At 42.2% G+C, this 71480-nt stretch overlaps 3 protein-coding genes across 12 annotated transcripts; 2 read left to right on the top strand and 1 right to left on the bottom strand.

The window, feature by feature from the left end:
- Positions 1–6996: 6996 nt before the first annotated feature.
- LAMTOR5 (late endosomal/lysosomal adaptor, MAPK and MTOR activator 5) lies at positions 6997–11324 on the top strand. The gene is made up of 4 exons (XM_036272879.1): positions 6997–7121; positions 7934–7995; positions 9997–10114; positions 11027–11324. Exons 1-4 carry the CDS (start codon positions 7087–7089, stop codon positions 11085–11087), a joined length of 276 nt encoding a protein of 91 aa, XP_036128772.1. The 5' UTR covers positions 6997–7086; the 3' UTR covers positions 11088–11324.
- Positions 11325–18346: 7022 nt separating this feature from the next.
- Positions 18347–41976, top strand: SLC16A4 (solute carrier family 16 member 4). Its single transcript, XM_036272090.1, is given in 14 exon segments — positions 18347–18395; positions 18398–18431; positions 24850–24983; positions 25723–25866; positions 26029–26190; positions 27631–27678; positions 27926–28052; positions 28054–28110; positions 28112–28341; positions 30288–30496; positions 31678–31737; positions 31739–31772; positions 41820–41924; positions 41927–41976. Coding segments are annotated over 14 exon segments (1443 nt in total).
- On the bottom strand, positions 24956–68198 carry RBM15 (RNA binding motif protein 15). Of its 10 annotated transcripts, XM_036272089.1 has the most exons (9): positions 64971–68198; positions 59484–60628; positions 51148–51305; positions 34314–34335; positions 34173–34213; positions 32072–32239; positions 30924–31099; positions 30003–30112; positions 24956–24977 (listed from the first exon to the last, which is right to left on the bottom strand). In XM_036272089.1, the coding sequence occupies exons 1-2, from the start codon at positions 67825–67827 to the stop codon at positions 60513–60515; spliced, it is 2973 nt and encodes a 990-aa protein (XP_036127982.1). In that variant the 5' UTR covers positions 67828–68198; the 3' UTR covers positions 24956–24977; positions 30003–30112; positions 30924–31099; positions 32072–32239; positions 34173–34213; positions 34314–34335; positions 51148–51305; positions 59484–60512. The 10 variants fall into 10 exon arrangements, 3 of the variants coding, with proteins under 3 accessions (XP_036127982.1, XP_036127981.1, XP_036127980.1); XR_004960866.1 differs by lacking the exons at positions 24956–24977; positions 64971–68198 and adding an exon at positions 28530–28549 and having other exon boundaries at positions 59484–62031; XR_004960869.1 differs by lacking the exons at positions 24956–24977; positions 51148–51305; positions 59484–60628; positions 64971–68198 and adding exons at positions 28530–28549; positions 32857–33137; positions 36183–36226.
- Positions 68199–71480: the final 3282 nt, after the last annotated feature.

Below are 71480 nucleotides of genomic sequence, written 5' to 3'. Positions count from 1 at the left end.
AGACCCCGGCGGGGACACAGGATTCCGGCAGGAAGGGAAAGGGATCGAATTACTTACGGTTGCAAGCCGTATCTGCAGGGAGCTCCAAATTCAAAGCGGTGGAGGGCGGCACGAGGCAGGGAGAGAGAGAGGGGGGACTCTCGCCTCAGCCTGCAGGGACTGAGGCGGGTCGCAAAACCCCTCTCCCGGGTTTCGGCACCAGATGTAAGGTAGCCAGGTGCCGCCGGTGGGAGGTGGGAAGAAACCAGAGAGCCAAACAGCCGAATAAGCAGAAATCAGGCTTTATTGGGTACACCCCGGGCGGGTTCACAGACTCGGGGGTCGAGTCCGAGAAGCCGCGCCCGATGCTGGGGTTTGTGATTTTTATATCTGCGCCTGTGGCAGAGGGAACTTGTTGTTAGGTTAGGTCCTGAGGGGCTACGCATGGGGGCCCCCTGGAATGTGAATCTATTGTCCCGGAGCGAACAGTTCCTGGACTAGGACAGGAGAATGGGACAGGAGTTGATCTATGAGTTTGGGGCAAACAGTTCCTGAAACAGGGAGGGAGTTTAGGTTGGGTAAGCGAGGTAACGCTGAGCAGTTTGCCTGGTGCCAGTTCCCAGGCTCTCGGACAACAGGGACAAGTCCTCCCGCTGCTGGGAGGAGAGGAGAAGGCACCATGGCCACCGGTGGGGCTGACTCACGGGCCTGTGCTGTCTAACCTGGGTGAGAAGCCAGTCGCAGCGGGGCTGACCCACCGGAGACCTGCGTCCTGGAGACTGGCTGGCCCTGGCCTTAAAGTCCTAAGGCCATGGACTCTTTCAAGTTCTATGACCTTGCTTGACATGGGGGCTTGGAGCTTTGTCATTGGTAGTGACTTCTCTAGACCTGTTTCTTCATCCACAAAATGGGACAGAGATTTCTCAAAGGATGACTGTGAGATTAAAATGAGATGATTTGTGTGAGTGGATGCGCTTGTTAAAAGGTCTGAGTCGGCGGGAGATCACATCCACCACGCAAGGCCAATGTAGAGCAAAATGGCTTTATTGCATAGGCCTGGGTGCAGGCGGGCTGAGCCGAGAAGGGGTCAGCCTCGAATTAGGGTTGGGATGCCAGTTACATACCCTACTTTTAGCTTCTGGCAGTTCCTGCTGACGTACTCTGCATGGCCCATTGTCCACTTTGCAGTTGGACTGGTCTGGTATCTCGTCCGGCATCTGCTGGGTTATCCATTGCCTTGCTGGGTTTATCCAGATAAACTTTATCCATATTCAACAGAAGGCTGAGCAAAGGTCATGCAAGCAACACAAATTCCACAGTCTCCGCCTTTTACAAATTTTTACCTTCACTCTTTAAAATATTACTAACCCTTTCACTTGGTAAAAGTTAATTTTTCATCTTCAAACACATGAGTAAGTGCAATGTTCTTGCGTGAGAAACTGGCCAAGTTTACAGATATTAAAACTAAGGCTTAGAGAGGTGAAAAGCAGAAGTAGGTCAGGAAGACTGCCCCCCGCCCTCACTGCTGTTGACACAAGTGACTGCCCCGCTTCTCCTGGTTCCTTAGGGGCTGGGATAATGTGCAGAGGACGGCTGGAGAGGGTCAGTGTCCCGAGATTCCCACGGGGGAGTTCTTCTCTTACAAAGCAGACACTGACTGGGCACCTTCTGTGTGCCAGAGGCACCTTGGGGGCAAAGACAGCACACCCAAATTCTGAAAAGGCCTTGACCCCGAGGGCTTGGTGTTTGTCTCTTCTCCCTTCCCTCCCTCTCTTTCCCAGAAGCAGCCCTTCCGAAAGGCGCGGCAGGGAGCCCGCCTGCCCACTCAGCCCTCTCCTTCAAATCTGGCGCCTGGAAGGCAGCGCCGGCCCCGGGCTCCGGGCAGGGCCCAACACACAGGCTGTTCCCAGTCAGACCTTTGGTCTGAAAAGTTTCTCTAATCCCAAAAAGACCTTGGGTTTTTCCATGATCTCTAGCTTATTTACCATATAAAACACAAGCTCCTTGATTGAGGAAGTTCCGCCCAGTTTACTATTTGCTCCCAGCACAGAATCTGACGAACTAGGAGTGGGAAACAGAGCGATGGACCTGCACACACAGTGAGCCACAGCTCGAAGCTGGCAGACAAGCCGACTCAGGTGGTTTACAGCCTTTGTCTGTGGAGCATAAAGCAAAAGACAGAAGCTCTGGAAGGCCGTATCTACCCTCGGGCAGAGGAGAGGGCGGGAATTACTCCCTCCCTTTGCCAGAGTGCACCGTGGTGCCCTGCGGCCCCTGAGCGGTGCCAGCGGTTAGCGGTGCCCAACCTAACAGTAGGTCCTTATGCAGAGCAAGAAGCCCTGTCTAGGAGACCTCTGAAATGCTCCCATGTGAAGGCCTTTGCCATATTCAGGGCACTTTCAAAACAAATAGAGAAAGCAGAACACTTCCTCTTCAGCCTCCTTTGCAACGAAAGCCTAGCACGTGACCCAGCCCACTGCTCACACCCCTGCACAAGACTGCCCTTCAGGGCCACCGGGAAATTCCACCTTGCTGGCAACGCAGCACTGAGCAGGGGCACAGGGCAGTAGGACTACCTCCTTCTGCAGGGGCGACATTGGCATAGCACACTGCTGTGGGTGTGGTCCAGCCAGTGGTGGTGGCGCCGGTGTTTTCCTCATGGGGGGCTTAAAGCTTTGTCACTGGAAGTTTAGACTGGTTCTCCAGATGCCCCCCACCAGTAATCTGGGTAACCACGAGCTCCCCAATGTCATTTTTAAAAACTTCCTTTCCTGCCCTGGCCAGTTTGGCTCAGCCGTTAGAGCGTCGGCCTGCAGTCCCGAGAGACCCAGGTTTGGTTCCCGCTAAGGGCACGTACCTCGGTTGCAGTTTGTCCTGGGCCCTGGTTGGTTGTGTGGGTGGCAACCACTCGATGTATCCCTTTCAGGTCGATGTTTCTCTCTCTCGCTCTATCCCTCCCACTCTATCTGAACAACAACAAAAAACTTCCTTTCCTACTCCAGAAGCCAGTCAGCTTCTGCTGCTGCCACTAGAACCCTCAGTGACAGGCTCATTCAGGTTTGCCTGGGCTGCCATTTCTTGAGGTCCTGGCAGCAGCAACAGCAGCTGCCATTTGTTCAGTGCCTGCACCGGTCCTAGGAACCGCGCCACGGGCTCTGCACATGCTGTCTCTGGAATTCTCACACCGCCATGAGGTAGGTGCTGTTTTTATCTCATTCATAGTGGGAGAAACAGAGCTATCACGGCATCAGAGGACTAGTGCAAAGTCTTACAACAGAGTCATGCAATGTCGTGAGAGCAGACAAGCTCTTGAAGCTAAATATGGATTCCAAGAGAGAGGGAAGCAGTCAACAGGAAAGCTCTCGCTCTGCTCTCCGCGGCGGGATGGGCAGAGCTGGGCGGCTCGTCTTGTCCTCACATCGTCTTCTGAAGAAAGGACCAGTAGCACCCTACTAAGCTCCCAGAGGGTGAAATAACTCAGAGATATCTCACTGTCCAAGGGTTTTCCCAGGACAGTGGTAGATGTTACTGGCAATGGAATGTCCTGCTACCCAAGTGTATTCTCTGAACCCACCAGGGCTGAGGGGACGGACAGTGGTGCATGGCAAACGGCGGCGCTGCAAGCCTGCATTCGGCGAGCACCGGTGCGCAGGTCTGCCTCTCCATCACGTGCTAACACAGGTAATTCTTCTCCATTCCCTTCCAGCACTTATTTGGTTTGCATAATTCCAAGGCCAATAAATCTTAGCATTAAGGCTGATGTGATGTGTGATGCAGACAGCCTAATTTAGTTGAGGTGTTTTATCAGCTCCTCTAAATTTTTTTTCTCTGGTCTACAATATTTTATACTGGGTTGATCTTTTTTTTATTCATAAGGGCTTCATTCCGACTTGTCATGGCTGAATTAACAGGGCAGTTAGTGATCACTTAGATGTGGAAGTCTACATCTCATTTATCCTCAATAGCAAAATTAATGAAGCAGCAGAAAAATAGCTTCCTGTGCTGGAACTTCTCTAGCCAACTGAGTCATCTCAAATATATTTCACTCGTGTCTTCCAGAATCGGGCTCAGCTGTAAATTCTAGGAGACAGTGTCCAACTACACCTGCCATTGACTGACAGCATAACTCACTGCTTAGAGGGGCTTGGATCAGGGTGGCCAGGGGTGTATTCTCCCACTCATTCCCACCACACACATTTAGTGAACACCTTCCACAGGCCAAACTCTGGGATATAAAACAGACTCAAGGTCATAGTCAAATGGATCATGCCACCATGTATGCCACCACTGTTGGCCAATGTAAGAAAAATATCTTAGTCAAGTATCAAGGTTGGGAGCAAGCTGGAAAGAGTATCTGCTCTATCCTTTTGCCTCTGGGAGGGTGACCCTCCCAACTAGTTTTTCTATTACATAAGGGCTCCCAAATGCTGGTGATATCACAGACAGTGACTTTGGTAGAATTTATTAATATATGTGTAGTAATACATTGGCTTCCCAGGGCTGTCATAACAACATACCATAAACAGTGGCTTGAACAACACAAATGTATTGTCTCACAGTTATCAGCACTCAAAACTGAGACTCAAGAATCATCAAGTAGCTTGGCCAGTGTGGCTCAGTGGTTAAGTGTTGATCCATGCACCAAGAGGTCGCCGGTTTGATTCCTGGTTGGGGCACATGCCCAGGTTGTGGGCCAGAACCCCAGTTGGGGGCATGTGGGAGGTGGCCAATCTCATCGATGTTTCTATCTCTCTCTCCCTCTCCCTTCCTCTCTCTCTAAAATCAATAAAGAAAAAAAATTTTTTTTAAAAAGAATCATCAAATACTCCACAAGCTGAAGAAAGTAGGTAACAATTAGGAGTTAGACATCTCCTCCAACCATCAGCCAGGCCCCAGCACTTCGCCCACTTAGGTAAGCTACCTGGTTCTGTCTACTTGCCCCGGGGAGAAACAGCAACTGGGCAGAGAAAGGGGATGGGATAGAGTACCTGCCCTCCCTCTCCAGTGTGGCAAAGATGCTTGTGGTCTTCCTCTTCCTATGATCATTTTCTGTTTCAGGGGCCTTCCTTACAGCTTAAAACATGACCACCAGTTTTTCTGAGAATCCTTTAATCACTGATCTGCCGTTGAGATTATCAGGGGTACCCTGGTGCAACCCTGGCCAACATGGTAGCCACTAGCCAAACGTGGCTATTGAGCACTTGAAATTTGGCAGCAACTCTGACTGAAAAGTGCTGTCAAGTAGAAAATATAAGTCTGGATGTTGAAGACTTAGCTGGGGGTGAGGGGGGGAATATACAATATTTCAGTAGCATTTTTAAAAATGATTACATGTTAACATGATATTTTGGACATATTATTTGGATAAACAAAATATATTAAAATTATTTTCACCTATTTTACTTAAAAATTTTTTCTTTATTGACATTAGAGAAAGAGAGGAAGGGAGAGAGAGATAGAAACATTCATGAGAGAGAACATCGATTGGTGCCTCCTACATGCCCCCCACTGGGGATTTGGCCCACAACCTGGGCATGTGCCCTGGCTGGGAATCGAACCCGCGGCCTCTTGGTGCGTGGGTCAGTGTCCAACCACTAAACCACAGGCCAGGTTCACCTATTTTACTTTTTATTGCTGTTACCGGACCACTGAAAATTATGGATATGGTTCACATTATATTTCTATTGGATGTCATTGCCCTGTAGGTTAAAAAACTAGAGGTTGGGAAGCGGGAGCCCAGCAAAACTTTACAACGCCGGGGACCACAAGGGGGCAGTACTGCAGCGCCGGCTGCCTCCGCAGGACTTCAGGGGGAAGCAGTCTGGCTCCCAACATTTTCAGTCTAAGGCTCTCCTAACTGAGCTACTTCGGCTCAGCCTTGGCTCCTAACATTTTCTAATGCTGTCTTTTAAGGGTAATTTTAAACTGCCTTTTCTAAAATTTAAATGGTCCATATTATGTTATCCCTAAGTTTAATAATAGTAATAATAATAAAATAGTAATTTCTCTAGAGCAGGAGTTCCAAACTCCTGAATTACAACACTGAAGACGGGAATGTTAAGGAAGCTGCAAGTTTCACTACCACAGCTAGGGAAGAACTAGAGGCAAAAACTATAAGCAACCCAACTGCACCATTAATAAGGGGCTGGTTGACTCAATTAAGGTACAGCTATAATGTGGAATATTTTGTATTACAATCGATGTAAATGAATACTTATCAACACGGAAAGACATTTATGCTAAACTCTATGAAAAAGGACAGCTACAGAACTGTATGCCCCATATGTATGTCAATTGTACTTAAAAATGAAAAACAAACAAACAAACATTAAAAGCATATATTTGCAAAGACGATGGGCCGAGAGGATCTTGTCCAAGAGATTAACAGTCATCCCAGGACAGATTGAGTGGCTTTCTTTATTTTTACACTGCTTTATAATTAACTTTTAAAGTTATTTTTAAGTTGTCCTACCCATTCTTCTTTTCAAATGCCACCTTCTTTCCCAAAGTGTCCTGAGCCCTGGCGACAGTGAGAACCAATGTCTTTGTTAAAATCCCGACACGTCCCCTGTACCTCGCTGGGGTTTTCACCCTGCTCCACCTCGTCCTCTAGCCCTGGGCACGTCGTCTCCCCGCCAGGCCTGCGGAGGCCTCCGCCGGGGTCCTGTGTCTATTCCGTCCCTGCGCCGCCCTGGGGCAGATCTTGCTTTACTGACCACCGCGTTACGGGAAAACTAATACAAGATCTGGCCGACGTCTCAGAGTCGGTTGGACCAAAATCCCAAGGTTACATCCCTGACACGAGTGAGCGATCAGGCACCGACGCTCTGGGGGCCGGCTGCAGACCTCGCCCCTGCGGAACAGCCGGCACGCCAGGCTCCGGAGCACCGGTCACCGCTCGGGAATCGGCCCCTCGGGCGCGCGGGGCAGGACCGATCGAGCGCTTCCGGTACACAACGCGGAGGCTGCGCGTGAAGTTTGTCCCTTCGGAGGTGCCGTCCGGGGGCGCGCCCCGCTTGTGTCACGAGAGCGAGGAGCGCTTGAGGCCAGTGCTGGAGCAGGAAGTGGTGCGCGGCGGGGTCCTGGTCGGGCTGGGCCGCTGGCAGGATGGAGGCGACTTTGGAGCAGCACTTGGAGGACACGTGAGTGGTGCGGCCTCTTCCGAGGTCGCGGCGCGGGCACTTGAGCGGGACAAAGGCGCGAACTGCGAGGCTCGGCCGGGCGGCTTGCAGACGCCGCGCGACCCCCAGGCGGCAGGTCAGGCGGCGAGCAGTTCCCGGGGCCCCAGGGACCGGTGACCCGGAATGAAAACTCCGCCGGGGCCCCGCACATTCCCTCCGCCGCGAGTCTCCGTGGCCCGAGCCCTGAGCCGCGCGTCCTGAACCCCTGGACTGGGGTGTTTCTGCGCAAGTCCAGGAAATGGGTTCACTTGGGGGAAGGATGCACCACTTGTGCAGACGAGCCCTGCCTGTAAACACACCCCCACACACACGCCCCTTCCGTGTGTAACCAGTGATTTGGTGCTTAAGAAAATGAGAGCCATCCCTTCGGTTTTTCAACGAGGAATATCCACGCAGAGTTCAGAATAAAGGCGGGCAGGGAAACACCTCCGTCCGCAGCCGCGTCCCCCAGGTTCCCCGCTCCTCCAGGAGGCAGCCGGGGCCTTGCGTGTCCGGCCGTTGTTTTGAGTTCGTGTGTTACAGCGTGCGTTTTTAACAAGGGCGACAGAATCCTAGCTGTGGCAATGTTTGTGGCCCTCCAGAGCTCCCTGACACAATCTTTCCTGTCACCAGAAAGAAACTGGCTCAACTAGTTAATTCTCTTCAGGGTGGGGTGGTGATAAGAAAGGTCCAGGAACGTTGATTTAAGCACTTACAACAAAGCCTGGTATCTAGAATGCCTGTGTGTTGTTGTAATTGTTTCATTTTCTCACATCATCTTTTCCTGGAAATAGAATGAAGAATCCATCCATTGTTGGAGTGCTGTGCACGGATTCGCAAGGACTTAACCTGGGCTGTAAGTGTCTCCCGTCTGCCCTTTGGTGGGTTGCACAGCATTTGAGGTTGACTGGGAGGCGGTGTGCTGTTATTCTGCCACGTTCTGGCTACTTTTGTGAGAATAGAGATTATCTACAAATAATGAGGTTAGAAAATTGAAACTTTTCACTTGGTACTTAGGAAGTTAGAAATGTTTCTTGCACTACACAGTTGTTTCTACTAATAGTGTTTGACTCATTTCAAAAAGTGGGTTGGGGAAGGACCTCAGAGGATGACAGCAGTTACAGTGATTGAATGTGTGCCGTCTGCTTGCACTGCCAGGTTTCATTCCCTGATCTCAGTTTTCACGTGAATCCTGCAAGATGCTATTTTTTAGTCTGAGTACACTTAATAAGTGAGTAAGCAGTAAAAATGGGGCTTCAGAGTTGGACACACCCAGGTTCAACCCCCTGCTCTTGTTTGCTGGGACCCAGAAGAACCTTTCTGAGCATCTTTTTTTTTTTTACTGGATTGTTGTTTAATAATGATAATAATTATTGAAGTGCATTTATTGAGCTTTTACTGTGTGCCAGCCAGCATTCTAAGTGCTTTACATATACTAAGTCATTTAACCCTCGTAACATGAGGTAGATAAAGAAATTAAGTGATTGCCTTGGCCGGAGTGGCTCAGTTGATTGGCGTGTTGTCAGGGCATATGCCTGGATTGCTGGTTTTATCCCCCGTTTGGGCGCTTACGCAGGCACCTGATCAATGTTTCTCACATCAGTGTTTCTCCCTTTCCCTTCTTTTCACTCTAAAACCAATAAAAACATATCCTCAGGTGAGGATTTTTGAAAAAGAGAAAGAAATTAAGTGGTTGAGCTGGGATTTGAATCTGGCTCCAAAGCCTCTTAATCACAATACTATAAGATTGTATAATATGTGTAAAACACAGCACACAACCCAGATGTAATGCTCAATAAATGGTAACAATTACAGATGAAATAAATCCAGAGAGATACATAACTAAAGCATTCAGCTGATTAATATCAGAACTAATAGCCCAGGACTCCTTACTCTTTACTGCAGGAGTGTTCAAGTTCTGAACTGTTGCTGGGAGGGTGACTGAAAGGTAATCTGTGTAACTAGGGTTTTACACACACAGTGAATTGAGAGAGAAAAGGCAAGGGGGGGGGGGCGGGGTACGCTTGCCAGGCTCACTAATGAAAATTCAAGGAAATATAAAACTAAATGAGTTCTTTTGAGAAATCTTCAAGGCCAGAAGGACTGCACTGTCTGTTCAGTTAATGTTCTATATACCAATAGTGAACCTGACAACTCTGCCATAGTAGCATGTTTGTTACCTGACAGTAGCTTACATTGCCCTTATATATGCAAATATATCATAAACTTAGTAATTACTTTTTGTACTTGCCAACCAAGATTTAGTTACTATCTACAGGCTGACGCAAACAATAAAAAGCCAATTCTGTTGCTATTGGAAAACAGCCAGCTTATTCTAGTGGGACTAATTGCTCACAGAATATCCACATATGCTGTCAAGGTGATCTTTACAGCTGAACTCCTGAGTAAAGACTTTCATATCCTTTGAGGTTGAGCTCAATAAAGGGAAATCCGATTTCCTATGAGGAATTAGTTTCAACGGGTCTCTTGCCCTTACTGCTTTTTGTCAATCTCACCTCCAAATTTCTTGTCGGTTTCAGCAAGGTTCCTATAAAATGAATTTATGACTTTCAGATAGACTTGAATTACAGCTTCCTTATATGCTTAAGAAGGTGTTTAGAGATGGTGATGGGAATGACTGAAAATTGAGTGTTATGGCTTCATTGATTTAGGAACTGATATCTGGCTTTCTTGCTGATGGAACCAGCTGAGTACAGCAGAACAAAACCATTTCATGTCAGTAAATAACCTAAGGGACCATGAACTGAACTCTCCGTGAATAATTCAATGAGAGGTACTGCTACAGCTCTGCACTGGTTTTTGGACAATCAGGCAACATGATATCTCTGTCTTCCAGGTCGTGGGACCCTGTCAGATGAGCATGCCGGGGTGATATCTGTTCTAGCCCAGCAAGCAGCTAAGCTAACCTCAGACCCCACTGATATTCCTGTGGTATGTCTAGAATCAGATAATGGGTGAGTAGAAGTCAGGAGGTCCCTTCCTTTCTTTTTTCTTCAGAAAAATCCCTGGGAAACTTGACTGGGACCTGCCCAGTGTTCCTCAGTGATTCTTCATTCAGAGGGCTTTAAGGACGTTCTTCAACCTTTGGTCACCCTTTGGACCGGAGGTGAAGATAGGTTGATCTCTGAAGCTAGAGGGCTTTTAGACCAGTGACATGTAAATGAAGAGGAAGAATTGTCATGAACTATCGGTCTATCAAGACAAAGAAAGTAGCCCTGGCCAGTTTGGCTCAGCGGTTAGAGCGTTGGCCTGCAGACCAGAGTGTCCCGGGTTCGGTTCCGTGCCTGGGTTGCAGTTTGTCTCCGGCCCCGGTTGGGGTTGTGTGGGTGGCAACCAGTTGATGCATCTCTCGTGTCGCTGTCTCTCTCTCTCTTCTTCTCTCTCCCCCTCCCACTCTGTCTGAAGATAAATGCAAAAATGTCCACAGGTAAGGATAAAAAATTTTTTAAAAAGTAAAATAGGGGAAGACCAATCAAAGAACAGTAAGTACTTCTGTAGTAATAGAAATACTAAAGATATTCCAAGTGAGTGTGCTCAGAATAACTGTGACACAAGCAGCATACAAACTATGTACAATATCATCACAGTTTTGTAAAAAGAGAAAAAATGTATACTAGTATACATACAGATAAAACCAGGAAAATATTAATAGTGGTTGTCTCTGAGTGGTAGGGTTGTAGGATTCATTTCATTTTTGTAGTTTATACTTTCTGTGCTTTCCAAATGTTTTGTTGTGTTCATGTATTGCCTTTATACACAGAAAAACAATAAATATATTTTTTGTTCCTAAACCAAACTGCATCATTAATCTCACACTGCCACCCGCCTGGACCATCTGACTGAAGATCTTCCGCTTTGCCTTTCAGGAACATTATGATCCAGAAACACGATGGCATCACAGTGGCAGTGCACAAAATGGCCTCCTGACATCTCGCAGCAGTTCCCCAGCAGCCGTCACAGGGGCTCAGCCTGTCTGTGTTAATTGTCTCACACACTGCTAACGTGTCGGTGGTTAGGCTATTCACCGTGCTTTGGGCACCTCTGATTTAATTTTAGGGTAAGTTGCTTTTGACATCAAAATGTTAGTAAGAAAGGATCTTGTTTTGCAGCAGCAGGTCCAGGTGACTTTGTACATAGAATTCTGTTATGTTCAATAAATCTGGTTGGAGGAAAGCTTGGATCTTTTCTGGATTCTTTAAACTCTTATCAAATGTTCATTTTTTCAATTATGAAATTGAAAATTATTTAAAAGGTGTCTGTGCCAAATTACTGTTTTCTTTCAGAAGTTTCCCGAAATACATATATTCTCAGAGAGGTGTCCATGGATATTTAAAACAAATTGAACAACCAGGCCATGAGAGAGAACATTGATTGGCCAACTCCTGCGCGCCCCACCTGGAGATTGGGCCCACAACCTGGGCATGTGCCCTCGCTGAGAATTGAACTGGCAGCCTCTTGGTGCATGGATCAAGGCTCAACCACTGAGCCATGCCAGCTGGGTAGAGCCAGTACTCTTAATATCCAGACCACTATGGAAGTTGGCTAGAAAACATTCAACCATTTGAAAGTATAGCCCTAGCCAGTTTGGCTCAGTGGTTGGAGCATCATCAGCCTGCAGACCAGAGAGACCTGGGTTTGGTTGCCACTGGGGGCACATACCTTGGTTGCAGTTTGTCCCTGGCCCTGGTTGGGTCGTGTGGGAGGCAGCCACTCAATGTGTCCCTTTCATGTCGATGTTTCTCTCTCTCTCTCTCTTCCTCTCTCTCCCTCCCACGCTATCTGAACAAAAAATGGAAAATGTCCTCAGGTGAGGATTAAAAAAAAGAAAGAAAGTACAGAACATTATCTTCTTTATAACCCTCATAATTCTCAACACAATGGTGCCCAAGCAGGCATGAAAGACCTCATTTTGTTGAATTTGCAACTTCTGTTGCTTTTTAGCAATTTAATATTTGACAGTATAAAAAATTTTCCTTGCCCAGCTGGTGTGGCTCAGTGGTTGAGCGTCGACCCATGCACCAAATGGTCACTGGTTCAATTCCTGGTCAGGACACATGCCTAGGTTGTGGGCCTAGTTCCCAGTGCGGGGCGTGCAGGAGGTGGCCAATTGATATTCTCTCATATCGATGTTTCTCTCTCCCTCTCCCTCTCTGAAATCAATAAAGAAATAAAAAGAAAGAAATACAAAGGGGTTTGTGGTATGAACTGGGCCTTTCCAGGTGGCGGAAGTGGCAATAACAAAGACAGGTGATAAACCAAAAGGAATATTTATGTAATACTAAGTGCTTTAGTTTGTGTGAGGTAGGAGGTGGAAAAGCAAAGATAGGGCAGCTACCTCAAAGAACTTGAATATTTGCTTTTTTTAAAAAAAGAATCCTAGGCCTTACCCTGTTAGAAGATGGGCTTGGAATAGGTGAAAGGCAAAGTTGAGCTTTAAGAGTAATCTGAGGTAGACTAAACTCATTTTTTCAAGGAGAAAAACTTCCTCTTGCTTATCTGTGTATCTCTAATTCCTAGGCCAAAGTAATGACAGCTGACCTTTAGTGAGTTTTTGCTACATGCTAGATACTGTAAAGCAATTTATAAGCCTTTAGCTCATTTAATCTTGAGAGGTATTCTCTCCATTTTAGAGAGCAAGAAATAAACTCCACAAGATAAAGTAATTAGCTCAGAATCAAAATACAGGAGACTAAAAACTAAACAAATTTGCAGAAAGGTAACAAAAGAGAATGATTAAAGGTAACTGAATCATCTAGTGTAGAAAAAAGAAAGAACTGAGTGCTTTGTAAGTCATCTTGGGAAGGGTTACAGAGAAAAGATGGCTGGGTTTCAGCTTGGATCTGTTGAAACTTCTGACAGGACATCCTTAATGCTCTTAACAACCACATTGGGCGCTCACTACCAGGCACAGTGCTAACCTCCCTTCAGAGACCTTCCATTGCATTTAGAACGAAATCCAAACTTCTTATCATGGTCTCCGAGGCCCTATATGATCCAGCCTCTGCCCACACCTTTTACCCCATCTCATGCCACCCTCTACCTACACATAACCCTCTGTCTAGACAATGGTTCTCAACCTTCCTAATGCCACGACCCTTTAATACAGTTCCTCATGTTGTGGTGACCCCAACCATAAAATTATTTTCATTGCTACTTCATAACTGTAATTTTGCTACTGTTATGAGTCACCATCAGAAATATGTGTTTTCTGACGGTATTAGGCGACTGCTGTGAAAGGGTCGTTCAACCCCCAAAGGGGTCGCGATCCATAGGTTGAGAACTGGCTAGCACATTGCCTGGCACATAGGAGGCAACTTTATTGCATGAAATGAATAAGTGAATGTACTTTCTTGTTTATTCTTCATATCTTTTGAGGTAAGGTGTAGTGCACTCAATTCTACCAATGAAACTATAAAACTTGTGCTGGAAAGATCTCAGGGCTGATTTTTAGTCTGTACAGAGCTGAAGCTCAAATAGGACTATATGGGGATTTCTGAAGACCACCCTGTAATGGTTAGTTTTATCTATCAACTGGACTGGGCCTCCGGGTATCCATATATTTGGTTCAACTATTATGGGTGTGTCTGTGCCCATGTTTCAGGATGAGATTAACATTTGAATCAGTAGCAAATTACCCAGTGTGGATGGGCCTCATCCAATCCCTTGAAGGCCATAATAGAACAAAAGGCTGAGTAAGAAAGAATTCTTTTTCTCTGCATGACCATCTTCAAGATAGGACCTGGATCCTCCAGGATCTTCTGCTTGGACTCAGACTGAGACTGAACTACACCGTCAGCTCTGACTGCAAACCTTGGACTTAGCCTCCATAATTACATGAGCCAGTTCCTTAGAGTAAATCATTCTCTCCCCGTCCACTCCACACACATAAATCTCCAAGGTTTTCTATTGGAGCCTGATCACATAGGCTCCCTCTCCCTGGAATTTGCTTAAAATTCTAGACTCCCAGAAGGAAAGGAAGTGTTTGGCATAAACCATATTTTTTGCACAAATAGTTTAGCACAGTGATCTACTCATAATTTAGGGAATGGTGGAAACCCTCAAAATCTAAATTCCCAGATGCCAGCCAAAGGGCAACCTTGTAAGCAAGCCTTTCGAAAAACAGGAGTCTCACCCTGGCCGGTTTGGCTCAGTGGTTGGAGCGTCGGCCTGCAGACCAGAGAGTCTCGGGTTTGGTTCCCTGGGACACGTACCAAAAAAAAAAAAAAGACAGGAGTCTCAGGACAGCTATGATACCTCTTTGTGCCAAGATGGAATGAGGACAGAGAAAGATTCAGCTAAAAATAAAATCTTTTAATTCTAGATGGTAGTGCTGTATTATACTCTTAAATCCCTCAATGCTAAAAATTATTCATGGGCTATATTTGATAGTGGAGTGAGGCTAATAGTGGCAATTTAGGAAACAAGCTGCAATTCTTGCTGAATAGCTTTTGCACCAAGAGGTAGAAGGTCAGAGTTAAGGGACTTATTTATGTTTACTTAAAGACCCTATAAGTTTTATTAAGTCGACTGGGTACAGATGCCAAAATGCTAATATCCCATTGGTGGCTCAAGGATTCTTTGCTTTTGATATTAGGCCCCACCTGATTAATAAGAACCATTTTTAGTGAACTAAGTACCAACAGTTGAGTCTAATAATGTGTAGTCATCCTATATATATATATATAGTCAGTCCTCACAACAAACTTGCAAAATAATAACCACATTTTACAGGTACGGAAACATACTCAGAGAGGGTAACTGGCTGAGTGTTTGCAGGCTTAAAATATGGCAAAGTTGAGATTCTAACCAAGTCTGCATTTCCCACTACACCCCACAGCTTCCTCTGTGAAAGCTGTTTCAAGGGGTTCATCTCTGAGGACGCTACCGCCCTCTAGCTTCTGACTTGTTCTGCCACGCTGCAAATCTGACCCAGCCCTCAGCATCCCATCGGAGCTCTCCATCATGTAAGGCCTAGCCTCATCTTATCCTGTGATCAGAATCAAATCCCTGCTTTAAAAATAAGTAGCACGCCCTGGCCTGTCTGGCTCAGCAGTTAGAGTGTCAGCCCTCAGACCAAAGAGCCTTGGGTTCGATTCTGGTCAAGGGCATGTACCTCAGTTGCGGTTCAGTTCCTGGCCCTGGTAGGGGTTGTGCAGGAGGCAACCAATCAATGTGTCTCTCTCACATTGATGGTTCTCTCTCTCCCTCCCTCCCACCCACTCTGTCTGAAAATAAAAGGAAAAATATCCTCAGGTGAGGATTTAAAAATAAACTAAAAATAAAATTTAAAAAAAGCAACAAGCTCCCCAAAATTAAACCAGTCCTACAAACGTTTACTAAAAAACTGGTTTCCAGCATATGTTCATAAAAACAAACAACACTCTGAAAAGTGTTCACCTTCTTTCATTGGGGGTTTTGCTTTCCACTGGGGAGGTTTATTTGGTCCTTACCACCAGCACACATAACTGTACCATCTTTCCTATCACTACACTTACAAGGTGTCTCCCAAACCACTAAGCTAGGGTTCTACTAGCACATTCATCAAAAAGTATTTAAATTTCATTTTAAGAGTCTGAGAAGCCTCTTACTTTTTAAAAAGGAGCATGCATAAATATGATCAGGTTTTCCAACTATAACAAGAAAAACACACTTTGGCCTAAAATATATTCATTTGGAACCAGGAATGTTGGTAAGGGGAGATGAAAGGCAATTGCCTGTTGACTTTTATTTTAGATTGAGGGTAGAACAGAGAGGGGAAATGGGATAAGAAGGCTGAATCATCTCAGTAATTTTCTAGGAGATTCAGCCTTAATTATTTCCAAAATGCAATAAGAAAAAAGTTTCATTGAAATTCAAGTATACACCTTCTCTGGAGGTGTTTGGTGGTAAGGTAATCAAGCACAAAAAGACAGCAATTAAAGTGGGGCCTGGTACCCAGCTGGGGTGGCTCAGTGGTTGAGCATCAATCCATGCACCAAGAGGTCGCTGGTTCGATTCCTGGACAGGGTACATGCCCAGGTTGTGGGCCTGATCCCTAGTGGGAGGCAACCAATCAGTGTTCTTTCTCATTGATATTTCTATCTCTCTCCTCCCTTCCTCTCTCTCTAAAATCAATAAAGAAAAAAAAGGGGGGCCTGGAACTCTACATTACTATCCAGATTCTTTAGTCAATACACCAACGTTCACACAAATGGCCTTAACTTCCTGAGGGTTGTCATTTATATCCCAGGAAATGGACTTCCCAACAGTGAAGAGGGGTATGTCTTCTGTAAAATAAGCATGTCCTGAGGAACAGCAGAGGCATGGCTATCAGAGTCCTGGGGCCTCATTCTTTGCCTTGAGCATAGTGTTAAAAGGTAAACTGAGGCATATTAAAAAGTTTAAGAATTTATTTGAGCAAAAATCTGTTTGAATCAGGCAGCACCAAACCCCAAGTAGTTAAGAGTGCTCCACCAATAGCAGCTTGGGGAGAGGCTTTTATAGAGAAAAGGCAGAAGCAAAGCAAGAAAAGGATCAGCTATCACTTAAGGCCTGGTTGGCTGTTTGTAATTGGTTGTCCTTGGGTTTCAATTTCTTCACCTTGAGGCATTTAAAGGCTTAGATTTGGGTTTGCTTACGTAGCCACCGCAGCGCCAGAGCCACCTCTGTGCTGACCTCCTTGTTTAATTAATTCAACAGTAGTTACCAAGAGGATTTTCTACTTGGTTTACTCTGATGCCTGCTTTCGAGCCTGTGGTGAAACACTCTACTTCCTCCATCAGGGTGGGTGGCGGGAGGACCCAGAATGATGTCAAATCCTCCTCTCCTCAGGAAGTAAAGTCCACTGGCAGGGGAGTCCACATCGGCCTTGGTGTCCTCGGCTCCCACAATGCTCACTTGTTCTCACGGTACAGCATTATAAACTACCTTGGGAAAAGAGTAATGTTAGGGAAAATTGCAGTTTATTTTTCTTCCCCGAGTGTCTCATCTGTAGAGGATTCCTTTGCTGAGCACCACGTCAGAGGTAAGATGAGAATAGAATTTGCATTGAGGTTGGTTTTCTATGTTTTGAAAGATCCGCTGGCTTCTCTCCCAGCCCAGCCACTCACCACTCAGCCATTCCATATACCCAGCCAGTGGATCCTCCTTCCAGTAAGAAACAGCCTGCTGCCGACCTGGCAGTGGGAAATAAAGGATGTTGGGCCCCTTCCTCAGGACACATACATTTCCTTTTTGCTATTGCTCTTTATACTATTTGTGAGGAGGTAGCCGATGTGACACTTGGCTCCCAAATCCTTTTGAGCACCTTCTCCTGCAGAACCACAAGACCACCCCACTCAAGAGATTTAACTTCATCTGCGACAAAGTCCACATCCAAACTTCTCCAGCTGACCTCCCAAAGTCCTTCACAACTTCTTTCTGGTCCAGGGTTCATTCAAGGAATAGTTATGAACAGTAATTGCATTTTGTGGTCATGTCTATTTAGGAACTTAATATATTTCCATTTTAGCAAGTGCTTTGTACATGAAATTCCTGAACCAGAGGCACCTGCCCTTTTTTATTTCTCTAACATCAAGAGCTCACCCAGAGGACCAGAGGAGGATGCATTTTCCCCTAGGATCTGGCTTGCAGACCTCAGGGGAGGACACCGAGGACAGTGCTATGAGCAGCCACCCCACAATCGGTGAGGTCAAGCTTTGCAGTTAACTCCTTTGAAATTCCTGCCTGCAATAAATTGAGTGGTCACGTTGCTGCCATTCAAACTGGTGGTAGAGATTTCTCTGCAGTGGCTTTGAAGTCTCTCAAATCACTGTCTATCATTAGCTTTTTTTCCCTTCTCCCATGATTCTGCCTGGATCGGGATTACAGAATAAGCAGGGGTAGGGGACATTATAGTCAGGCAGCCTGTACACGATTAGGACTTGCTTCAGGGGCACTGTCAAAGCCATGTGAGTTTGCAGTGGAAGCCAGGCAGCGGGTCTGCAGAAACGGTACAACCTGCTTGCATTTTTCAGGTTGAGACTAGAGTCTATAAACAACTTTAGAAACAGGAGGAAATCATCTATTTTTAAAGTGGTGAGCTAAAAAAAAAAAAAAAAAATTTACAGTACAAGTGGTTTTATACCACAGAGAAAAAATAAAAGTTTAGATCTGTTTCTTGCCAACCGAATCCACTACATCTTGGGTTCATCACAGGGACTTGTGTCATGCTGAGGAGGGCAAGGAAGACCCAACCTTACACCCAGGCCCCGGATGGAGGTGGGGATGGATGACTGTGCGTCACTTCCTACTGCCTGAAAGCTGGAGAACGAGATCACTTATGAAATCACTGGCATTTGAATGGAAAGGGGGCAGAGCAAGGCCAGACCCTGCCAGCAGCTGCTCAGGTCAGTGGCCCACAGTGAACCCAGAAGGTTGAAAGGCCCACCTTGAGCAGAAGCAGAAACACCGCCATCTGGTCTCCTCCTCCGCCTCCCTCCATTCCTACACCACAGAATGCTCCAGTCACCATCAACAGCTCTGCCCTGCCCACATGGCAATTAGATTTGGGGACAATCATACATTTAACCACCACTTGGAAGTGTTAAAAAGTGTTTTGGGGTGAGGTCCCCAGCTCAGCCCAGCAGACATAATTGATGGCCGCTATCTCCTTCACTCACAGGGGATGGGAATATTTCCTCCGTCCTACCTGCCATTCACTTCCCAACCCTTCCCCACCAACCACAAAGTTTGCTAGAATTGGGCTGCATGTGTACAGTCGTCTCTCGCCACTTCACGCTTCGACATTCGCGACTTCACTCTGTCGCAGTTTTTTCAAATACTATACTTGAAAAAGCCGCGACAGAGTGAGCCTTGAGGGTGGAAGCGCCAAGCGCCGGGTGGCTATGTATAAAGAAAGAATCCTGCTTCACGGAAATTCATTTATCGTGGGAGAGTCTGGAACTGATTAACTGTGATAAACAAGGGCCAACTGTATTTCTACATGTCTGGAGAGGGAGAGGATGTAGATTCTGAAACAGGAGCCTGGTTTTTCTTTCATTCATAAGCAACTGGACTAGGTACTCATTTCTTTTTTTTTTTTTATCCTCACCGGAGGACATTTTCCCATTTTTTTGTTCAGGTAGAAGAACAGAGAGAGAGAGAGAAACATCGATGCGAAAGGAACACATCGAGTGGCTGCCACCCGCACGACCGACCAGGGCCGGGGACAAACTGCAACCGAGGTACGCGCCCTTAGCAGACACCGAACCCGGGTCTCTCAGGACCGCAGGTCGACGCTCTAACCGCTGAGCCAAACTGGCCAGGGCGAGGTACTCATTTCTTAATGACCTTCTCTCTCCCTCATCCTCCGAAGCTCTTGGGGCTAAGTGACAAAGCAGTTGTCCAAATCATCAGCATGGTCATGGTAATTCTAGAATATTGGTGAATCCTATCATAGCTATGCCTCAAACAACCCTGCAGATAGGCACTAGCTCCACAGGTCCTTGTGTCCCCAAAATCACTGAACTTTGAGATGTGCTCATGCAGATACCCTTTCCCTCCTGATCCTCTCTGTCCCCCCAGCCCTACAGTAGTTCATGCCTCCTCAGCCAGGACTTGTGTAATACAACTCCCTAACCAGATGACTATTTGTGAAATGTTAGCATCATTGCCAAAGAATGTGGAATCTCAATGTTACTAGTAATCAAGCTAAGGACACCCTAAATCTGAGATCCCTTCCTGTGGCTGAGCTATCCCACTCTCCAATCACAAGCTTTGCAGGACTGGAATTGTTGAAGATCTCCATCTGGCTTTCCCATCTTTCTCCCTAATAACCACACTTATTTTACCTAGATTATCCTCTGACAATAGGAAGTTATTTATCCAATATAGTTGCTGATAAGAAAAATTGCCTCATAACCAGATTAATAAACAATGTCGCACTTTTGGGGGATTTGATGCTGCTTATAAAAGCATAAAAGATATATTAAGCCCTCAAAATGTTAACAATTAATTCCGGCTAACGGCCTGCAGTGGTGCCATGGACACTCAGATGACTGCTTCAGTGAGTGCATGTGTTACAAGTATTTTTCTACAACAGATGAGCTCCTGAAAAGGTGAGTGAAAAATCCAAGTACAAAATGTCCTCCAGGTGCTCCCTACATTTTAAAAAGGCCTCGTTCTAAGCCGACACTTTATATACTGGCAGGTCTGCTCTCAGTAGTGTCTCTCACTGCACTGGACCACGTGTTCGCTCACCACTGTATGCTCAGTACTGTAGTAAGCGCAGACCCTAGTTAATAGCCTGGAACATAGTAGGCACTTAATAAATACCTGTTGGTGGGTGGACGGACTAACTGATGAACAGACTTATGAATAAACAAGATAATACATGCTGACATTGGAGATGGGCTGGGGACTTGTATGGCATATTAAGAAACTTGGTTTTTATCTTGAGGTTCTGAGGAGCTAATAAAAAAAAAAAAAATGAAGCAGGAGAGTAATGGGATCAGATTTGCACTCCAGGAAAATAGCTCTGGCTGCAGGGTGGATAATGGATTGCTAGGGGATAGGCCTGGAAGCAGGGAGCTCCGTTGGAGCGATGTAATAATCTAGGTGGGAAACAGTCAAGTCCTAAGTTATGGAAGTACCAACAGGATGGAGAGAATACAGATCTGAGCGATATTGAGGAGGCAGACCTGTAAGACTTGGATAGTAACTGCAGTTCAGGGAAAGAGAGTCGAGAGTCCTGGGTTGTCGGCTAGGGAAACTTGGAGGATGATGTAGGCCATTCACTGAGCTGCGGGACATGGGAAGAAGCTGGGAAATCTGCGGATGGCTTGGATGATTTGATTTTTTTTTTTATCCTCACCTGAGGACATTCTTCCATTTTTTGTTCAGATAGAGCGGGAGAGGGAGAGAGAGAAACATGGATGCAAAAGGGACATTGGATGGTTTGATTTTTGAACACAGTCTGAGGGACATGTGGCATAACCAATGTGTTCAGCATAGTCTGTGCATCTGGAGCACAGGATCTACACCCTGAAATCAGAGTCATCAGTATCCACAGTAGTTTGAATGATGAAGCAGAGTAGGTCAAACCACCAGGGAGAGGGAGAAGAGCAACTAAGAGCAATTAACCCTGGGGAAGCAGATGTCTAGGGGACGGGTAGAGTTGCCCAGAGGAAACCAAGAAGCAGTCAGAAGTCAGCGTGGTCCAGAAATGCAGTGTCACCGAAGCAAAGGCAGAAATGTCTAGAAGTGATGAGCAGATGCTGCTGAGAAGTCAGGTACCACAGAAATGACAAGGGGCTCTTAGTGTAGCAACAGGGAAGTCTCTGATAACCTTGATAAGAGCCAGTAAAGTGGGGTGCTGGGATGAGTGGAAGTGGAGATAACCTAACAGACTATTTTTTTATTTTGTCTGTGAAGGTCAGGGATCTAAGGTAGAAGAAAATTTGCTATTAAACAATAACTTCTGACAAAGCCTAATACTCTATATTCAAAAGGGGCCCCTGTGGCAGACTCAGTCCCAAGACAGTATTTTAATTAAAATGATCTGGGTGAGGAAGCTCTCATGAGGCTGAGGTGTGCTCTTAACGATAAAAAGGAAATGACAGGGCTGAATCAGCCATAGGAAAATTTCTAGGGGCTTGTTTTGGGGGTGAGCCCATTGACACTGTCTGATGTGGACTCTGGGACAGGACTGTAACCCAGCCACCTTGGTCCAAAGCATGGGGTGAAATACAGATTTATCTAGTCTGCTTAACTAAGGGAAAATCCAGGCTTTTGGGAAAAGATTTTTAATATCTTTGAGTCAAAACAGAAACAAAGTTGGAAGGTTACAAGCTAAGGCAGGGAAGCAGGGTAGGTGCAAAGGCTGATCTCGGCTTTCTTGATTCCACAGTGAAAGACACAGACTCAGTTATTAGACAAGTCGTATCACTCATTGCTGTTTTGCCCAGACATCAAAGATGGACCAGAGAGGACAGGTCTGAACTGGGGGGACCAGTAGCTAGCCACATTCAGGATGCAAAGGTCAGCATCCTTTCGATGCCAGCACAGAATCCACATCCACAGAAAAAGAGGGTCTTTTCCGGAATGATGCCTCATTGTACGTTCCTTGCTTATGACAGGGCGCGATCACCAGGATGTGTATTTTGAACAGACAGAAACAAGTCTGGGTCGTTTGAGGTTCTTTCATGTTCTGCAGCCCCATTTTCCCCTATAGAAACACCTTTGGGAACATTTGGATGACAAACTGTCGGAATGAGGGCCTAATAAAATGTTTCACTTCTGAATACGTAGCCCTGGTGTCCACAGCATTGTTCACTCTAAACAATGACAAACTGGTAGCTTCCATCAAATCAAAATGAAAAAAATATATCAAGGGACCTCTTCTTCACCACCCATAACTTTTGCAACCTTGGAGCACCACCAGATTTAAATCCTTTATCCCAGACAGGAAATAATACTAGTCTAAAATACAAGTCCAGCTGGGGACGAAGGGGGAAGGTCTTATTTAGCAGGTAGGGGTTAAGGGAATGAGGTACCTAAGAGGAGGCAGGTTCTGACTCAACTGAGTGGGTAGATGGTACCAATCGAGAGAAATGAAAAGTGGGCGTGGAGTAAGAGAAAGCTTTTCATTTGGATGAGTTGACATGAGTTAGAGAGATATGGTAGGCAATTATACACTCAAGTTTGAGATTCTTAAGAAAGCAGAATGGTTACACAAGATAATAAAATCGTAGTTAATAGTTTTGAGTATTAAATGCTACTTCATGGTCCCTGAATTACGATGGCTTAACTTAATGATTTCCTGACTTTTCGATGGTGCAAAAGCAATAAAGACATGAGATATCCAATGCTTAATAAAGTAATGTTAGATGATTTTGCCCAACTGTAGGCTAATGTGTCCCGAGCACCTTTAAGGTAGGCTAAGCTATGATGTTCAGTAGGTTAGGTATATTAAATGCATTTTCAACTAAGGATATTTTCAACTTCTGATGGGTTTATTGGGTGGAACCCCAGCATAAGTTGAGGAACATGTATATTAAGTATTTTACCAGAACTTTCTCAATTCAGTCCTATGAGCTAGCTAATATTTACTTCATTTCCACTTTACAAAAGAGGAAGCTTAACTTCTGTGAAGTGGCTTGCCCAACACCACACCCCTAGTAGGAAGCAGAGCCAGGGTTCAGGCCGAGGAGGCTGACTGTGCAGAATGGTACTGTAACTACTGCACCTTGAGTATGTGGGTGGCAATGAAAACTGTAAGAGTGAGTCTGGCTGGTGTGGCTCAGTGGTTTGAGTGTTGACCCATGCACCAAGAGGTAGCCGGTTGGATTCCCAGTCAGGGCACACGCCCAGGTTGTGGGCCCAATCCCCAGTGGTGGCATGCAGGAGGCGGCCAATTGATGTTCTCTCTCATCGATGTTTCTGTCTCTCTCCCCCTCTCACTTCTCTCTCTCAAATCAATAAAGGAAAAAAAAAAAACTGTAAAAGTTAATCACTTTTTATGGGACTGATATAAAATAAGGTGAGATGACTACAAAAACACTGGAAACTTTTTATTAGATGGACAGAGAAATCAGGGAAAGGCAACTCTGGGTCTGTGATTCTGAACCAATGCATGGCCAGACTGAAAGCAGAGAAAGTGCCTTGGAAATCCAAGGCCACTGAAAAAAGGAAAGGGAAAGACAGGAAGCGCATGGAGACAGTGCGTGCAGAGTCTGACAAGTGGCTTCCCTTGGAGTTCTTCCCTCCTGACTCCTGCTCTTCACTGCCCTAGGCCAGTCAGAATTCCAGGAAACAAATGCTAGCACTCCACAGAAAGAACACCTGACCTCAGAGAAGCGTTCCTCCTAATGGATGGGAAGAAGTGATGCAAGTAAGGAAGGTTAGGTGGGACAAAAGGATGGGCACATGACCCAACCAGGTCACCAGGTGGACCCTTCTTGTTATGGCACAATATCGCTCCCTTTTGCTGTCAAAAGTTTCAATTTGGATAAATTACACTTTTTTTTATCCTCACCCGAGGACATTTTTGCATTTATCTTCAGATAGAACAAGAGGAAGAGAAACATATCAAGTGGTTGCCATCCACACAACCCCAACAAGGGCCAGGGACAAACTACAACTGAGATATGTGCCCTTAGCAGGAACCGAACCAGGGACTCTCCGGTCCGCCGGCCGACGCTCTAACCACTGAGAAAACCGGCTAGGGCCATGGTCACACTCTTTATATATCAAAGGAGGGAGTGTACTTAGCTCAAGAGCAGTTAAAGCAAAGCTAACCTAAGAACTGATAGAAACAATTCATCTTTTAGATCAGCACGCTTCTCTCACAAAGGTAACTAGACCTGACTATGTTTAAGATATGTTCTTGTAACGCAACAGTAGGGTAGTGGTTGGTCTGGATTTAGTCAATCTGGGTTCAAATCTCAGCTCCAGCATCCCCATCTTGAGCAATTTATAATCTAAACCTCAATTTCCTGATCTGTAACACAATAGTGATACACCTTGCGAATGATTCAATGAAACACTTACACGTAAAGTGCTTAGAGAAGCTCTCAGGAGATGACCACCCCCCAAAAACATAAAATGTATGAGGAATTGCCAGACAAACTGGTAAATGCTGGTGAGTAGAGGGAATCAGAACCTCAATCAGCTGTAAACTCTCTAATGATTCACTCTCCACCTGTCTTGGACTCTGGTCTGCTTTGATTTAGATCAACGTGTTTGTGTTGGGGATGATCAAGACATCTGCGATCTTCTTTGTGGTTTTTCAAGAAGAATTTGAAGGTACCTCAGAGCAAACTGGTTGGATTGGCTCTTTCATGTCATCACTCAGTTTTTCTGCAGGTATGAAGCCAGCAATAAGCTCACTGTTCAAGGAGGACCACAGAGGGTAATTCCAAGACTCATCTGTCAGTCATTCACAACAGAAGCATTGCTAAACTCAGGTTCATTATTATGTATAACTGAGAAAAGTAAAAACTCGCAGTGTTTAAGCCTCCATTTAACTTGGTAAAATGGGAAAAATTACAGAGTTCAAACAAAGAAAGTTGAAAACTCCAACTATTTAATTCCATGATTGAATTTTTCATGCCATGTTTCTTGCCAGTGCCTTAACCTAGGTTTAGTGAGCCAGCCTGCCAACTGGGAAGTCAGGCCATGGAGTTCTGATCTGATCATCTAAGCATACTCAAAACAAGTGGAGAACCAATTCCTTTTCCTTTAGTTCTATTTGGAGCTATCGTGTGCAGATTAACAAGCAAACCTTGTTCTAGGCATAGGCTACCTTATGGTTCTAGGCAAACCTTTTGTGGAGGTTTTACAATGTATTTTCAATAAGCTTCCCCTCCAAACTTGCTTATTTACAATCCTTTCCTTAAGAAACAAATGTATTCTTCTTCCAGAAAGCAAAATAGTGTGGGACTGGGAATGGTAAGAAACCCAATCCAGACATCTTTTTGAAGGACACACAATACTCCAAAATGGAGTTCCGTTTTCCTTTGGCTGCTCATTTCAACTGCATGTCAGGAGATTAAGGGATGCCAGAGCACACTCACTGTGTGCTGCTTTTCTCTCTTTTCCCAAGGTCCTCTGGTTGCTATTATCTGTGACATATATGGAGAGAAAAACACATCCATTCTTGGGGCTTTTCTTATTTCTGGTGGATATCTGATCAGCAGCTGGGCTACAAGCATTGCCTTTCTTTGTGTGACTATGGGATTTTTACTTGGTAAGTCCACTGTAAAAAAGCTATAGAAAGGGAACTAGGAACCTTCCCTTTTACTGTCCATGGGTCCAAAAGGCCTAGTTTCATGATCTGAAGTCTAGGAGAATATCTGGTCTGGTACCAAGCCACTTTATGTAAGTGATTCCAACCTATTACATTTTTTAGGTTTGGGTTCCGCTTTCTCATACCAAGCATCAATGGTGGTAATTAGCAAATACTTCAAAAAACGATTAGCACTTTCTACAGCTATTGGCCATTCAGGGATAGGACTGACATTTCTCTTTGCACCTTTTACAAAAGTCCAGGTAGATCTATATGCCTGGACAGGTGAGTCATTGTAAGTTTCTAACCTATCAACTGCAAGATTTCAAGTTGTTTTCTCCCTTTGGTGACTGGAAGTGAAGATGCTTGGGGTGAGAGTGGAAATTTCTCAAAAAAAAAAAAAAAACGCTCCTCCTCGTTGGAGAATACACAGTATAAGTAAGATAGCTTGAACTACTTGGCGCACGTATGTTGTGGGCTGTGAATCACCCTGCAGGGTCAGCGATACTCCTGGGGAGAAAAGGACACCCCTCTCCTCCCTTTCCACCACCAAAGCACTCTTTTCAAATTTTCCCTTTTAAGAAAAAAAATGCCTCCTCCATTAGACTCACTAAAACCAAAAAAAAAAAAAAAAAAAAAAAAGGAGGGAAAAAAAATGGTTAAAAAGATTATGTTCCTTTAATACTTAATCTTTTATATACTATCAGCTATAAATTTTCACAAATGAATGAAAATCATTTATTCTACAATCTTCTTTGTGCCTTAGATAAAATATCTGGATTGAATAATCTTACATTACTGGGAAAATAAGATATACACATATGTATTATGTCTATTTCCAGAGAAACAGACAGATTCACAGAGCAGTTTCCCAGCAGCCTCATGGTGAACAGGACCCGCTGAGTCCATCACAGGATGGCAGATCCCAGAAGCACCACACACATTATAGCTTTAGTCAGGCCATGCTGAAACCAAGAACTACTCAGCTTCAAAGGCAAAACTGACATCTCTCTTCTTTCAAGGAAATTAAAATGTCATGAGATCAAAGGCTGTCCCTTCTTCCAAGGCAGCTTCCAAATGATTCCCATCATCAAATTCTATATTTACTATACCTAAATTTATACCCATTACACAATGTAATTTTCTAACATTTGTAATACCTTCCCCTCCCTTATTTTTTCCTTTAGCACAAATACTACTCTGTCCTTCCACACCATCTATTTGGTGCAGCTTTCTGGTATTGTATTTAGAAAGGACACCATTTTCACAAGGATACAGCAGTATGTATGGCTAACAAGTCATCAGATTAAATACTTTTTTTTTTTTTATCCTCACCCGAGGTTATTTCTCCATTTTTTGTACAGATAGAGTGGGAGGGAGAGAGAGGAAGGGAGAGAGAGAGAGAAACATCGATGTGAAAGGGACACATCGAGTGGCTGCCACCCACACGACCAACCAGGGCGGGGGATAAACTGCAACCGAAGTACGTGCCCTTAGCGGAAACCGAACCCGGGTCTCTCCGGACCGCAGGCCGACGCTCTAACCGCTGAGCCAAACTGGCCAGGGCAGATTTAAATACTTTCAGTTAAAATCAGGAGACAAAGTAGTGTATCTCAAGGAATAATCATACTATGAGTATTTAATAGTGGGGCTCTTCTGAGCCTAAGAACACAGAGTATTGGTGAAATAGAGGTAATTTTTAACAACTTCTCAATTTCTATTTAGGTGCCCTTATGTTACTTGGCGCTATCACACTGAATTTGGTGCCTTCGAGTATGCTTTTTTTTTTTGTATCCTCACTCGAGGATATTTTTCCATTTTTTGTTCAGATAGAGCGGGAGGGAGAGAGAGGAAAAGAGAGAGAGAGAAATATCGACCTGAAGGAACACATCAAGTGGCTGCCACCCGCACGACCAACCAGGGCCGGGGACAAACTGCAACTGAGGTACATGCCCTTAGCGGAAACCGAACCCGGGTCTCTCTGTACCGCAGGCCGACGCCGCTGAGCCAAACCGGCCAGGGCCGAGTATGCTTTTGAGACCCATCCGCATCACAAACAAGAGCAATTCTGATAGGAAAGATAAAGGTAGCAGTCTGGTTGCAAGTGGTCCAGAGGCAGGGTGTGGGACAGACACACCACACTGCAATGAGTTTAATAGACTAGCAAAATCAAAATGAAGAGGTCAACAATAGGCCAAACAGGAACACTGTTCCTAATAACTAATGAAGCAAGTTCTGAGCAAAAGGTTATTTGGTGGAGCTGTAAACAAACCCTCTGTGGTATTTCTCTTTTAAAGAATCCTTTCTTCTGCATATTTACCTGGTCTCTTCTCTTCGGTCAGTGGGCATATTTTATCCCTACCTCCCACCTGGTAGCCAGAGCCAAAACACTGGGGATTGACATGATGGATGCCTCCTACCTCATTTCCTTAGCTGGTGAGAAAGCCTACTGCAGCCCTGACCGGTTTGGCTCAGCGGTTAGAGTGCCAGCCTGCAGTCCAGAGAGACTTGGGTTCAGCCCCTGCTAAGGGCATGTACCTCGGTTGCAGTTTGTCCCCGGCCCTGGTTGGGTTGTGCGGGTGGCAACCACTCAATGTGTCCTTTTCACGTCGATGTTTCTCTCTCTCTCTCCCTCCCACTCTATCTGAACAAAAAAAAAAAAAAGAAAAGGAAAAATGTTTTCGGGTGAGGATTAAAAAAAAAAAGAAAGCCTAATGCAACCTCATACTCAAACAAAGGTCTTGTTAGTTTTTCATAGATGTCTGTCTGACACAGTAGACTTTAAGTATTCATTGAAAGATTGTATTTTAAAAAGCTAGTGCTTAGTGCCAACTGCCACTCAAGAAGGCAAAATTCCCGGTAAACAGCATAGTGCAGTGGTTGAAAGGTTTGATTCTGGAGCTAGACTTTCCAGGTTCAAGTTTTTGCTCTGTATGACCTTGGGCAAGTTACATGCCTTCTCTGTGCCTTGATTTCCTCATCTGTAATATAGGGATAATAGTACCTACCCCAATAAGGTTATTAGGATTAAACAAGTAATGCATATGAGGTTTAGGATAGTGCCTGGCCCATTGTAAGTGTTCAGAAATGTTCTACTAATATTTGTAGCTAAGTATTCTTCCCCTTGAACTCATAGTAAGACATAAATATACCTGCTGAGGCTAGTCACTAATGGATTGGCTGATATTTAAAATAAATTAGAATGTAAGTTAGAATTTATTTGAGTGTAAAAATGTATGGAAATAGGATGCTTGATCAAGAACAAATATGTTTTCTCACCTGACAAAAGAAGTCTAAAAAAAATGAGAGGGGATAAAACAGAATCGGTTTGCTCTAATTATCTGGAAATTCTCAGTAGCTCAACACTGACTCTTCTCTTGTTAATTTCTTGCAAGACTATTTATCAAGCCCTTACAAAACTGAATGCACTCTGTGCCCAACTGCAAAGGTACTCTGCTTAAATCAAATAAAGCTTATGTATACACACAAAAAACATACATAGCTAAACTGCCTTTTTCACTCAAATGGCTGGTAGTATCAATTTATATCAGATTAGGGCTATACAATAGAACAAAAGAACATAACATAAAAACTCAATATGTGTCCTAGGAAACAACTGTAAAAATACAGAAATGGTAGTATTTTGTATTTTTATTTCCTTTTTGTGTGTGTATATGGTGCAATTTCTGTTTCAACCGTAGGAAGGATTTGAAGTATAAAATCACAGCTCACCTACTCTTGGTGAAAATCTCTTAGTATTTAAACATTACATTAGTTTATAACAGGATAAAGGATAAGAACGTTTTGGTATCATGAAATTAAACAAAAATGCGTTTCTTACATTTTATTCCAGTTACATCGTAGCTCAAATGTTCAAAATATGATTTCCTATTTCTAGACTTTCCACATACTTTCAAATTAAGCATAATAACCTTTGGAGGAGGAATTATCGAAAGCTCATATGCAATTATAAGAAAGAATCCCAACATCTTTTTTTTTTTCAAACATACTTTATTATGTTAAATGATTTCCCTATGACTTCCCTAGGGCAATGGCCTGAGGGCCTAATAGTTTTTAAAGAAATCACACTTTCTCACCTGCAAAACCTCTTTGAGGAAGGTTTCCTGAGCCTGAAGTCCTCTGTAAGCAGGGATTCCCAGCTTGGTGGTATAAACTTTCTGGTATGTCATTAGATGTGTCTGGAATACTTAAATAAATGATATATCTATTGGTAGACAAATGAAACCACCTTTTTCTCCAACGTTCCAGCCTCAGGATAAAGCCATATTACTTAGGAAAAGAAGCCTTAGGTATTTACATGTATTACAGGAGCTGAGAAAATGGAATTAGGATTTCATAAGACCTTTTCAAAATTGTTCCAGGCATCACTGAGGCTGTCAGCCTGATCCTCTCTGGATGGATTGCTGATCAAAACTGGACCAAAAAGTATCAGTACCTCAAGTCTTACCAGGTCCTCTGCGGCATCACCAATCTGCTCGCTCCTTTAGCCACATTCCCACTACTTCTGACCTACACTATCTTCTTTGCCATGTTCTCTGGTGGTTAACTGGCATTGGTACTTCCTGTACTGGTGAGTAGACACATTCATTAACATCGTTACACCATTTAGCAAAAGCAAGGATTAATAATAATCTTGCCCAAAGAGAATCCATAGCCCTGGCTGGTTTGGCTCAATGGTTAGAGCATCGGCCCGTGGACCAGAGTCCCGAGTTCAGTTCCCGCTAAGGGCACGTACCTTGGTTGCAGTTTGTCCCCGGTCCTGGTTGGGGTTGTGTGGGTGGCAACCAGTTGATGTGTCTCTCTCACATCGATGTTTCTCTCTCTCTTCCCCCCTCTCTCCCTCCCACTCTATCTGAAGATAAATGCAAAAAATGTCCTCAGGTGAGGATAAAAAAAAAGAGAGAATACATATTTTATATTAATTTTATAATTAAAAAAGATCACAGCCAAGGCCCAGAAACCCTGTAGCTATATCCTGGTCCAGTTATTCATCTTACCTTGGGGGTTGGAATGATGGGAGGACTGTCCACATGAACAGGCAAGAAATGAAAACTTATGGGACCGAAGGATTCCATTTTCCTTATCAGTTTCCCAGGTTAGGCTTCTGTTCACTTCTTCTGTTTAGTTCCAGAAACTTCCTTGGCTCCTTCTAAGACACAATATTGAAGAGTTCCTGAGAGAAAAAGGGCCTTGCTGACCAAGGCGGCTTGTCTCTTGAGAGTTCATTGTATTTCAATAGGGACATTTAAAAAAAAACTCTTCTCCATTTTACCCCCAACTGACTGGACCCAAATGGCACTGACATACCAATTTCTGGGTTCTTCTCAGCACTAGGTCCCCCGTGTGCTGGAACACAATCCCTGGGAAAATTCTGGCTTCACAGTGATACTAGTGTCAGTGCTGCAGGTCATATGAGGCTCAGGCAAAAGCCAACCTTTCTAAAGTTGAAATCAACTCCTCGTAATATCTGATTTCTTATAAACCAACGGTCAGTACTCAGCCTGAGGTGGATTCAAGAAAACCACTGTCAGCTAGATTGTAAATAATATTTTCTAACAGAGCTAAGAGCTGTGTGGTTCAGGGGAAAAAAGTAACCCCTGAACCACCAAAAAACTTAAGGCCACCCAAATCACCCAGAAGTCAATGGTTCACAGTTTGAGATGACATAAACAGTATTTGTCCCTTGGTAGGCATAGGTCTCCACAGAATTTCACCCTCAATCTGGCTAACACTGAATTCTAATCTCTACAGGTTGATCTATCTGGAAATTGTATAGTACACAGATTTATGAGACTTGCCAATTTCTTTGTTTGGGATAGCTGTCCTTTCTGGGCCACCTATAGCAAGTAACAGCTTAGCCATATTCTGAGCAAATGAAAGAAAATGATGAACCGAGAAATATGTAATGACAATATCTATCAAGTTAGAAGAAATGGGTATCTGTGCTGTCCCTGTACCGACCCTCACACTCCAACATCAGTCCAGGAGAATCTGAGGGTTAAGTCAACAGACATGCATTAAGTAGGTTCTTATCCTCGTGGGCATCTTAGAGCAGGGACTGTTTACTTGTCTGGGAAGACAATATAGTTTTATTGGCTTTTCAAAGATCTATGATGCTTAAAAGAGAAAGAACCACTATCCTTACCTAAGCAGGAGTCACTTTTATTTAGCTTGAAACTGCAAGCCTGACCTCCTCTGCTCTTAGCCGTGTCCAGGGCTTCTCAGCATCTCCGATTCTCAGAGAGGGACGGAGGCCCTTCACTTTCTATCTGTACCAAAGGTGGTAGGATGCTTGGCCTAAAGGCCAGAATCTCTGTGGAGAGGATATATGGTTATCTGGTGAAAGTTAAATAGAAGTAAAGTAAAAACTGGGAGAGTTCTGATCATGTAAGTTAGCTTTAAGACTGAAGTGTGTTGTTTTTCACTCACTTTTTACCTGACTGGACATTTAATCCAAGACTTAAAAGACTACTCACACAGAAACATTTTAGGGAATGACTTAAACTTTGGTATCTTCTATACTATAATTGTCAATATATTTGAATTACAAATTACTACAGCATTTCCAACCACCCACAAAAATTAGACCTAAAACTTACATTTGCCTCCTTTAGTCCTAAAGGGAGACAAAAAAAAGATCCAATCTTGCCCACTATTGTTTTTTAAAAACTAAGTTATATAGTATTAGGTTTGCACCTCTATAAACTTAAGACTTAGAAAAGGCAAATATCAAAAGAAAATGTTAAAAAAAAAAAAAAAGTCTAATAACAAAGACTATTACTGGAAGGGAAAAAATGCACCTTTCTCTGAGGATTAGCTTAGGTGTACCTATTCTAAAAGAAAATTTTATACAAATATATAACCAAATCCTTATTTGCACGAATGAACACACATCTTCCCATGTTGTCTAACTCAGTCTATACCTCATACCTGGCGAGCAGGCTAGAATTTAAGACTCAAGCCAGAATTGTTCTACAGGGACTTGTAAAAGGAGACCGAACACCAGAAATGCCTGGAGAACTACTTTATGGCCAGTGCCCAGGTCAGTGAGGCACAGAAAACAGTGTCCAAGTACAGTTTGCCGATACATTTCTTTCCATCTTGATCCTTGATCCTTCTTCATTGGCTGTCATCCAATGATGCCCTGGAACTTTGCAGCCTATTAGGCCAAAGGTATAGGGAGATAACACAACCAGTGCACAGAATATCTCCTTCAAATGAAAAAGGCAAGTAACAACCACATGTTTAGAGATTTTATGTTCTGGTTTTTGTATACATCTTAAAATAAAATATTCAAAGAGTTCAGTATATTAGAAGACACAGCAAGTTTTGTGAGGATCACTACCTGAAAAGGAAAAGTAGTAGATGTGTGGTGGGTCTTGAAATCAATTTGTTGGGTTGTGAGCTTTTTATTTATCTTTTAATGAAAAAGGCAGACTACAACAGAGCAGATTAGAAAACAGTGCATCACTTTATTGTGAAACTCTTATTTTACACACACACACACCTATGTATTTTAAGTCTACGTAAGGTACATTTCTTATTGTCAATGAGTCAAAAAAAAAAAAAAAATTTACGAGACTTTTGTTAACCAAAGCACAATACCCTGGGCTCTGTATGTGGAGGGAAAGGAAGCTCATGACAGAATTACCTGCCAATTCTGAGTATATTATTTAGGCAACTATAAATTTTATAAGTTCTAAAAAAAAGTCAAAGGATGTGTTAAGGCAGCTGCTGAAAGCTTATGTACAGAACTTTTTTCTTTTTTTTTTGGTACATGCCCTAGCGGAAACCGAACCCGGGACTCTCTGGTCTGCAGGCCGATGCTCCAACCACTGAGCCAAACCAGCCAGGGCTTATGTACAGAAGTTTTAGTATGAGAGTTGCTCAGAGTATCTTAAACAAGGTGATGATAATATCTCTATACCATGAGCTCTCACTGACTGCAGTGTTGTACTGCACACTTGGTGGAAGGGAGAAACTTCAGGAAAGTCTTTGCCTCTGTAAACTAATTTCTCTGTGAAATGACAGGACTTGACAAAGGCCATTAGAGTGTATTCCTAAATCTGACTCTAGCAGCAACTGCCAAAGAAATGTCAGAAATGCTGACGTACAGATTCACTCAGTTCTCAACAGTTCCATTACTGTCTTTAACTTTATATAAATCAACAGGTTTACTATTTGCAAAATATTAACTTCTCAACAAAAATCTAGATTGTATGAGATTCTCATGTTTTTAAACTTACCTGTTAGCTCTGTTATTACCAAATTGCAAAAGGTGTAATTCCTATGAAAGATTACAGGCATTTTAAATTAGGAGTCTAGCAAATAGTAAAACTTTCCACAGTAATCCTCAAACACTAGTTAATAATGGTAACATCGGTTACCTAAACAGTATTTTTCTCCTTCCTGTATGGAAACGAAAAAGAAAAATAAGTTAGTCCTATACAGCACATTTGAATAAAACAAACAAATGGGGGAAAGCATAAAAACCCAAAGGAATCATAACTTAGTTTCTTAAAAATATACTTTTTTTCTTTTAAAAAAATGTAAATACAGCATGTGGGCAAGAAAATTATTTATACACCTTTAAAAACCATGATTATGGTAATATAGTAGCAACAAAATTCTTTATCACACCTTTGCTGAAACTCTCTGACCAGGGAATGAAATGGAGAGAAGTTTAAAATTACTCCCCAACAACACACACCTTTCCCTCCACAAGCCACGGCTATGCCCACTACACCCCACGGCCCACCCCTCCAGTTCCTCTGCAACACTTAGTGACAAATTCATAGTTAATAATATGGCCTGCTTCAGACTAGGTCAGCTTGAGGGTTGTTCTGACCTAGGCTGATCAGTAGATTTAAGTGTAGGCCAAATGTCATCACTTATCCAAACCCAACAGCTGGTTTGTTTTGTTTTTGTTTTTGTTTTTTGGTGGTAGCTGACAACCAGATCTACCTGTTGGCATCAAGATGGAAGCCCTGGAAGGTTGTGGAAAAGAAAAATATTGCTATTTTAAAATATTATTGTATTTCTAGAAGACTCTGTTAACAACAGTGAACCTGCTAGAAATTAATATAAATACAAAAATAGTGCACTGGGCAAAAAAGCAACTATATAATGAATCATATTCTCCAACATACAAGTCAGATGTAAGCTACTTATGTGAAATTCCTAATCTTCTATCCAAAGACATTTGGCATGTGAGCTCAAAATACAAAAGGCTGCCCTGACTGGTTTGGCTCAGCAATTAGAGCATCGGCCCACGGACTGAAGAGTTGCGGGTTTGATTCCAGTCAAGGGCACTACCTCAATTGTGGTTCAGTCCCTGGCTCTGGTTGGGGTTGTTTGGGAGGCAGCAAATCAATGTGTATCTCTCACATCAATGTCAATGTGTGTCTCTCTCTCCCCCCCTCCCTCCCTCCCTCCCACTCTGTCTGAAAATAAATGGAAAAATATCCTTAGGCGAGAATTAAAAAGAAAAACAAACACAAAAGGCTCAGTTTCAGGTAAAAATAAAACCAAGGGTCTATATTAGCTGACTATAAAACTGAATGTAGTTCCCTTCTCCTCCACATAACCCCCATTCCCAACCGATGACTGTATATAATATGCTCATATATATTTAAATCAATCACACTTATCTTCTGAAAACTCCCTTAAAACACAATTATTTGATAACTCAGTATCCATTCACTAGTCACCAAGAACCTTATGAGCCCAGCTCTGTTAGCTGCTACGTGGGACACAGAGAAGACACGGTTGCTCTCTTACTGTTCCTCCATAGCTTACTGAGCACCAGCACAGCGCTCACTCAGCCACACACACTGACAGGACTTAATACTGAAAACAGCAGTCTGCAAGCTCTAAAACAGAATGAACAGAATGGGCATTCTTCTTCTTCCACTTCATTAATAGAAATTTTAGGTAAGCCATTGTAACCTACGTCTCCATTTTCTTACCTTAAATGAAGACATTCTAAGCTGTGGTATAGAAAGAATGACCTTAAGTTATACTAAAGCTGCACTCAACCCAGCAGGTACTTCACAAAAGTGATTTTTTTCCGACAACTCAAGGAAAGCCATTTCTAATACAAAATAATTATAAGTGGATTGTATGCTAGCACAAGTTCAAGTTAACCAGTTCCTAAAGGAGTACATCTCTCTCTTGTTATTATTTGCCAACCTCACACCTCATCAAAAATACCATGGATGCCCTGGCCAGTTTGGCTCAGCGGTTGGAGCACTGACCTGTGGTCCAGAGAGATCCGGGTTCGGTTCCTGCTAGGGGCATGTACCTCGGTTGCAGTTTGTCCCCGGCCCTGGTTGCGTTGTGCAGGTGGCAGCCACTCGATGTGTCCCTTTCACATCGATGTTTCTCCTTCTCTTCCTCTCTTTCCCTCCCACTCTATCTGAACAAAAAAATGGAAAAATGTCCTCAGGTGAGGATAAAGAAAGAAAAAAAAAACAAGGAGTGAGACTGGTAATTCTGCACTAACTCTTTATCTGTGTTTTATAAGAAAGGACACTGGCTAGATGGAAATTCATCCATCTAAATTTGCCTCTGTCCTACTAACATAGCTAAGTTCATCTCCTCATGAAATGATAGGTCATTTCCTACCTCTCTTCCACCCTCACTTTAGATACAATATTAAAACATTTTTTTTCTTTATTGATGTTAGAGAGGAAGGGAGAGGGAGAGAGAGAGAGAAACACCGATGACAAAGAACACTGACTGGCCACCTCCTGCCTGCCCCATACTGGGGATCAGGCCCACAACCTGGGCATGTGCCCTGACTGGGAATCGAACAGGAGACCTCTTGGTGCATGGGTCAACGCTCAACCACTGAGCCATACAAGCCAGGCTAGATACAATATTAAACAAATATTCCACCCAGTTCTCATTCCACCTGTTATCGACCACACCATCTACATTTATCAGTCATCTTGGCTTATCAGTTGGGAATTTCTCTATGGCCTTAAATTGTATTTGGAAAATAAACAAACAAAACAACTCAACCTTTTGGTCTGTTATAAATGCCTTTGGAGGGTGGGAGTATGTGGGGGACAAGTAAGAAAGCAAAATCCTGTCCTCTAAATCTCGAGGGATGTATTATACCCTGAAGAGGCAAAGGAATATGTACATCATTTCTTTATGCAGTGACTTCCCCCACAAACCACAATGCCACACAGAATTTTATTTTGATTCAGTATTTCTAGAACTGATGAATCCCTACAGAAATATCAAAAATAAGTTCCAAATACTAAAAGAATCCTACTTCGTGAAAATTCATTTATCACAGTCGAGCCTGGAATTGATTAACCGTGATAAATGAGGGCCGACTGTAGCTCTTTAGTATGTTTAGAAAGGGGGGGGGGGGGTGTTAATCCTTCCCTTGCAAATATATTCCTTTGCAAGGCCAAGGAATCAAGCTTCAAAATACTAACACAGACCACAATCCTTTTAGTAAAACCCACAGCACAGAGCCAAGTATGCCCAGTAAATCTTACTGCAAGTGTCTATCATGGGGCCTTTAGAGAGTTCCGCTCTTAAAAGGCACCGAGGTTGAAATTTGCTAAACCACATCTCCCAAGATTATCGAAAATATCTGTACATATTTTCCCATCATGGCACATACAGAAAATATTTGTATAGCACACCCAAAGTAAAACATGGCTGAGCGCTCTGGTGACCCCAGGGGGATGAGAGATCACTGTCTCTGTACACCTTGGAAGCTTGCGCCTGTACTGTAGCCCATCAGCTGCAAGTTCTGGCTCAACACCAGCTAGTTACTTACAGAATTCTCAACTACTGTCTTTAATTAGCGGCAAGGAATTTTGGAATTAAGGGCCTTTTGAGTGTTATTTCAAGTTTTCACAAGATGACCAATAATGCACTTAATAGTACTAATAAAAAGAATTCATAACTGAGCTCAATCAAGGTCTGAGATATTACAGGTATGAATACTTTTTATTATTTATTCATTCATTTGGTTAATCCTCACCTGAGGATGTTTTCTCATTGATTTTTAGAGTGGAAGGGGGGGGGGGGAGAGAGACAGAGAGAGAGAGAGAGAGACAGACAGAGAGAGAGAGAGAGAGAGGGAGGGAGGGAGGGAGAGGAGAAACATTGATGTGAGAGAGACACATCAACTGGGCCTGGGAATCAAACCTGCAACCCAGGCATGTGCCCTTGATTGGGAATTGAGCATGCAACCAAAGGCAGTCTGCAGGCTGACACTCTAATCACTGAGCCAAACCAGCCAGGGCAATATGAATACTTTTTAGACAGGATGTTAAACTCATCTTTAAACATGTATGGCTTAACCCACAAAATGATGCTGAATAGTTTTAAAATGTTGATATTTTATCAAGTGAATTTAGAATCCTAGATTACATATCAAATTTGACAGATTATTTTAATCCCTTGTGTGTTGACTGTAAGAAAACTGTTTTGCAATACTACTGAAAGAAGCTGAGCCCTATCTTATTAGTTGTTTTTAAATTATCACAGAAGCCCGGCTGGTGTGGCTCAGTGGTTGAGTGTCTACCCATGCACCAAGAAGTTGCCGGTTTGATTTCAGGTCGGGGAATATGCCTAGGTTGTGGGCCAGATCCCCCAGTGAGGGGCATGCAGGAGATGGCCAACCGATGTTCTCTCTTATCGATGTTTCTATCTCTCTCTCCCTCTCCCTTTCTCTCTCTTTAAAATCAACAAAGAAAAATAAATAAATAAATAAATAAATAAATAAATAAATAAATAATTAATTAATTAATTACAGGAAACATTATTAGACATTCTTGCCCAAATCATGGGTTATAGCTATAGATATAAGGAAGTAATCTGAAGAACAATTTTTTTGTGCCTAAGAATCAACTAGGTGCCATCCAGGGTGAAGTACACTTGAGGGGAACCAACAAATCTACACGATTAACATGCATCTCAGGTGTCCAATGCAGGCAGTCTGGACACACCAAGGAAATGCTCACAGGGCACTGCAGCTTAGGAAGGTGCAAGCGTACCTCCCAGTGTTGGCTACATACAAGAACACCAGCATGGAGTGATACTCAGATGTACACATACTTTCCTGAATTGTGGCTGATACCTAGTCATGACTTCCTGTGCCATTCACAGTGCTTTTACTATGACCACAAAGTAACCCAGTCTTTTGAATGTCAACTTATGCGTGTGTTTCCATTTAAAACAGTTAAAATACAGTGGCTTTTAAACTACCTATAATAATTTATTTAAAAAATATATACTCAAAAGCATTAAACTATTTAGGGTTAAAAGCATGCTATTATACAGCTTTTTCATACAGTTATCAAAAAAGCACAGAGATCTGATAAAATCAAACCAAATATACAAGGTTCTTTTAAATTTTCAGTGGTGAGGAAAGGCTAATTATTCCAACCAAATAGAGCAGATATTTCAAATATTAACAAAGTTCTGAATTTAACTTACCTAGAAGCCACTTAAAGCTAAGCCTGATTATGACAGCTAATATTTTCCGACCCCTTGGTGCATGGGTCGACGCTCAACCACTGAGTCACACTGGCCGGGCTTGTCATCAGACAATTGATCAACAACACAATATAGTCCTGCATCCTACGTTTCACCTCCTATTTGCTGTTACAAATGGACTCCTAAAACTAAATACTCAACTGTACATTATAATCCTATCAAATGGCAATGGGTCTTAAGAGGTAGGATAAAAATATATACTAATATCTCGATTATCAAGTATAAATAGGAGAAACAGATGTAAAACAAATTACTTCATTAAATTTTGCATGGAAATACATGGAAACAGTTCTAGAATATTCTAAGTGACACCCTACCCTGGTAAGAAAATATATTAAATATATTTTAATCTTTAATGTTTCTAAAGCAGCATTCGGACTTTAAATGTGTGCATGTGGGTGAAATGAAAGGCTTATAAGCAGTTTTCTCTTAAACTGTTTTAGGCCCTCTGGGATTTCTTAAAAACAACAACCCATCTTCATTATTTTTTAGCTGTGCTCTCTTGACCTTTTAGCACTATTTATCTCCACACCTAAGAATTTCTAGTCTTTTCCCATAGTATTATTTTTAATACTGCTGTCTCATAACTTATAGGTTATGTGTATACTAGTAAATTTGGTGTAGTGGTGGGACTAAGTAAGGCAAGAATGACAAGGGATAAAAGGGGGTGCTGCTGCTTACGACATTCCCTCCTTTCTAGAAATTTCTAGAGGAGTTTTGAGAGATTGGTAACCTATTTCTCAGGTATATAATGGTCAGTGACAATCAACATAATACAAGGACTTGTCCCAGTCAGTTTCACTCCACTCTTTCTTAACTCCAAGAAACATTTGAGGTCACTGATCAAACAAGGAGTCAATAAGTAAAAAGCAACTTCAAGTTAGCTGAATTTAAGAGGCTACAAAACATTCCATTCATTCAATAAAGAACAAGAAACATAAAGCTAATGAAACAACAAATAAAAAAAATTCAGTATCAGAGCCAAATAAGAGAACAAAGAGAACAGGAGATACTCTATACTTCCAGTGAGAAATCATGTTCCAAGATATAAACAAAAATCAAAAGACACAATGTAAGCTCCATAAGGTCAGACACATTCCCATCTATTTTGTTCATGGGTATACCCCAGTACCTGGAACTGTGCCAACATATAGCACCAAAATTTTTTGAATGAGTGATCAGAATAATAACTTTACCTTTCTAAGTTTTGGGGGGAGGGGGTTAAATATAAAAGTCATAATGTAAGCTTGCATCTACATATATAATATGCATATAATCTCTAAAAAAGGGGCTGTCAAGTGTGGTTAGTGGGCCCCTCAGAAGGTCTTGAGACCTTTTTTTTTTTTAAATGACTTTATTTGAACTAATACATTGCTAGCAGATTACATCATTTTTCAGAGTTAGAGTAACATTATGATCTTGAAAACTATAGCAAACAGCTCGACAGAGCAAGAGTACATATATTTTTATTTTTTAGTGAGTTGAGACCTTTTTAGGAAGTATGTGAGGTCAAAATTATTTTCATACCAATACAGAGATGTTATTTTAGCCTTTTTCACAGGGTTGACTTTTGCAACAGTGTTTAAATACTGGTACTTTGCAAATATTCTTTGCCACCACAGTTTTCTTAAAAAAGTGTTTCACTTTAAGTTCTAGTATGTGCCTTTAGCCAAATGATTTTGAGGACCCCTCCCCATTCTTGCTTTGAAAGAGTATTTCAGGAAGAAGTATAGTCATCATTTAACTCACTTGACCAAATAGTTCCTTTTCATATACTATCAGGGCATCCAAATCTTCCCTTCATAGCCTTTATTACTGTGTAATTTATGTGGTTAACACCTAACCTTCCACTACACTGTACAGTGTGTGAGGTCAGGGACCATGTCTGTTCTGGTTCATTAATGTATCCTCAACCCATAAGCACACTGCTGGGAACACAGTAAATACTCAAACATTTGTTCAGTGAAGGAAAAAAGAAAATCAGTTCTCTCATTTTCTTTCTTTGGAAAACATTAGAAATTCACAGTTATTTTCTTTGTAAGAATGGTGGCATTCCAATAAGATTCACCATAAAATGAAATGGCAGGCATCCCAAATTTTCTCCAGCTTCCATGCTAAGATCAGAGATGAGTTCTGGGTCCACAATGACTTTTTCTCCACGGGTCAAGTCCCTAACTCAGGTGGAACTGATAGAAGTAACTCCCATCAGTAGAAAATAAGACAAAGTAAGGAGCTGGACTAACTTTCTAATGGGTCACAATGCAGACTGGTAAGTACCTGAGGCCTCTTTCTTCGAGGACAGTTCATAGGTGAGGGTGACTAATGGGAAGGTTTGGCTAATGGAAACCTTTCCTTCCTTCCAGGCTGGTTATATGATTACACTCAGACCTACAATGGCTCCTTCTACTTCTCTGGCACATGCTATCTCCTCTCTTCAGTTTCCCTTTTCTTTGTACCACTGGCTGAGAGATGGAAAAGCAGAGTCGGACCAGAAGGAGAGAGGACTACAATCAAGTGTGAGCTTAACAAAAGAAAGACTAAACTACTAAATCACTGGAAACAAAAGAAAACCTATAGGAATGTCACCAGAAACAAAAGCTCAGAACAGTTTCCTCACTTGTAAAATAAGAAGGGAAACCAAATAGTTTTTAAGGTTCCCTTTTCTTTAGCATTCTGAAGAACGTCTAACTGGTGGTAAGAAAGGGGTATCAGCAATTGAAATCATGCCATTTGTTAGTACTTAATAGGTAACACTTTTAATCAGTTAAAACAGCTATCTTAGATATTAAATAAAAATCAGAATGTACTGTAGTAATAAATTAACCCAATTTTCTTGTGCCATGGTAATTCAAACAATAAGATATGTGAAGACAGAAAACTATTTTCCTTAATTTAAAAAAGTATTATATATATCCACTGACTGACTAGAACACTGCAATCTGAATGAATATTAAATATTATACACACTTCCCAAAAAGTTCATCTTTGCTTATTGAGAAGTATTCTTTATTTTCTATGCATTATTTTGTTTCTTAAATTTCCTATGTAATTAAAAAAATAAGAATTGCTCAGAAAATATCCTTTATTTCAAGATAATTTGAATAGTATTCCTGTCTACCCAAACAACACTACTTTTTCACTACATCTAATTATCTGAAATATTCTAGCTAAATATCTAGATATGTCTTTAGTACTATAAGTTTTATATGAAAGTTGAATAGGTGGCTTTTAATAGGAGCTATCCTTAAACTAAAGGATATTTTTTAAATATGAAATAGTTATATTATCTAATGTCACTTAGACTAAGAAATTACATGTCAATAGAAAGCCTTTCATTATTTGGTAATTTTAAGAAGGAAAAAACACCTCGAGTTTTCTGTTAAAATCAACCTCATTTAGCATCTCCTTTAGCTTGCTCCTTTAAACTACTATAGTTGTAATTGTTATTATTATTACATTCGTCCATTCTTTTATGTTTTAAAATAGCTATTGATTCCCTATAGAGAAAAATCCTAAACTGAAAGCCTGGTTTTAGCTCCAAAGTGCCATAGCTTCTCACTCCCTGTGGATGCCTTGGTTCCAGGTTTGCCACCAGCTACAACCCCAAAGACTGGTTTTCCCTCACCAGGCTCTCACCTGTTCTCTCCAACCTGATTCACTCAAAGGCCACCTCCTCTAGCATTAAGGCATTTTCTCATCTGGAACCCCATCTAACTTTTAACAGAGTATTATGTGAGCTTACATGTCAACCATCTCTATCAGTCTGCAAGATCAACAAGATGGGTGTTTTATTCATTTTTGCATTCCCCAAGGCCCAGTATAAACTTTGAATCAAATTAATCCAGGTTTGAAATCTCAGTTACCTTAAAAAAATAGTTGATCCTACTTAAAATCTAAAGGGTTGAAGACTTCCAGTCAAGATGGCAGCGAAGGTAAACGGTTATGGCCTCCTCCCACAACCACATCAAAATTACAATTAAACTACAGAACAACCAGCACTCAGAACTGCCTGAAATTCAGGTGAATGGAAGTCCTACAACTACGAAATTAAAGCCGTGCATCGAGACAGGTAGAAGGGGCGAAGGCGTGGACTGGCTGGTCCCACACCCAAGTACGTGTGGCAGATAAAAATCAGAAGGGAGCCCTGGTTGGTTTTGCTCAGTGGTTAAAGCGTTGGCCTGCAGACCAGAGAGTTCCGGGTTTGGTTCCCGCTAAGGGCACGTATCTCGGTTGCAGTTTGTCCCCGGCCCCGGCTGGGGTTGTGTGGGTGGGAACCAGTCGATGTGTCTCTCTCACATCAATGTTTCTCTCTCTCTCCCTACTGCTCTATCTGAAGATAAATGCAAAAATGTACTCAGGTGAGGATTAAAAAAAGAGAAAATCAGGAGGGATATCTCGGCTGTGAAGGTCCTCCCTGAGAAGTGAGAGGTCCGGGTCCCACACCAGGCCCCCAATTCGGGGTTCCAGTGCCAGAAAGAGAAGTCCCCATGACTTCTGGCTATAAAAACCAATGAGAACTGAGGCTGAGGGAGGCTGAGGCTGCTGAAGCTCCAGGCAGTTTCTCTTAAAGGGCCCATGCACAGACTTACTGGGATTTGTACCCTCTAGGCTCCAGCATGGGGGAGGCAGCTTGAAAGGCACCAGAGCCATACAGTGAAGAACTGAGTTGTCTGGCATCTGGGCGAGAGCTGGAGGGGCAGGTTTCTTCAGGACAGACGTGCTGGCAGAGGCTGTTAATCCTTTGGTGAGCCTTTCCCCAGAAAGAAAGATGGCCACCATAACTGGGATTCCAGCAACCTGGCTCACACAGGTTGCCCCACCCTGGGGGTTCCCTGAGGCCCTGCCCCACCCAACTTTCAGGCCCACCCACGCTGTTTCCAATGGCATTACCATAGGATTGGCCTGTCTTGGATGCTGCTTCAGAGTTTCCTAAAATCTCTCAAACAAGCAGCATCTGGTCTCAGAGAGCCCCATACCTCTCGGTAAGTGGCCCCAGGCCTGGCACTAGAAGCGGCCAGGCTTGGTCCACAAATTGGCTTTTACTGGGCACCTCCAAACCCAGCACAAGAAGCAGCCATCTGCAGATCACTTTCTGGCTTATGCCTGGTGGCCCCAGGTAGAACATAGGCAGGGGCTGACTTTGCCCCAGAACCAGCACACCCAGTGGACAGCTTCAAACCACGTTGAAGCACCACCATCTAACCACTTCCACAAGTGACACACTCAATGAGGGGGGACTCAGTGGGTACCAGAGTCCTGCTGAAGTAAGTCTTGCTCTGTGTGGTGGGCCCCTCCACAGCTGATCCTCCAAGGTAGAGGCCAGAGGTCAGTGGGCACAGGCAGTCCTTGCAGCTGATCAGCCCGAGTAAATCCCCCCCACATTGACGTGCCAACAGCAATCAAGACTCAATTACTACAAAAGGGTGTACAGTCCACACTAGGGGTGCACCTTGAGGGCGCAGCTAAGGTGATCAGGAAGGCCGTGCCACTGGATCCTACAGGACACTTACAACAATAGGCCACCCTATGAAGCCTAGAAGACATAAAACAACTCTACTTAATACATAGAAACAAACACAGGGAAGCAGCCAAAATGAGGTGACAAAGAAACCTGTCCCAAATGAAAGAAAAGAACAAAACTCCAGGAAAATAACTAAACAAAATGGAGATAAGCAATCAAGCAGATGCAGAGTTCAAAACACTGGCTATAGATATGCTCTAGGAACTTAGTGAGAACTTCCTTAAAGGGAACTCCAAGGAACTTAGTTCTGAGAACATCAACAACATAAAAAAGGACCAGTCAGAAGTTAAGGATGCACTAACTGAAATAAAGAATAATTTCTAGGGAATCAATAGTAGAGTAGGTAAAGCCAAGAAGCAAACCATTGATTTGGAATATAAGGAAGTAAAAAACACGCAATCAGAACAGCAAACAGAAAAAAGAATCCAAAAATATGAGGAGAGTGTAAGGTGCCTCAGGGACAACTTCCAGTGTGCCAACATTCGCATCATGGGAGTGCCAGACGGAGAAGAGAGAAAGCAAGAGATTGAAAACCTATTTGAAAAAATGACAGAAAACTTCCCTAACTTGGTGAAGGAAACAGACATACAAGTCCAGGAAGCACACAACAAGATGAACCCAAAGAGGTCCACACCAAGACACATCTTCATCAAAATGCAAAAGATTAAAGACAAAGAGAATCCTAAAAGCAGCAAGAGAAAAGCAGTTAGTTACCTACAAAGGAGCTCCCATAAGACTGTCAGCTGATTTCTCAAAAGAAACTTTGCAGGCCAGAAAGGAGTGGCAAGAGATATTCAAGATGATGAAAAGCAACAACCTACAACCAAGATTATTCTATCCTGCAAAGCTATCATTTAGAATCAGCGGCCATATAAAGAGTTTCCCAGACAAGAAAAAACTAAAGGAGTTCATCACCACCAAACCAATATTATATGAAATGTTGAAGTGTCTTCTTTTTTTTAAAAAAAATTTATCCTTTATTGATTTTAGAGAGAGAAGAAAGGAGATGGAGAGAGAGATAGAAACATCAACGAAAGAGAACATCAACTGGCCGCCTCCTGCATGTCCCCACTGGGGATTGGGCCCACATACTGGGCATGTGTCCTGACTGGGAATCGAACCAGCAACCTCTTGGTGCATGGGTTGACGCTCAACCACTGAGCCACACCGGCTGGACTGTCTTCTCGAAGGAGAAGAACAAAAATATAAACAATAAAACGGCAATTAATACATATCTATCAACAATAGAATCTACAAACAAAATGAGCAAACAGAACAGAAACAGACTCACAGATACAGAGAATTTTTTGTTGCTTGCCAGATGGGAGGGGGTTGGGGGATGGGTGAAAAAGATGAAAGGATTAAGAAGTACAAATTGGTTGTTAGACTGATGAACCTCAAAGGGAAGGGGGGAGGGAGGGGAGGATAAGATAAACCAAAGAACTTCTATGCATATATGCATAACCAGTGGACACAGACAATAGTGTGGGAAAGGCAGGAGGGGGGCAGGATTGGGGAGGAGGGGGGTCAATGGGGGAAAAAAGAGGGGACATCTGTAATACATTCAACAATAAAGATAAGTTAAATAAAATAAAATCTATAGGGTTTAAATTTAAATGCAAATATCTAACATTCTTTTTATATTTTGGATGTAAGATAATAAAACAAACAAACAGAAATACCACTCCTCTCACACACATACAGAACAGCAAATATAGTTAATACTAAATTCCAGCTCTGTCCCTTGTTACCATGTGACTCCACCTAAGTCCCAATTTCCTCCTCTGTAACCTCAGGATAATGTCACCAACCTACCTCACAGATATACTGTACAGATGAAATGAAAATATACTTGTACCAAGCAAAACATCCCTCATACACAGTAGCTTCTAATTTCCTTTCTTCTGCTTTGTATGTCAAAAAAGCAGATAAAATAAATCAATAAATTACTAGGAACCACTCTCTTCCATTCCACTTTCCCTTTTGAGCAATAATTGTTTTCAAATGAGTCTTTAACTACCCAGGGCAACTCTGCTTTCCTCCTATTAAAGCAAATTGTACATTTTAAGCAGGACCAACTAGAGACCTCCAAGTTGAATTCTGATTTATGAATCTTATGCAACAGAGCTATTCTTCATCCTACTCAATGGGAATAGTCCTCCTAAAGCTGGGTGGCATGGACTAAGAAAAAGTCTGAATAATTTGTAGACTATAGGAAGCTGAAGACTTCTATAGCTAATGTATTCACTGTAATTAACTCATGATGTTACTGTTCACTTACTACTTTTCTTGGACAATATTATAAGATGTCAACACATTTCCCAGCTCTATATAGGGTTTCAAGAAAAGCAAAATAGTACACTTATTTCCGTTCCCATTTTCCCTCAAGTGGACAAAGAGAAAAACAAGTATTAGACTTTGGTGATACCAGTATGTGTGTTTGGAGTGGCAGGACAGTGAATAACTATTTCAACATCTAATACATAGTAGTTGCTGAAATAGGCACATTATATATATATATATCATATTTAATCTTCAGCAGATACTATGATGCCCATTTTACAAATGAGTTAATGGTCCAAGAAATAAAACACCCTGTAAGTGGTGGAGTCACAATTCAAACACACTGACACAAAACCCTATGCTTTCTTTCCTCTCTAGATCACTCTAGTTCTTGGCAGTACCAGAAGTTTATGAAGCTAATTTAATTGAAAGCAGTTATCTTATAATAAATTTGTTCTAACTCAAATTGGCATAAAGTTTTAATATCTAGATTGAAATGAAAATGGAAAGTACCCAACAACCAAAACAAACACATCTGCTATAATGCAGTAACAATGCAGTTGCTAAGTTTTTTAGGTCTCCCAATATTCACCAAACCTGACCAAAGAAGGCAATGCCTAAGCATAAGCCATTATAACTCCTTAATATGAAATTAGCTTTAATAAATAAATAAATTTATTTATTATAAACTTACAATAAACTGTAAGCCTTGAAGTATATATAAGTATATATTTTATTACAACTATGATAATTTGAACATAAAAGTTCAGTACATTTTCTTCTCAGCCAGTGACTGAGTTATATTTAAAACTGTTGAGATACCATTTCTTGCTGCTTACTTTTTTTTAATTAAAAAAAATTTTTTTTTCTTCATTGATTTTAGAGAGAGAGGAAGGAAGAAGGAGAGATAGATAGAAACATCGATGAGAGAGAACATCATTTGGTCGCTTCCTGCATGCTCCCTACTGGGGATCGGGCCCATATCCTGGACATGTACCCTGACCAGGAATTGAACTGGCAACCTCTTGGTGCATGGGTATACGCTCAACCACTGAGCCACACTGGCCGGGCTCTTGCTGCCTACTCTTAAGAAAATGCCATGCCATCACTGTTAAAGACAGAATTTTCTATATAAGTCATTATATACTATTTCTGACACTAAAACTACTTTTAACTAAGTTCTTTCCTACCTATGACCTCATTATCATCATGTTAATCCTGTGAGGAAGCTAAAAATCTATTATTTCTATTTTATAAATAAGGAACAAAAGCAAATTAAGACCAAGTTATTTGCCTCAAGTCATGAAGCTTATCCTTGACAGAGCCACTTCTGAAACCTGATTACCAGTGTTCCTTAGATCATGGCCCTTGGCTTCTCTTCTTTAATGATTCTCTAGTTTAACATTTAATAAAAGCAACAATTATATTTAAATGGACTGAAGTGATAATTTTGTAATCTTTTCAAATAATCTAAGCATATTAATATATATGATGCTATGTTTGCAAAATATTAGCTCCTTAGTGAATAAACATGCCTAACGGTAAAATAAGCTCTTTCCATAAGAGAAAAAAACAATCTATTAATATTTTATTTTAACTGTTTTTAAAAGAGACACAATACAAAACATGGACAGTGGTTTCTCTAAGATCGCAATATAAAACCAAAGCTCAATATTTTTTAAAAACCCTGAGTGGTTTCTTTTAAGCCAGAACCAACTTATATGAGGTTTACTGTCTACATATTTGCCTCATTTGGCTATTCATTTGCCACAAATATCTACCCAATTGTCTCACATTTATCACCTCTGGTCTTAACATATAGAAACAAATAAAAAAATAATGAAGGTCCTTGGAATCAACTTTTAAATAAATCACTTTAAAATTCATGTCTTAGCCCTGGCCAGTTTGGCTCAGCGGTTAGAGCGTCGGCCTGTGGTCCGGAGAGACCCGGGTTCGGTTCCCGCTAAGGGCACGTACTTTGGTTGCAGTTTGTCCCCGGCCCTGTTTGGTCGTGCGGGTGGCAGCCACTCGATGTGTCCCTTCGCGTCGATGTTTCTCACTCTCTCTCTCCCTTCCTCTCTCTCCCTCCCACTCTATCTGTACAGAAAATGGAAAAATATCCTCGGGTGAGGATAAAAAATAAAATAAAATAAAAAATTCATGTCTTATTTCTGAGAAAGGTAAGGGGCCATTACCTAGGATCACTGAAACACATCTAACAAGCATTTCTTAAAAAAAAAACAAAAACAGCCCTGGCCGGTTTGGCTCAGCAGTTAGAGCGTCGGCCTGCGGTCCTGAGAGACCCGGGTTCGGTTCCCGCGAGGGGCGTGTACCTCGGTTGCAGTTTGTCCCCGGCCCTGGTCGGTTGTGCGGGTGGCAGCCACTCGATGTGTCCCTTTCACGTCGATGTTTCTCTCTCTCTCTCTCTCCCACTCTACCTGAACACAAAAAATGGAAAAATGTCCTCGAATGAGGATAAAAACAAAACAAAACAAAACAAAAACAAAAAACTTAACCCCTGGTATGTTCTGACAGAAGCTAGAATATTGTGAAATGTCCAAAATAATCAATAACAACCTTGTGAGGTCTTTTCAGGGATGCAGAGAATAAACTAAGAAAGGGTGACCAACCATCTGGGTTTGGCTGATGAGGGAGCTCCTAGGACTCGGACTTTCAGTTTTAAAACCAGGATGAGTTGGCCAACCTTACACTGAGGACCACCAGAGAACCCATATGGATACTTGATATCATGCAGACAAAAACTAAAATTTTTTCTAATCACCTTCTCCCTCAAAAATCACAAATTCAATTATATTTTGCCTTTTAAGCCACAGTGAGCAAAGAGAAATGAACAGGATACACGGTAGTTAAGGAAGGGAGGCATACATTTTTTAATGAGAATTTACTTTTAGGCATTAACTTGTGAAGTGAAATTTTAAAAAGTGAATTCACTTTCCCTATTGAAAAACTTCCTTTCATTTCTTATGCTATTTTTACAAATGCGACAATTTGAGTTGAAATAAAGCCAAAATGTCCTATTCTGTGGTTTGTGTCAACCAACATTAATGTTCATTTAGCAGGGAAAAAAGAAGTCTACAAAAACATTTTTATGAGTAGCAAGCCAGGACCAAGGAAATGAGACAGATATGTTTTAAAGGACAAGAGCTAATTCTACCTTCCTTCCAATACTTCAAAACTAGTCAGTTTAGCAGGTATCGTTTATATACACCAACCCGTGGATCATAGCTTCTTACTCTTGGTTAAACAGTTTCAAGCCTAAATGCCCCGGCTATGCAGCATAGCCCTCTGAAGCCATAGCAATAATTTGACTCACCAACTGGTAGGTGTCTTAGGTTCTACGAATAATGGGTGTCTGCCTGGATGAGAAGAAATGTTTGTGCCCAGCAGATGACCCCATCCTGCTTAGCTAAGAGAGGAGAGAGACTAAAAACTGGTCAGTAGTATAGTACTTGTTTTATAATGTAAAGAATCGGACTTTGCTCCAAACAAGAGACTTATAAATCATGTGGACTTTTAAAATGTCCTCTGTACTTAGTTTATATTCTAATGTCCACTTAACTGAAGAGTACAACAGAGTAAGATCTGAAAGGATAAAAATCAATTTTATGACCCCTAAATTAGAAATAACTGAAAGCAAGAATTATACAAGTTGTTTCAAGAAATTTGAAGTCAGAGTCAGGAGAAAAATATATCCATATTTAAACCCTCCTATGATATTTAATGACTTGATGTCAGTTTCCACTCAAGTGAAAATTAGTTCATATTTAAGTTCAAGTTCCCTGATGGATATCCTTATGTGAAAACTGACACCATGTCACAGTTAATAAGATATGGGTTTATAAATATGGAGTTTAAAAGAAACTTACCCTTTCCCTCTGTGCAGCTCTGACTTCCAACCGTTTCTATAGAAACAGGAGGACAAGTGCCAGTGCCAGAATTCTGCCCATTGGAACTCATCTTTTAGTTGCTGAATAATAAGGCCATATCCCAAAGTTGGCTATAGGTTTTTGATTGTCAGTAGTTCCTAAAAAGAAACCCAGGAGGAAAAAAGACATTTAACCAATTACTGTACTTAGAAATGCTCTCTCCTTTAAACATGGCTATTAAAGTAGAGGAGGTAGATCCAAAAATATGTATTTTTTAAAAAATTGTATTAGGGATTCAGACATCTATAAACATAGGGAGCAGCAAACAGAAGCAAGTGTCTTTGAAGGTTCAAAATACCTTTAAATCAATATATTAAAGCAAAAAAAAAAAACACTCTTGTATCACAGAAATAAAGTCTTTTCAACCACCAACTTTGAAGTTCAGATGAATTCATTCCTTTTGTAGAATGAATTTTCAGTAAGATTATAACACTGCAGAGGGTAAACTTCACAAATGAAATTTCTCAGGAGAAATAAATAGGTAAGTCTCCACTAAAAATAAACCTCTCAGGTATCAAGAGAAATCTATAATTCACAAATAAACCCTAGAAATGTTTTCTAGAGATGCTGACTTGATGAAATCCCTCCAAAACACATACACCAACTGAAAAACTGTGGATGTAAGAAGAGTCTGGCTGCAGTTTTTCATTTGATATCAACATGGTTGTTTGGCAAATGTATTTCAGAATCTTTGATCATAAAAATGAACATACTAAAAATATCATTCCTGTATCAAACTGATACATTACAGGTTAGAGTATTCTCTGAACTGTCATACTGGACCACTCCCATTAATATATATAAATCCTAACATTTATTATGTTATTTGTCACTGTGAACTTTAAGATGAATTAAATATAAATTAGATTTCTGTTTCTTATTGCTATGTGAGGAAAATCAGTTTATTTATGAAATTACTATAATATTAAAATTTAAAAACAAAGGCCAATAAGAACCACTCCTCAGCCCTGGCCGGTTTGGCTCAGCGGTTTTCTAGAGATGCTCACACTGCTGTGCTTGATGAAAAATCCCTCCAAAACACATGCGCCAACTGAAAAACTGTGGGATGTAAGAAGAGTCTGGCTCAAGAGTCCCGGATTCGATTCCAGCCAAGGGCACGTACCTTGGTTGCGGTTTGTCCTGGCCCTGGTTGGGGTCATGCAGGTGGCAACCAGTCAATGCGTCTCTCTCACATTGACATGTTTCTCCCCCCCAACTCCGTCTGAAAATAAATGTTAAAAAAAAAAAAAAACCACTCCTCAATCCTCCCATTGAAAGCTCTAAACCTACCTCTACCAAATTTACTAAATTAGGGGACATCTATCATCAAACTGCATCTCCGATATCCTCAACTGTACCTATAAAAAGTAACATATTCTCTCTCACAATGAAAAGAGTGGACTAGAAAACAATAGGAAGGACAGAAAAAAAACATAAGCACAACAAAATAATCAAGAACCAACCAAGTAGGACAAACAATTGTAACCCCTCCCTTGTCTTGGTGCCAGAGACCTTTATCTCTGGCCACCAGAAGTTCACTACCAAAGAACTCTTTTGTTCCTACTTTTCTTGTTGAAAAAATATATATATATTTTTTTATCCTCACCCGAGGATATTTTTCCATTTTTTGTACAGATAGAGTGGGAGGGAGAGAGAGGAAGGGAAAGAGAGAGAGAAACATCGATGTGAAGGGACACATCGAGTGGCTGCCACCCGCACGACCAACCAGGGCCGGGGACAAACTGCAACCGAAGTACGTGCCCTTAGTGGGAACTGAACCCGGGTCTCTCCGGACCGCTGGTCGACGCTCTAACCGCTGAGCCAAACTGGCCAGGGCAAAAATATTTTTTAAATGCTTTAAAGTAAATGTCATTGACTAATGCACAAATCTGAGCATCTTACTCATAAAGGATAAAAGTCTAATCCATTTTTATTACACAGAATATTTATGTATCTACATCTTAAGCAGTGCTTCTCAATCTTTAAAGTGCATACAAATCACCTGGGGAATCTCAATCCATTCAATAGGTCTGGGGTGAGACCCTGCCAATTGTGTTTCTAACAAAATTTCAAGTGATGCTAATGCTACTGGTCTGAGGACCGTTGCCTCTGGCATGATCCTGACCAGAGCCAGGGATTAAATCTACAACCCAGGTACTGCCCTTGACCAAGAATTAAACCCGAGACCCTTCAGTCTGCAGGTTGATGCTCTAACCAATGAACTAAACTGGCCAGGGCAAAGACCACACACTTTAAATAACAAATATTCTAGAAGACTAAACAATATACCTGGCTGTACTGAACCCAAATGATACTCTGAAAATTTTGGGTTTTCATTTTCAAACAGTCCTTAGAGGGTGATGGTGTGTGTGTTTGTATGTTTAAGATTTGTCTCTGGAGCAATGGTTTTCAACCCTGGCTACATAGTAGAGTCACCTAGGCCATTGAAAACGAAACAAAAACAATACTGGGAACTTGGCAGAGTTGCACTTGACCTAAATTGCTAAACAAAGCTCTGAGCAAGTGTCCCAGCTATTGATATTAAAAAGCTCCTTAGATCACCCTGGCTAGTTTTGCTCAGTGGTTAGAGCACTGGCCTGTGGACCAATGAGTTGCGGTTCAATTCCAGTCAAGGGCATGTACCTCGGTTGTGGTTCATCCCTGGCCCTGGTCGGGGTCATGCGGGAGGCAACCAGTCGATGTGTTCCTCTCACCTCGGTGTTTCTCTCTCTCTCTTTCTCTCTCTTTCTCTCTCTCTCTCTCTCTCTCTCTCTCTCTCTCTCTCCCTCCCTCCCTCCCTCCCTCCCTCCCTCCCTTCCTCCCTCCCTTCCTCCCTCCCACTTTATCTGATGATAAATAGAAAAAATATCCTCGGGCGAGGATAAAAAAAAAAAAAAAGTTCCTTAGGTGATTCTAACGTGGAGTCAGGTTTAAGACTTCTGCTAAAGAATGCAGAAAAATTTGAATTAAGGTGTATAGATTACTGAAGTGTTTCTATATATAAAGAATATACACACACTAGGTTCTTATCTTGGGAGCAAGGTAAACCTACTGTCAATTTCTGTATGCTGAAATACAAATTTTATGGAAGACCAATTTTCCCAAGATGCCTTAAAAAAATAAAACTATATATCTATGTAGCACCTCCAAGTGTTAATTTTGCCTGTGATGACAGTTCTACTCCGGACATAGATGTATTAATATGCTTATGCATAAAATTTTTTCATTAAGTTCTTTTCCTGGGTAAAATAAAGTCTGTTGGTCACCTGGAAAAGGTCAGATACCAGTTTAGCACTTAAAAATTGTATAAACACATGTATCTGGTTTGCACAGGATGACAGCCATTCTATAGAAAGACCCTCTTAAAAAGACTTTCAATAAGGAAATCTGGTTTGATACCATTAGAGAAATTTCAAGTTATGAAATATAGAAAGCATGGTCAGTATGTTATAGCATAAACTATATGATGACTACGTATGACTATGGCGGAAACTCTCATGACAGTCTGATGAAAGCAGAGAGAATAAGAAATAACATAAGAGAAAATGAGGTACTAGGAGCAAGATGGCTTTGAAACCTCAATGTGGCCAACAATTATGAGCCCGAAGAAGAAATAAAATGTCTATTATGGCCCTGGCCGGTTTGGCTCAGCGGTTAGAGCGTAGGCCTGCGGTCCTGAGAGACCCGGGTTCGGTTCCCGCTAAGGGCGCATACCTCGGTTGCAGTTTGTCCCTGGCCCTGGTAGGTTGTGCGGGTGGCAGCCACTCGATGTGTTCCTTTCACATCGATGTTTCTCTCTCTCTCTCTGTTCCTCTCTCTCCCTCCCACTCTATCTGAACAAAAAATGGAAAAATGTCCTCGGGTGAGGATAAAAAAAAAAAAAATGTCTATTATGGTATCTAAAAGTGGAACACTGCTGATCTCTGAAGAACACAGGAACACAGTCTTACAAAGAATCTGAAATGATAATTCCTTTGAAGGAATTATCTTTGACTTGTAAATGGTAGAAAGAGTGAATTATCTATACTGGTTTACTATCTTCAATTAGTGTAGCTAGTTAATTAATTCTTCAAATATCTGGGTACCTACCGTATACCAGGCATTATTCTAGATCTTGGGAATAATTGAAGGAAATTTGTGTTACTTTCCTGAGACAGGCAATTACATCATTCCTCTGCTTAAAACCTTCAATGGCTTTCCATTGCATTCAGCAGTTAGAATGCAATCCAACCCTTTATTCCTTGGCAACAAGGCCTAACTTATAGTTTACTATCTCCCTTCTTCCATCAGAATGTAAGCTCCATAAGAAAAGAGAACTTGTCTGTTTTCTTCACCAATATACTCCCTCAAGATCTAGAATGCCTGCTATATAATAAGTACTTAAATATCTGAAGAATTAGCTACATTTATCGAAGAGACACAGTATAGATAATTCAAAATAGAAAATCTTTCAACCATTTACATGTCAAAGATACACTCAACTTTATTTATAATTCCATTGTCTCCATCCTATTGGTAACCTAGTTCAAAGGTAGTAGATAGGTGAATGTTCATTCATGAAAAACAACTTGTATGTTTACATACACATGCAATCTTAGAATCACCTCCAATTTTAATTTAAGTTATACTATAGTCACATTATTTTTAAATTAACATCTGAAAAGTCAAGGATATCTCAGTCAGTTCCTGGCTGTGTATCTCTTAGTCAAGTCACAAAACTTCTGCTATCCCTTTAGCAGTCCATAAACTAAACAGTGGCCCTTATTCACTAACTGTTATAAGGCAAAATTAAATACTAAGCAAGGTTGAATTCCCTGGAGAAATAATTACATGACTATAAAACTGTTATTTAAGTGACACTTTAACTGATAAATTCCATAGCATTTAGTTTCATTCTGCTTGTCTCTGCAACAGCTTTGAATTCATCTTCTGGAAGTGCCCCCTTCTCAGCTTCAGAGACAGAACACTATTCTGGCTCTTCTACTGGGGACTTTTTCCCAGCATCATCTTCCCTTCCCATGTCTTAAATGTGACACTACCCCAGCTATATACTTTAGCACTCTATTCACTGGGCCAGTGTTGCTCAACATGTGGCTACCGACCATAAACTATATCAGAATTTACCTGGGGGCTTGTAAAAGAACAGATTCCTGGGCCATGCTGGCCCTAACAAATCCCAGAATGCCTGGGGTTAAAGCCAAGGGCCTGTATGTTTCCCAAGAACTATGAATGTCGATATACTCTAGAGTCTGAAATCCACTGTCCGTATTCTCAAATTTGCAGCTTTAATCCCATCCCTGCTCCAAGAAAGAGCAGTGAAGTGTGACAGTACAGTAACAACAAAGGCCTGGTTAGAACTCTGGCTCTGTCACTTATTAGCTATCAGATTATGGTCTGTGGTGAGACATGAGATAATGTGTATAGAACTCAGCAGAATGTTGGCCTGAAGGGGGTATTTCACAAATGATTGTTATTATTAGTACTGTTGCTTTTTATCAACATGTCTCAATTGATTATGCATTTTCACTCCCTGCCCTCCTCAAACTGGCTTGTCCTCAGGATTCCGTTTTTTGTTGACCCATTTCCAAGCTTCAGCCTGCATCTTTTCCATCAATCAACAGGCTGCTAGATTGTTATTCATGCTTGTCAGCCTGACATCTTTTTTTTTTTTTTTTATCCTCACCCGAGGATATTTTTCCATTCCTTGCTCAGATAGAGTGGGAGGGAGAGAGAGAGAGAAACATCGATGTGAAAGGAACACATCGAGTGGCTGCCACCCGCACGACTGACCAGGGCCGGGGACAAACTGCAGCCAAGGTACATGCCCTTAGCGGGAACCGAACCCAGGTCTCTCAGGACCGCAGGCCGACGCTCTAACCGCTGAGCCAAACCGGCCAGGGCCAGCCTGACATCTTAATCCTAATCCAACTAATAAATTCTTTTGTAAAACCTTTCTTTTTTTTTTTTATCCTCACCAGAGGACATTTTTCCTTTTTTTTTTTTTTTTTTTGTTCAGATAGAGTGGGAAAGAGAGAGAGAGAAAAACGTCAACGTGAAAGGGACACATCGAGCGGCTGCCACCCGCATAACACAACCAGGGCCGGGGACAAACTGCAACCGAGGTACATGCCCTTAGCAGGAACTGAACCCGGGTCTCTCTGGACCACAGGCCGATGCTCTAACCGCTGAGCCAAACTAACCAGGGCTGTAAAGCCTTTCTTGACCATACTAAATTAATCTGTTTATATATTCATTCATATACTCATGTCATCTGTAAAAATTAATTAGCAAATCAACTCAAATACTGTGACATCCCTCTTATAGTTGGTCTTAAACTATGAACTTTTCCCCTGATATTTAACTATTTACCTGTTTGTATCTACTTTCCCCAATTAGAGGGTAACTTGCTAACTGAGGTACAGACTACCTGATACTTTCTTCTATATGCTCAGCACCTTAGTTCTTAATATACGACCAACATTCAAATGATTACACAGAAACCCTACCTGAAAGCTTAATATGATAGCATTCTGGTAGAAGCATGTTAAGTCACTTTACTTCAAGGCCAAAATATCTTCTTGGTTGCTAAGAACAATCTTGCCTGAGGTTTGAAGGAATTTTGTTAATTGAGTAAATTCCTCTGCTAACAATTTAAAACTAGGTTATAATTCAAGTTATTAAGTAAAAGGGTCTTTTCATCAGGGAAGCTTCAAGAGAGTAAACTGGGAGATAAAGGTGGTGGTCAGACAAGGCATAATCAGATAATCCTGTTGCAAAAAGAAAAATAGATGCTATACAAGGCATAAGCACTAAATTTACTGAGTCGGATAAACAACTTGGAAAAAATGTGACTTAATTATAAAATCAAGGTTTACCAAAGTTAGGGTAATCCCTATTTTCAATTTTAATACTCACAGGCAGGCTTTCCAAAATGAGCACAAGTCAATTCAGAGGTATTCACGGAACTATTTCCTTTAGAGTAGAACCCTAAATTCAGATCATAATAAAGACACTAGGAAACCACACAAATATTTCAAAATGTCAGTTTCCAATTTATAAAACTAGAACTGTAGATCTAACAGTCAACGCAATTAGTCTTTTCTTCCCAGTGTAGCTGGAAATGAAATTTCTTGAGTACTTTCAAAATTGTCATGCTGTGTACCTTTCCATTTTCCATTCAGTTTCATATACAACTAAACAAATACCCTGATACATTTCTTCTTGCTTCTGAGAGGAAGCTTGAGATCTTAGAAAGATATCAAACATGTAGAAATATGTAAAGTGTAACAATCTTCCCCAAATTGCTACAGAGATATAAAATCCTTGTTCAATAACTGGAAAAATTACTTAATGGGCTCTCAGTGTGAACCAGCCAAAGAAAATATACTGGAAACTGACATTCCCAACAGGAATAAAACCTTCAGACATGTAGATAAGCGATAATTTAGCAAAGCTTTAGATGGCAGCCAACTCATAAGCAGATGTTTTAAAATTCTTGTGAAAGACACACTGAGAACCTTTAGAAAAACTGTACACTTCACTTTTCCCCTTTGGAAAGAGATAAACAAAAATTTCATAAAAAAGAAAAATTCTACTCAAAAATTTCAATCCCATTTAAAATAAAGAAAACCTAAATTGCATTATATACATTAAAAAATTGTGCTTGTGTTAAGTTGCCCAAACCTCACACTTAATTAATGTTGGGGGGAGGAGCTGGAAGGGCTCAGAAGGCTGGCAGGACTAAATGGACCATGAAAATGATGGTAATAGCATTTTCAACATTGTCTATTTACTCCCCTAGAGTTGTAGTAGCCTAATTTTATAATTAAATTAATCTTTGTGGAACAACAAAAAAAAACCTAACCATTTTGGCTAAATTATCACATTTTTCTTTTTTTCTATATACTATAATTTTGTTAACTTGGAAATTTATAGCAGGAAATTCTTCCAGCACCAGTAAATCACCACTAAGGGTGAAGGTCAAGGCTAATAGAAAATGTTAAAATTTTAAAGGACATCAAGGCTGTAGGTCCCAAATCCATAGCCAAGATTTCAATGCTTTGGCTCCCACATTAAAAGAATGTTTCCAAAAAAATAAAAATATCATTAGAACAAGCTCTGACCTTGAATTTTACAAATACAACACTTTGGTGAAGGGGAGGTAGCTAGTAGTATCAGCAGCAGAGTGCCTGATTTCCAGAGAAACATACCCCCAACATTAAAATCCCTCACCCTACTAATTATAATGCATTTTTGACCTCTAAAAACCGTCTTACCTGTTTACAAGAGTTTATACAGCTGTTTGCCACTGGAACACCACCTTGCAGAGTATAAGCGTGGCATCCTTTGTTGGTAATCACCTGTTGCCTAAGTAATCATCATCCCGCATGGAGACAGACAGCACTAGGGCTCTTCCATCCGAAGTTAAAATTCAAAACAAGCCCAACAAGCCTGCATTTCAAGGTGGTCTTCGTCTGCAACTAGTTAAGTTTACAACTGGCAAACAACAATGGTGTCTGAAGCCAATGGTGCAGCATGGCTGGCTTCCTCTTGAACTCCAGCGTTGTCACTGTGCACCGAAGTCTCCTGCTGCAAACAGGGGAGTTGTTCTCCTGTACTGGGAACAGCTTCCAAAGCTCAGGAACCCCTGTGCAGGATAATGCAGGAACTAAAGGCAAACACTTTTTTTCCTCCTTAAGGATGCCTCCATTTTTTTCCTCACAATCTGTACTACCAACCGAGGTGACTGGGCCTGAGTGTGCGTTCGTACCTACGAAACCGTCACGATGCATGCACATCCAAGGCATGTGGAACCACAGGTCAAATAAGGCACAGATACCAAGTAACGGTTCTAATTACAAACGCTAGCTCTCAGGAACTCTTCATCCATTCAGAACTAAACCCATCACTGCATACCTCTGGTGAGAAGCCCCTGGAGATGGAGGAGCTCCTCAAATGTGTCAGGAAAGGCTTTATTAACATCATCATTAACATTTAAAAAGCAAACGGAGCATTCTCCTTCTTTTGGCAATTTGGTGCAAATGTTAAGTGCAAGATAAAGCAATTGCAAACTTTTCTTCAAATTAAAAATGAAACTAAGGCCAAACGTGATGGGTGAACAAAATAAATCAAAACTTAAATTTCAGCAACTCCGGCTCTTCAAACCAGCAAAGCCCCCGACTCGTGCACTGTGGTGAGGCTTACGGTGCTTGCCCCGGCTTCTTGCGTGCCAGCCAACAGCACCATTTCCTCATCAAGTTGAGGACCGAGAAGCAAATGATCCCCTTCACTGCAAACAAAGGGGGTCACAGTAACACTAGTGATCCTTCAGAATTGACACACCGCGACAAGTCAAAATGATGGTCTCCCTGCTTCTTGCTCAAGACATACAAGATCTGAGCAGCAGCAAGTAACGCCTCAGCTGCAAACAAAGGGGTCAAAGGTTTGCCGTCAATTCACTTCCAGGCAGAAAAACATTTTCCTCAAAAGAAACAATTTATTTAGAATAAAACAAAAGCAGCTCAACTGTGAGCGCATGTTTGAGTGACAGCTACTTTTAAGCTGTGTGAGCCATAAAAAGGGTTTTTCTTTACTTTTCCAGAAATCTTGTGTACACAGCACAAAGCAAGAGGTCATTTTTCCACTTAAAACACCGGCATTGGCATCACAATAGCAGATACACAACTTTAAGCTGCCATTTTAGTAAAATGCACAAATACTAAACAGATTAGCTTTCTTCCATCAAGAGGCCCATGTAAACTCCACATAAGCCACAACTTCTCTTCGAAAAGTTCCATTAGAGCTTTGATTTCCGAATCTTCATCCACTGTTCACCAGCTTTGCTTGCAGGAGGGAAAAAAAGGTTATTCAGTAAAAATTTTTACAATATTAAAAATATATATATTTCCCCTATGCCATCATAGATGAACATAATGTTAACAAGACCTTCCTGGATAGTCCACCTTGACCTCAAAAAGCACCAATAATACCCATTGGCACAAACCTTGAAATGAATTTACTGTATGAACAGACAAATAACAAGTAGAATAGGGTGGATTTTTTAAAAAGAAGGCAATTAAGTGAGGATTATAGGACTGAAAATATCCTTTACACTCATAACTGAGTAAAACATATTGGAAAAAAATTCAGAAGACAGCAAGTTTATAATCAACTTGTGATCAATATATTCGACATATAACTTAAAAAAAATGAAACCGTAAAAAGGTGAAGTTTAGTCAAACTTTTACCCCCTCTATTTTCATTCTGTAATTTATATGGAGCAATACAGAACTGCTCCATTATTACAGAGAGGGGGCAAGATACAAAGCCATTTAAAAATCCACCTTCATCTGTGTTACCAAAGACAGCAACTATTATTTCAAGAAAACACTCATACAAACCATTGCTAAACAGCCAAAGAACACTTTAGGACTTTTACTTATTCAGTGCTGTTTAAAATCACACCATATAAAACTTTTCATTAAGCCGGACAGTCCACTATGATCACCTGAAATTGTCTTCTCCCCTTAGGGACATCACTATAACCAGAATGTTAACAGGGTCACATCCATTTTTCCTCTACTTGTTCAAATACCTAACTCCCATCTATCTCAAAACCATGCACTGTGGCAGAGACAGAAAAAAAAAATGTGCAGAAATTCTCTCCAAAAATTTTTTTCACATGAAAAGTCATAAAGGCCCTCTTCTCAAGAGGATTTCCTAATTCTGTTACCACAGAGTTTTTGGTGAATGGTTCCTATATGAACCCAAACTGCAATTCAAGCTACACCTACATAATGAGCAATTTCACTGTCTAAAAAAAATGGATTAAAAAAAAAAAAAAAAAAAGGCTGTCAGTGAAAACCTGCCCATAAAAGTTTTAAAGTAAACCTAAACAGTGTTTGACTCTGAAAGCAACAAACACACATCTTACTTTTACTACTGTAACCCAAATGATCTAGTTAAGAAGGGCCGGAATATATATATTACCTTCAAAATGTAACAAAAGCTTACACTAGCCAGAGGATGGACATTTTAAGATATAATCCTTAAAGGGAAGTCTATCTATGTTCAATTAAGAGTCAAAGTACACATCTTAAACCAGGAATTTAAATTTTTGTGTGGAAAACTCTTTATGAATCCCGGTTACAACCAACAAAATAATACTAAAAAATTGGCTAGAAACTGAAGGCTTGCTTAATTTTCCATAAGCTTTGAAGTGGTGGTCCAAAAGTCTTAATTAGCTTGATGTTTTCACCAGTAATACTTAATAAGTCATTAAATGATATACTGAAAAAATTCTTTCCATCCATTTGAACCAAGTTCCAGAAACATCAACTAAACAAAAGCATTTTTTTAAGTATAAGAAAAAGAAAAAAAATTGGTTGTTACAAAGAACACCCAATGCTGAGATTATGAAGTTCTGACTAATCAGTATCAGACCCAGACAGTTTTAGACTTTTGCTTTCATTCCATTCTGCAAGTTTAACTCAATAGTTTACCAGTATTATAAACCTGCACAACAGAATGGACATCACAAATAAGAGATTCATCTGAAGATGGCACTCTGTAGGTAAGCACCAAACTAAAACATAATTCATCATTTATAATACATACGTTTAGAAATGGTATCAAGCCACTGTTTCAAAAATATTGAAGCACAAGTTTCCCAGATCTAACAAAGCTGCAATGTCAAGATTCAAACAAACATGGAGCAAGAACCACTTTAAAAAAAAGGAAAAAAGAAAGGGAAAAAACCACACACGGTTTGGATGATCATAAAATTAGATGTCACTCCTCTACAAGAGCAAAATTATTTGTCCAGCCATCTTATCAAAAGATATTCAAAAGTTAATGGTTAGTGAGATTTAAACTGGAAAAATGTATCTAGCCAAACTGTACTTTGACCTCATGTATGAAGACTGCACACTTTCTGAACAGGTTCTACGCCATATTACCATGTCAAGCTCAGCATTTGAAAAACAAAAAGCACCCAAAGCCTTAACTGTAGGACTTTAGGTATTTTCCCTACAAGCTAACCAAAAGCCTTTGTGCTCATAGCCTAGTATTCTCCTTCTCTCAAAATCACTAGTTTTTCCAGTTTAAAACAAAAGAACCCAAAAAAACTAACTCTAAATCTAAAAAGAAAATTTATGAAGGCATAATAAAATCCCTCCCCTCTAAGACACAGCAATGATGAGGCTTTCATGCTGACATGCATTAGACACCTGTCATAATGGAAAATAAAAAATTACATGACATTTCCCTGGGTTATTATTGGTGCTATTTTAAACTACCAGCTTTGATAACAGAAAGAAAACAGTTGGGTTCTGCCAGGCTTTCAATAAGTCACTTTCACAGACTGGAAACATGATCATGATCCAAAAGGTCCTAAAGTTTCTAATCATAATTAATTATCAAGGGCCTTCGCTAAAGTCCTCAGCGTTTAAATCAAGTAGGGAAAATATACTAATGACCTGAGAAACTAGGAGTGGAGGCTAAAAGATAAATGGGAAGAAAAAAAATCATCCATTGCTGTTAAGCAGCAAAAGCCCTTGTTAAGAACCAAAAATCGTTATTATCTTCAGCTTTGAAAAAAAACATAGGAGTGGGTTATTTTCAATTAATTCCAGATGTCTGGGAAAATAAAACAATAAAAAAGGGTTTTTCTACACCAACCCGAGTGAAAATATTAAGCACAAGATTTCAAAGATATTCAAAACATTTTCAATAACATAATGTCATCCCTACCGCTTAAAATTTTTAGAGCATGTCAAAGGCATTTCACGATGACTGAAAAATTCTGCAATCTAGATATGGCTGATTAATGCCTACTGAAACAAAAGATGACTTATGAGCCTGCAGACAACAACTCTTCTTTCTATTATTGAAATCAGAAATTTGAATGAGTACAAAAACAAAAACTCTTCTTTGATAAGAAACACTTAAGTTTTGAAATATGCACAATTAGAACTGTACCTGCTACACTTCCCTAAGTCAGTAAAAACAACCCACACCAATAACTGACCAAAGAATTCTGATTTTAAAAGCACCTACTCATTTCTTGCATACTAGTATAAGCATAAGACATATGGTTTGTAACATACTCAATTTTTACTGAACAGTTACGGCTACAAACCAAAAGTGCATATACGGGATACAGAACTCAAGAACCAGTGATAAAAATGCATATGTTAAAGTAAACTCTCTGGGAATAAACCATGTATTTTTAGAGAAATACTCAAATACCTGATTAAAAATAATTACATTGCTATACAATTTACCAGCTTATACTTTGAGGTCCCTGACAAAATTTTTTCATGCAAGTAACATTTTTGGTATAGAAATTATTTACCTACATACCAATCAAGCCATTTTTAGGTGTATATTACCATCTTTATATAGTCAATGGGCTTTTTCCTCCAAATTTTGACTTTTCAAAGTTTTGGTTTTGTGACTTTGAGGATTTTTTTTAAGCTCAAAAAGAAAAAAAAAACCAGGAGGAAAAGAGTTACTCATAAGAATGGGAACTGCTAATTAAAGTAAACCCATCTGCTTGCTACCTCCAGGGCATCTTTCACTTAACAGCTAAACTGTCCTGATGTCTATTTTAAAGAGGTTTATAAAAATATAAAAAAGAAAAAAGCTACAACTGAACAACTAAAAAGAAATTTTCATCTAATGCTTGTATCCCATTATACATCACAAAACAGGAACCATATCAAAGTAGTAAATACAAGTTACACATGGACTTTAGGACGCACCACGGACAATGATCATGACCAGGTAATCTTCTTCAGATTTGGCCAGAGCCTTGGCAGGAGAATCCAGGAACTGCTGGGAGAACTCACAGGGTGGGAAGGCGTGAAGGACCCCGGTGTTTTCCTTGTCTTTGTTGCCCCCCACAGGAAGGCTGATCACCCCAGCGGCCTGCTTTTGCTTTAAATAGGACACCAGGTTCCTAAGTGGCCTCTGAGTAGAAGTGGCAGTGTCTGATGTGGCTGAGGAAGAGGATCTGCTGTCAGAACTTCCAGGCACAGCCAGAAGAATGGCATAACCATTGGGCCCTGCCACTTTGATGCGTCGAGTTACTTCATCCAACTTGGGCTGGTCCAAACGAAGACGCTGAGTGATCTTGAGCTGGGCAACTTTGCCTCCACTTGAGCCCTCCACAAGAAGACTACTGGCCACTTGGAGGTCACCCTGCAACAGATGCATGTTGGAAGGAAAGTTGCTGTTCTTCAACAGAAGCATACCCTGCCAGGCCAAACAGAGCTTGGGAGAGGCTGCTGCAGCAGGGGCTGTCCCACCATCCTGTTTCTGGGAAGGGGACTTTAGCTTCGAGGAAGCAGTGCTGGTGCTGGCTGCACTCCCATCAGACCGGTCTTCTTTTTTCAGAGGGCTTTTTCCCTCAGCGGGAGCAGCTGTCCGGTGCTTCCTATCACGTTCAACTGATGCAGAGTTTTTGCGGTCTCGCTTGTCACCCTGGCTTTTCTCCAAACTACCTCGTCTGTCTTTGATTGGAGAGTGCCTTTCCAAGAGCAGAAGACGGGAAGATCGATCATTGTCACTGTTGTAGCGATCCCGGCTACTGCTCAAGTCTGGACTTCGGTCAGGAGAAAGAGCGCAGTGACGTTTTCGAGGACGATCACTCTCAGGGGACCTATCTAGATGCCGTCCCCCACTTTCTTCAGGCAGCCTTCGCTTCCTAGGCTGGTCTCTGCTGCTGGGCAGATCTCGATCACCTCTGTCCCTGTCCAAGGACCAGCCATCTCGCCTGCGATCCAGGCTATCCAGTGGCTCATAAGCAGGCACAGCAGTAGGGGCAGTCCGAGTGCTGCGTTCCCGGACTGGGGGTGGAGGTGGCACCCAATCAGAATCAGTATAAAGGTCCCTATCACGATCTCTGTATAGTAAGGGGGGTGTCCTATCTCGAGCACCCCTCAAAGGGTCTTGTGCTCGATGTCCAAAAGCATCTGTCACCAGCTCATAATGAGTTAAGGGCAGAGGCTGCAGATACTGCTGCTGGTACCGATGTTCTGTGTCTGCAAAGTCCACTCTAAGGCGACGATCTGGGCCACCAAGTGGAAAGCCCCGCATATGGGTCCAGGCAGCATGAGCTGCATCTAGGCTTTCATACTGGATATATGCCCAACTATCACCTTTTCGGTAGTCTATGGTGCGTATGGTGCCAAATCGGTCAAATTCTCGTGCCAGGGCAGCAAGAGGCACCCAAGGTCCCAGGCCACCTACCCAGAGGCGTGTGGTGGGTGTAGCTTTACCATAACCAATTTTGATAGGATTCCGAATTATAATCTTGCCAGACATTGCTAGTTTGGCACGGTGAGACATGTCTAGGTTCTCAAACTTGAGAAAGCCATAGGTACTGGTCTGGCCTCTAGAAGGCCTCTTAATGTCTACTTCTGTAATAACTCCAAAGCGATCAAAAGCCCTTCTTAGATCACTCTCTGTCACAGTGATGTCTAGGTTGCCCAAGAAAAGCGTCCTGTTAGCTCGCTGATCATCCTCCGGTGAGATCTCATCCACTTCTCGGAAAGGAGCTGCACCTGCCCCAGCTCCCACCCTTTGCTCAAGACTGTATGCCGGACGTACTCTCTCATAGAACGGGTAGTCTCGCTCCCTCTCCAGGTCTCGGGGCAATGGTGGCAGAGGTGGAGGGGGCAGGCGGCCAAGAGCCAACTGCTGCAATCTGTAGTCTCTGTATCCCAAAGCTGCCCCACCAGGGGAAAGCGATCTCTGGCCTCCACCACCTCCTCCAGGAGGGTGCCGATGACCCCCTACAGAGGCCCCGACCACGCTGGATGATGGAGGATAAGTATCTTTGTCTAAGGGGGAGCGGCTGCGGCGCCGGCTCACATACACAGCTTCTATCTTCAGGGGCCGGTCATAGAGCACAAGGCGGCCTCTGGCATGCTTGGCCGCCCGCGCGTCCTCTGGCCGCCGGAAGTTCACAAAGGCTACGCGCTCATCCCCGCCGCCAGAACCCGAGAGGTGGCTGATTTTGACACTTACATCACCGAAGCGTTTAAACTCGTGAAACAGTCCGTCCTCCACCGCTTCGTCACTCAGCTGGGACCCCAACTCGCTTATCTTCAGTGTCTTGTACTCCCCGCCGTCAGGAGCTGAGGAGGCGGCCCCAGAGGAACGTGACTCCCCGCCTCCACCGCGGGAGCTGCTGCGCGACTCGCCCCCGCCCGAGGAATTTTTAGTGCTCGGGGAACTGTAACTATGTAAGCGGCTACTGGAGCTGCCCCCACCAGTATCATACTCGCGGCTGCCACCTCGGCTGCTGGACTTCTCTAGATGAAGGCTGCGCCGCGACCCGCCGCCGCTGTCGGTCTTTCCGCTGTTGCTCCCATTGCTGCCACCAGAGCCCCCTAACTTCTTGCTACGCTCCCCGCGAGAAGTCGAATCCTCACCACCACGGGAGCGTTTGGACTTGACTGGAGAGCGCTCTTTTCCCTTCATTGTTGCGGGTCGTCGGAGGTCGTCTCCGCGGAGCTGATTAACCCGCCGCCCCGCGCTGGTTTCACACAGCGGAACCGCATGCCGCCATCTTGGACTCCGCCGCTGCAAAGGATCCCGCCCCGCAGTCTCCATTGGTCAAGTAGCTCCTGTCTCCTCCAGTCTCATTGGGAAAACTACTTGTCTGTCTTTACATCTCCCCGCGCTCCGGGACGGCGCCCGCCCGACCACTGTTATTGGGTTCCCAACGCCTTGATCGAAGTACCTCATTGGTTACATTCATTGTCCATCTTAACGGTTCCTCGCGCCAGGCTGTAGCTCCGCCCCTCGCACTCTATGGCCACCTGAACCAAAGTCTGGAGGCGTTGATTGGTCAAAAAGTGTGTCCTGTAACGGTACTTCTTGCGCTCTGAAAGCAATGATCCCACCTTCTCATCCCTTTTCGTGGTATTCGACCCCGTCTTTTAACCCACTATTTGGGAAGTCAGGACATCTTTTCTGGCATTTTTTCCCCTGAGAGGCCGCCTCATAGCGATCTCGCACGACAGAGCGTCTCCTCTTTCGACCTCTTCTTCCAACTCCTCCGGCGGCTGAGAGAAGTTTAAATCTGATTGGATAGTGACGGGGAAGTTGATAGGCTGAAATAACTGCCCATCACTCTCTTAAAGGGGTAGGCCCACGTACTGAGGGAGTGGACTGAAGGTGAAAGTGTGGAACACGCGATTGCTGTGCGACGTCACTTAGACGTCGCGAGATGGTGACCAGGATCCCGCTCCGCCTCTTCGCGCTTTCGGCGTTTTGCCCTCACACATTTGTTCGGTTCGGCAACGTAGTCTGCTGTTCTTCTGCCGTGGGAGCGCGAAATTTCTGGGCTCCCCGGTTGCCGGGCCCACAAAGCGTTCCGGGCCGTGCCCGGGGCGCCCAGCGGACACCATCTTTGTCCCTCTGGCCTCTTCGTGAACAGCCAGAAAAAGCCCTACTCCCCGTGCGCGCGTGTGCGCCGCCTGCAGCCCCCAGAGCCCGCGGCCGGGCCCAGAGTTCCCAGCTCCCAAATCCGGGACCACGTTAACGCCCCGGGGCGGGGTGAGGGCGGGCGCCGCTCTCGGGTCCCGCCGCGGGGATGCTGCGCGGCCCAGACGCACCCTCGCTCCGGAGCCCGGCTCGCCTTGCGCTCCCAGTTCCCACACAAGTGCCCCGGGTCACCGAGGGAGTGACCGACGCGCCCAGCTTCGCCGTCCGCGGGCGTGGCCGTGGGCTTCCTGTTTTATGTTACGAATTCACGTGGATTTGGGCTTTTGTAGTCCTGTGATAGAGCTGTTTGTTGTGTATATATTCCCCTCCCCGCTAAATAATCAGGTGAATTTTACGCTCCATGCAGATGTGTCGCATATTTTTTCAGTGGCTTCTTGCCCCTCCCCCTCCCCGCCCCACTAATGTATATTAGAACCCAGTGGCGCAACCTCCTTGCTGTCTGTAAATCCACCTCTTTGGGCTCCCTCTGTCGTTATTTGCTTCAAAACTCAACTTTCACTCTTTCCAGAGACCTTAATTGTGTTAGACAACAGAGTACCTGTGCGAAGTGCTGGTGAGACAGATCAGAACAGGTGCAGCCTCTGTCCTGCTCACCCACCAGTGAAGGGTGGTAGTGCTGAGTTCATCAGAGCCATTAGGCTTTCTGCAGTCCTGCCAGGTGTGCTGTGTGCAAAGGTTATGAGGATTCTTGTATCGATCCTCTCTTCGACCACATCTCTCAAGGTCCAGTATGGAGTAGAAAATATCAGATGTTTTTAAACATGATCTTTTTCAAGGTAGCAATAATGTCCCCAAACTGAAAACCTAAACTTGAAAATTCTTATGAATAGGGACTGCAACCTGTTTAGCCCTCCTTATCCGTGCTTGTCTTCCTAAATAATCTTGAGGAAGGTGAAGATGTCGGCCTTTTGTTTTGATTAGATCAAAGAAGCTTGAAAGAAGCCCAATATATAAAAGCATAAAAATTTACGTTAATGTAGTCCATAGACATACTCATTGTGTTAAACTAGCTGTTAAAACTTTATAAGGCATTGAACAATTGTATAGTATGCTGCCACTTGTGGTTTTAAAAAATGACGTATGTGTATATATATATTTTTTTATCCTCACCTGAGGACATTTTTCCATTTTTTGTTTAGGTAGAGTGGGAGGGAGAGAGAGGAACAGAGAGAGAGAGAGAAACATCGATGTGAAAGGGACACATCGAGTGGCTGCCACCCGCACAACCGACCAGGGCCGGGGACAAACTGCAACCGAGGTACGCGCCCTTAGCGGGAACCGAACCCGGGTCTCTCAGGACCGCAGGCCGATGCTCTAACCGCTGAACCAAACCAGCCAGGGCTGTGTATATATTTTTATATGAAGAAATTTCATTGAGAATCTTGGGAAATTGTTACAAGAACATGCTGAGGAGGGGGTGCCTCCTGTCTAGGTCAGAGAAAGACTAAACTTTTCATTGTACAATTTTATGTATCATTAAAATAAAACTTGTTTTATCATGTGCATGCTGTTATTGTTTTGTTTTCTTAATAGAGATTATTTTTAGCTTTCCCAAAAGCTATTTTATGGAAAAAGTAAAAACTATACAAAAGTAGAATACTATAAAGAACTATGTACCAACCAATTTCAACATTATCTCATCAATCTTGTTTCATCTATACTCTCTTCTCAGTTTTGCCCCTCTTGATTATTTTGTTCCAAGTTTATCTGGTACATTTTCTGTCCCAGATATGGAATCAGTCATTTCTCCAAAGAGTTCTGGCTCCTTTTAGTGGGAAATGATATTTCAAGATAAAAATCTGGATACTAGAAGATAAAAAAGCAACAACAACCAATATATTATTTCTATTTTTTTCTTTATTGATTTTAGAGAGAGAAACATCAATGAGAGAGAACATCAGTTGGCCACCTCCTGCATGCCCCCCACTGGGGATTTGGCCCATAGCCTGGGCAAGTGCCCTGACCAGGAATCAAACTGGTGACCTCTTGGTGCATGGGTCGACGCTCAACCACTGAGCTATACTGACTGGGCGAATATATTACTTGTAAAAGTACAAAACACTCAAAGAAAAAACTTTACATAGGTTTTAATCTATTTCAAGGTTATATTAATACAACACAAAATCGAACTTAAACCATTATCTGATTAGGTAAGGTAATAGCCAATGCAAATAAACCAGGCTCCAGAGTGTCTATTTTTGGCCTAAATGACCTGCTTAGGGGACTCATTGATGGAAGAAAAAGATAATGACCAGATCAGTATAGTTCCCCAAATCTCATGATAGGGAGTGAGGGAGTACAAGAGGGAATTCAGGGAGCTGCCACCAGTATGTGCCACGGTGCCTTAGTTTCTGCCAGGCTTAGTGGCTTGCCGTTTGAAATGCCATCGAGCTTAATGGAAGCTATTGCCCATAGCTGGCTGCAGCAGGAAGGCTTGCCTAAGGAGACTGATAACCTGTCTGGTGTCAAGAGGACTGGTAAGTTTAATGGGTAGACAGAAAAAGCCTGGATGCCATTATGAGTAACAGAGCCAAAATACAGCCTGTCATATGCGTGTGTGTTCATGACAGAACTGAATGATGACATAATATGTTAACCCATGCTATAGTCAAAATAGTAATTTTTTCATTTCCTTTGTATTCTTTAAAGTATGAAGCTACTTAGTAAGGTTGAAGCAGCTTTTTTTCGCACATGCGCATTGGAGCTAAGAGGATGAAAGTGACCTATGGTTTAGAGGGCCAGGACTTTGAACCCTT

This window comes from Molossus molossus, unplaced genomic scaffold, assembly GCF_014108415.1.
Source record: "Molossus molossus isolate mMolMol1 unplaced genomic scaffold, mMolMol1.p scaffold_m16_p_20, whole genome shotgun sequence".
NCBI classification, from domain to species: Eukaryota; Metazoa; Chordata; class Mammalia; order Chiroptera; family Molossidae; genus Molossus; species Molossus molossus.
This window is presented reverse-complemented; position numbering and strand designations above follow the sequence as displayed.

What these genes read in the sequence shown, in the direction of transcription:
- RBM15 (XM_036272089.1), bottom strand. Translation starts at nt 67,827, where the DNA reads ATGGAGACTGCGGGGCGGGATCCTTTGCAGCGGCGGAGTCCAAGATGG. An exon ending in GGTCATGATCATTGTCCGTG is followed by an intron (nt 60,629 to 64,970) that starts GTGCGTCCTAAA and finishes CTTTGTTTGCAG; the next exon opens with CTGAGGCGTTACTTGCTGCT.
- LAMTOR5 (XM_036272879.1), top strand. Translation starts at nt 7,087, where the DNA reads ATGGAGGCGACTTTGGAGCAGCACTTGGAGGACAC. An exon ending in GCAAGGACTTAACCTGGGCT is followed by an intron (nt 7,996 to 9,996) that starts GTAAGTGTCTCC and finishes TCTGTCTTCCAG; the next exon opens with GTCGTGGGACCCTGTCAGAT. An exon ending in TGTCTAGAATCAGATAATGG is followed by an intron (nt 10,115 to 11,026) that starts GTGAGTAGAAGT and finishes TTTGCCTTTCAG; the next exon opens with GAACATTATGATCCAGAAAC.